Source organism: Chenopodium album, chromosome 14 (genome assembly GCF_948465745.1).
Source record: "Chenopodium album chromosome 14, dcCheAlbu1.1, whole genome shotgun sequence".
NCBI lineage: Eukaryota > Viridiplantae > Streptophyta > Magnoliopsida > Caryophyllales > Amaranthaceae > Chenopodium > Chenopodium album.
The window spans coordinates 40365730-40437818 of NC_137847.1; the positions used below are offsets into that span (position 1 = coordinate 40365730).

Here is a 72089-nt window from a genome sequence, read left to right on the forward strand (position 1 = left end):
TGAACGGACGTATCAACTTTCACTTGGAAGAATATCATTACTCGGTATGAAGTAACTTAGTCTATGGTATTTGACAACGGACCTCAGTTTGAAACTCGCCAAGTTAAGGAATGGCTAGGTAACCAAGGCATCACTCACTGTTTTTCTTCGGTCGACCGTCCCCAAGCTAACGGCCAAGTTGAGGCCTATAACAAGTTGATCTCCAGCGGCATCAAGCGGAAGCTTGAGAAAGTAGGCCACCTGTGGGCGAATGAGTTGGTTAATGTCTTATGGTCCATACGTACCACAGCAAAGAGTTCAACTGGAGAAACCCCATTCTTCTTGGTTTATGGTGTAGAAGCAGTGCTCCCAATTGAGATGTACGAGCCCACTCTTCGAGTGATGTTGTATGATGAAAATACCAATTGGGAGGCGATGAAGACCGCCTTAGATTTTCTCCTAGAGTCAAGGGGCAATGTGGCACTTAGACATGAAATCTACCGTCTAAGAATGACAAGAGCTTACAATCGCCGAGTGTCTAAGCGGCCGTTGAAGATGGGTGATTTGGTCCTAAGGAAAATGGAAGCGGTCGGCTGAGCAAATGAGGATGGAAAGCTAACCCCAAACTAGGAAGGGTCGTACCGAATTAGAGAGGAATTCCTAGACGACACTTACCGTCTCGAAGCCTTAGATGGCCGTCCAGTTCCCCGAACCTGGAACACAGACAATCTGAAGAAATACTATGTTTGAGTTTTCAATTACTTAGCCAAAAGCTGTATATACAGCTAGGTCTTGATGACCGAGCAATGTAATTAAGGCTGTATGGCCTCAACAATGTAATTTTAACAACATTAATGAAAAAGTCAAGCATTGTTACCTTATTCTGATTATTTATACTTTTCCACTTCTTAGTAGAAATGTCAAGTGAAAATAAAATCGATGCTGCTTGCAACATAGCAGCTCGGCCTGGAAAGGCTAAACAAAAATGCCGAATAAAAATAATCTTTAGGGTGTTGGCAATATAAAAGCTCGGCCGCAAAAGGTATAACCTAGTGGCCGCATAATTGTCTATGCAAGGGTATCCCAATGAAAAATAACCGTCCGACTTCAACCAAGACGGACGGTCAAGCACAAAGGTTGCCTAAATTACTCTAAGGCATTTTATGCCCAAAAAGGGAGTAAGGGCAAACCAAGGCGTCCTAGCCCAGCCAAAACTTAGAAATTTTCAGGTTGAGACATTACTTGAACTTTTCTGGGCACGTCCGAGCAATAGCTTTAACAGACGGCTCCTACAAAGCCAATAGAACGGCTGAATACTTGATATTGATTCGGCACTCACCTAGTCCAAGGGCAATCATGGTATATGATTTGATTAACTTGTTAAGTATTTATACCCTTTAAGGCATAAATCTACCAAATTAATCAAACCATTTAAAATTTGGACTAGGAGATCGCCGAATAAAGGGGCATACCCCCCCAGTTCTCGTACGAAAGCAATAAAAAGCATAAAAAGTGCGCAAAAATTGCTAAGTATTGAAAAAGCATAGAAAACCACTCGGAAGGGGGCAAAATCTAAATTAAAATAAAACCGCTCGAAAGGCGGCAAAATATTTTATACAAACCGCTCAAAACAGGCGGCACTGAAACAAACTAAAAGTTGTTCAAAAAAGTAGAAAAATAAACTAAGTGCTGGAAAGCTGATACTCGATAGCGGCCGATGGAGGACCTGAGCTCTACTTAGCCAAGTTGTCATCTTTGGCAGGCTCCTCCGCGACGAGGGTGGACGCATCCTCAGCTATCTTCACCTCTTACTCCTTCTCTTCCTCGCCCTCACCCTCGTTTGCCTCTTCCTCTTCATCATCCTCATCCTCGTCGGATTCGGCAGGAGTCACGACCAGTTAGAGAGAGGATTGTCTGGCCTTGTTGGCCTCATCCCTAAGGCAGACGAAGTTGAGGCGCTTAGCGAAGCACTCCTTGTAGTAGGCGGCCTCCCCCTCCTCCACCATCAGCTCGAACGCCTCGAAGAAATGGCTCTTCAGCCTCTCCTCGGCGTTATGCTCAATCCGGACGATTTCGGTGGGGCTAGGTGGCCGAGGTGCCTTCAGCTGCTCAGTCAAGTCTGAGACAGACTTCTTTAAAGTTTCCACCTCGGCCCCGAAGGCGTCCTCTCCTTGAGGGCCGCCTGGAGGTTTAGCTGGGCCAGGGTCAGGTCTCCCTTCAGCTTTTTGGAGGCTTCAAAGCCCTCTTTCCATTGTTGGGCGTCCAGGATCGCCGCATCCCTCTCCTACCGAAAGGTTTCCCTCATCAAGGTCTCTTTTCCAAGAGCCTTGCCCAGCTTTACCAGGTCCTCAGCTTGCCGCGCCGCTTTGTCGGACAGCGCGTTGATCTGGGTCTCCAGGTGAACCCTCTGAATGGCGACCGTCCCAGTGACCGCATCCTCTGCCCGCCTAACCTCGTCCCAAGCTCACTTCTGCCGCTCATTCTCTTTCTCCTTACACTCCAAGAAGGTAGTAAGCCTGAGAAAAAGCTGCACCCGGACAAAGAGTCATTAGTAAAAACAAATTAAGAAACATTTTCTAAGTATGAAAGTAAAAGTGGCAAACAGTTACGAATGGTTACCTCGGTGCTACAGTTCAGCATGGGGCCGAGTAATCCCTCGTTGATTCCCCTTAGCTTGTCCCACTGCTCTTGGGGGACGGCCCTAGCCATGGCTTCTCTCATGGATTTTCTGTCCGCACCAGTCAGCGACTGGTCGGGCAGCTTCATGTTCATCTCCTCCGTAATATCTGCGCGCAGCCTCAAAAAATGTTAAAACAAGCCAACAAAAAGCTTGTAAGAAAACACAAGTATGAAACTCTGACTAACCATTTGAGAAGCTGGGAGGAGAAGGAGGGTTGAAGGTGAAGGGAGGAGGAGGTAGAGGTTCTTCCCCCTCTTCACCTGTGCGGCCGGTTGGTTCCTCAGTCGTATGACTGGCAGCCGCTTGCCAGTCTGACTTTTTGACCCTCTTAACAGGGCCGCCATCGTCCGCCTCTGCGAACATATCATGGACCGACATTGTTTTCGGATCCACGGACTTGGAGATCCTACTTGGTGACAGCTAGGGTTGCTCTCCTTTGGATTGCTTTGCAGCAATCCGCGGCGTTGTCTTGGCCGTAGGATTGGAAAGGGTCTTAGAAGTGACCGAATTCCTAGTCTTGGACGCCTTGTCCTTGGAAGAAGTGGCCGGCGCCTTCCGCTTCGCCCTTGGGGTAGGAGTGGCCAATTGGAAAAGGCAAGAAAGAAAACAATAAGTTAGCATAGAAAGACACCAAAAAAAATCAGTGCCCATGTAAAAAAGGGAAGGAGCCTCTTCCAAGCATACCAGCGCGGACGAAAGGGAGAGTCCGAGTGAAAAAGGAAAGGAGTCTCCTCCCAACATACCAGCTCGGCAAAAGATATAAAAACAAAAGAAAAAGAAGAAAAGAACAGGAAAAGAGAAAGAAATAGTCCGTACCTCCTTGGTCTACTCGTACGCCCGTTGCCGAGCCTTGTATCGAGCAAGGTCGATCTCGGACATATCAATTTCCCCCTTCTGCTCCTGGTCCAGCATGGCGTACGCTTCCTCTGCAAAAAAGAGATTTGGAAAACAGTTAGAAAAATTTACAAAAAGAAAGTATGCGGACGCCAGAAAGTGTTAAAGCCCCACCTTGGGGAAGGTTCTTGTACAAGCCGCATGCGGATATAAATATTGGGTCCCGGAGCCAGCCGGCCAAGGGGATCCAGTTCTGGGGCACGGCCACCAATTTGCCATCTCTCCTAACCTTCTTGACCTTGAAGTAGTCAAGTTAGTGAGCTTAGCTAGGGTGGATGGGTGGTTTGTATGGTTTGTGATCCCCTCGACCAAGCTGGATTGGCTTGGCGTTAAACCGATTTATCCGCGGATTGAACTCCGCGTCCTTTGTCTTGATGCGGTAGAATCGGTTCTTCCAATCCCGCCATTTCGACACACGGTCCATCACCACCATATAGTCTTTGGTGGTGCTAAGGATGAACCAATCGTCCGTGTGCTTCTCCAGACGGGTCATAGCGTGCATCTCACAGAAAACCAGAAAGTCCGGCTTGAAGCCTTTCTGGATGTACGTCACCAAGTACCCAAAAATGTTTACCCAGCTGTTCGGCATCAGCTGGAAGAAAGCAATATCGTACTCATCCTGGACAGTACGAATAAAGGGATGAAGGGGGAAGCGAAGTCCAACATCCAGGGCGGCCCGATAGACGCTGAATGAATGATCTGCGACGCGGTCGCTCGTCTTCCTAGGCGGCCACCGAAAGAGACCTTTTCGAGGCCACAAGCTCGAACCCTTCTCCTAGCTGGAGGAATGCCTTGTACTCATCCAAGCCCTCATTCAGGTAGCCTAAGGCCGTGCTACCCACCGTACAGGCGTACGGGTCCTTGAATATGTCAATACTGGCAATGGCCTTCTCGGCCGCTGCCTCAGCTTAGGCCACATTACCACCTTCGGCTGCATTCTCTACCTTCTCTTCTCTAGGGTGAGGAGCAGCTCCAAACTCAGAGGACAGGACTCTGTCCAAATTAGCATCCTCGACCGAGCTCCTGCTTTTAGAGCCATGGCCGCCCCCAGAGACAGTCACCCCTTCATGTGCCATAGGACCCTTGCCTTTGTCTCTCGCAGCGGTCGTCTTATTTCCCGAAGAAGGGGCACTGCAAGGTGGCAGGTCGGACGGTTCATTAATCACAACGTCTATCCTAGGCCTGTTCGACCTGCTATGTTGGAGATGGGGTGGTTTAGGAATTGGGACGGACGATCCAGCTCTGTCCGCCCCAGAAAAGGAAGGAGGTTTCTCCTAAGATAGCAACTCGGTCGGGTCCATGACCATGTTGTCATACTGGGGGTACCTTAGTTCCGGGGTTTGCCCGGACGCACCCCTAGAAGAAGAGACGCCCTGAGTCCTTTGGCGCTCCTCAAAGGAGGCGGTCACCTCGACCACCGAGCATCCAGTGCCTCTAGTAGAGGCCGTGTTAATGGTGGATTCAATTTGTGAGTTCACGTTGTTTGGATCATAAGGGACCCTTGGATGTACCACACTGTCGTCTGGATTTCTTGCAGCGTTTGTATCGTACGTTCGCCTCGTACGGGCCATTTTCGACTGTAGGGACAGAGAAAATTAGGTGGATGAGAGTTGGTACTCACTAGAAATGGACCCACTCCATGAAGGAGACAACTCGTCTCCGTCCACTCTAGACTCCTCACTCCCAGGCGAATGGCCAGCTTCATGAGGAGAAACGGACGAAACCGAGTGTAGAGCCAGTTTAAAAAAAAGAAAGAAAAAGTAAAGTAATAAGAGCAGTCGGGCTACCTCTGTCCATGTAGAAAGTTCTGAAAGGTGGTCGAAAACTTCAAACTTTGGCCGGGAAACTCAAACGAACAGCGGAGCTCTTGAAGATTCAGGGGAAAATCACTTTCTCTCTCTAGAAGCTCCGACTTCTCTCTAAAAATACTTAAAGTTCCAAAGTGCCAAAATGAGGTCAAACCCCCTCTATTTATACGCAAAATTTATGGGGGCAAGATGGTAAATCCATCTTTTCCGCTCAGGAATTCGAACGGTTATTTTTTGAAAAATTTAACCTAGAATTCAAAAGGGTTAAAAAGAACCCCCTGTTAACTTAGACGGAAAAAGAGACGGACGTATAACAGCACGTCCAAATAGACGGCCACGTCAGCAGAATAGGAACTGCCACCCTAAAAAGCCGGGCGTCCGAGCTCTCCTCTAAGAAGATGATGTGTCGGGTTCCATCCGCTCAATTCCCAAACTCAGCCGTCCGTTTGAGGGAATTGCAGGCGGACGGGATATGCCGCCTTGCCTAAGACAGTTGTCTATTAAGTAGGCAAACATATTGGTCCGCCTGTTCCACCATATGTCTTAGGCCTTCTTACGCGGATGCAGTAGGAAGTATAAAAGATCAGAGGAGGCGGCTTGTAGCATACGAGTCACCCCCTCTGAGGGGCAAATGTTTAGGGTAAAAAATACCCCTTACACGTGGTCCAATCTCGTAGTGACACGTGGCCCAATCAAAGGGCAACACGTGTCCCTATGGAAAGATGACACGTGTCAAAGCTCAAAAGAGCACCTGAAATGAGATAAAAAGGGCTTTTTCTTAAATTAGAGCCCAAATCCCGAAATTACTGTAGAAAGCAGCAAAAGGGCCCCCCCCCATCTGACACGTGTCGTCGCCTGATTGCGCAGCCAATCAGGACACGGAAATTTAAGGCACAAACCCTAAAGGAGCACAAATTCCCACCCCTATAAATACCCCAATCATTTATGATGGGAGGGGTGGATTGTGACATAACATTTAATAGAGCACTAAATGGCTCCAGCTTCTCTCTACTTTCTCTCTCTAGTCTTTTCGATTTCTAGATACTAACTTGACCATCGGAGGCGAATATTCCGTCACTGGAATATTCGTTGTTTTGCAGGTGTCCAAGTCTTGCTGCCAGCAGTACGTGACCAGTGTCCCGAGGAATTCCAAAAAACCCCGAAACAATAATAATTAATAATAATTATTATCATTAATAATAATTAATAATTCAAACTATTAAGAATTAATATTTAATAATATTATTAATTAATAATTTCTAATAATTATAACAATTCTTTTAAAAAAATAAATAATAATAATAACAATAAATAACAATTTCTTTTTTTTTTTGAAAGAAAAACAATAACAATTTGCAGTATTTGCCGAGAATAATAATAACAAACAGTTAATATTTTTTTTAGGGAATAGTAATACTTAATATTTTTTTTTTTTGAAAAGCAAAACTTAATATTTATACATAGGTTGTTAATAGAAACTCTGACGGAATGTCAAATTCAATTAAGAGTTGATCGAAATATGTTTTTTCAGCTATTGAACTTGATGATTGAAAGAGATCTACTACATGACGGTAAATATGTGAAAGTAGCATAACTAGTAGGTATATGTCTATATATTTTAGCAAAAGGACTTTCATATCGTGATGCTTCCGACAAATTTAAGCATTCTATTTCTACAATATGCAAGTATTATAACGAAGTGTTGAATGCATTGGTTAATTTGTCCTTCGATATTATTAGACCACATTGTGACTTATCCGAGGTAATAATTTGTCTTTTATCTTTCTACTATTAACATATGTTAAATATGGTACACATTTATTTATGTTTTCACTCACCTAAATCAATGGTATATGCACTTAATAATAATAATAATAATAATAATAATAATAATAATAATAATAATAATAATAATGTAATCCCCCATAATTATGTGAAATACAAAAAAAATTATTTTAAAATATTTATGTGAATATTTAACTATGATTATTTATTTATATGATTTATTCTACTATTTCATAAAAAATTATTTATAAAAAAATTATTATATATTTATTTTACTATTTTAAAAGTTAATAAAACTATTTCATAAGAATTATTTCACCACCTATATTTTAATTATTATACAAGTCCAACCCGTTATTCATTAAGCCTACTCTTTTTCTAAAACCCACTCACTTTAAGCCCAAGTAACAATCCTAGTTTTATTAAAACTAGGAAGATAAGCCACTATACTAATAAAACCCTCAAGCTTTCCCCTCCCTCAATTTTCACGACAAAAACAAAAAAATAAATAAATAAATAAATTTGTGAAGCTGCTGCCAGCACCACCGACGTCCAGCCACCGCCTGCAGTCACCACCGGCCACCAGCCGACCCCCCTTGCTGCTGCCCGTTCGCCCCGCTTCTTCCTCTCTTCCTTTATTTTTTTTATTGCTTTATTATCTTAATTAAAATTGTTTAAAGTTTCAACCTTAATTAAAATTTTGTTCTAAATTATATTATTATGGTTTGATAATATGTTTGGATTATAAAAGATTATAAATTTATGAGTTTTGACATGTTTAATTTATTATACAAAATTTCAGATTATATATGTTGTATAATTTAGGGTTTAAACATTGATTTTTCATGTTTTAGGGTTTGAAAAAGTGTTAAGCAAGTTAATTATCAATACTATGATTTCATAATGATAAAACCCACAATTTTATACTTAAAATTAATTTTTAGATTATATATTTTGTGAGAATGGGGTTTTATGATGTTTATTTGAAGGGTTTTAAAGGGTTAATGTGTAATACACTATTCTAATTATTGAATTATGAATGGAGATCTTCAAAGGTTTGAAATTTATAATTTAAATTATTTTTCAGATTTTATATAATCTGATTTTTATTAGTTTGGAGCCAAAATTAAAGTTTTAGAATGCTTTTATATGTTTTAAACAACTAATTATGCAATATGATAAGTATAGATTATTTGAATTGCAAAAACTATTAATAAAACAAAATTTCAGCATATGTTAGTAAGTTAAACTTGCTGTAATTTTATATTATGCGCTATATTTTCATGATTTTAACATATAAACTAATAGTTGGGATGTTATATTATTATTATTGACTAAGGGGGAACAATTTAAAAGCTTTATTTTAATGATTTAAGAGGTTTTAAAGTAGTCTAGTATTGCTGTAAATTTATTTGCTTGGGTATTGATTTATTCCTCATTGTTTGGTTTAGGAGAGGACTTTGTAGAAGGCGACTTCTAGTTTTAAAGTGGCCAATCGAATTGTTTACACAAGGTACGTACAAGTTACGAAACCTTGCTTTTAGGTGCATGTTTAAGGACAGATCGAGAACTTAGTATCATGTATAGGGATGACTGGGCTAAATTGTTTGGTTATACATTGTGATTTCCGTATGTTGTGCACTATTCTATATTTCAAGTGTTGTTTATGCTCTAATTATGCAAGGTGCACTTAGAGGCAAAGGTATGTGTTTGGTGAAATGATTCATTTATTACTCGTTTTGATCATGGAGATAGAATGAGTAAAGGAGGAAATTTAAGTCTTATATGACGAAGTTAAGTTTGTGGGGTGCCTTATGCACTCAAGGTGTTTATACACCGAGGTAGTTAAAGGATTAAATAATAAATGTTGTTGTCACTAATAAATCAAGAATTGAAATTGGAAACTTGCCTTGCTTGATTGAATTGATACTGGAATGTTTGTATTGTTATGCACATGAGTCATCACCAAGTCTAAACTTGTAAATCACGTAAAGTGCAAGATGGATGAGCAATAAAACTCTGGATTTGTGCACATCTGGAGTAATGACAATCTTGGGGTACACGTGGTATTAGCCGTGCACTTTTCTCGAGGCCGTCTGATCTACGAGTCTCTTATTTCAAATAATTTTCAAAAACTAGGAATTAGGTGAGATCTCATACTAACTACGGTCACGGAGTTGCGCCCGTGGTCGTTGGATGTTTATTGATGTTTCCGAAAGGAGGCATGGGGTTTTTCTTTTATTGATGTTCCAAAAGGAGCATGGGTTGGACAACCTTGTCTATTGCTTAATCCAACGAAAAAAAAAAATAATGATTTACCTATTATTAATTAATGGAGTCTTAGTAATATAAACAATTGTGTCATGTGTCGAGTCTATAAACTAATGATGCTTGATGATTGATTATTAGTAGCATGTTAGGGATTCCTTTTATGTTTTGCAACTTGTATGTACTCAGCGTTGCTGATTGCGTGCTTTGTGTGTCTTTCTTTGGTCATGGCCTTCGCCTTTCAATGACCCTGTGACGATCCAATTTTTACACTTGTAATATTGGGGAGCAGACTAACCACAGGTTCTTACACATACAGCATCCGTATGTAGGTGGTGGGATCTTGAGTGGAGTGTTGGTTGCTTTTCTTACTTCTATTGTTATTTATTTTTAAAGTTATTTAAACTCAACTTTACTTTTGTACTATTTCTATTGGTTTGAGTTTTGAATAAGGGCCTTTTTGGTTCCAAGTTGTAAGATTCAGTTTGGTTTTAATTATTGGTTTTGAAACTTATATATAATTGATTTAGCTTTTCCGCTGCTATTTTCTGAAAAAAAGCCTTAACGTTTGAACACGTGGCGGTAGCACGCCAATAATTCTCTTGAATATTGTTCAGGGTCCTCACAGGTTTAAAGAGAGAATTATTGGGGTGTTACAAACAACAACAACAACAACAATAACAACAACAACAACAACAACAACAACAACAACAACAACAACAACAACAACATTAATAATAACATTAATAATAGTATTAATAATAATGTTGAAATCTGCTCTGCTGAAATTTAATCTGCTCTGCTCTACCCAGAAGGTCAAAAGAACAGGGTCTCACCCATGTATAAATAAGAATTATTCTTATAAATCAATATGGCCACACTGTGTTACAAGACTTACTTAATTTATTTTGAAACGGGGAAGCTTTTATCACCTACACTAGAGGTCTGTTCTCTTCATATTATTTTCAGTTCAATTCAGCTCCAATAACTTCAATTCAATTCAGTTTAGTTCAGTTCTTAATTTCATTCTCTCATAAAATATTCAATTTAGTTCACTTCATCTTAGTTCAGTTCAGTCCAGCTCAATTCAGTCAATCAGAACAGGCTCTAAGGCTCTGTTTAGTTCACGTTATTTTTGCTTATCTGAACTTATCTCATCTGACCAAACTTTGACTTTAAGTATACGACAACATGTGAGGAAAAAAAATATGTCAAGTGAGATCTTGTTAGATTCGTAATAATGTATATTTTATTAATATGTATTTTTCATTACGAAATTAAATACCACCTCCGTTAAATGTTTTCTGCAACTTTGGGAGGGTTTGCGGTTCACTAAGCAAAATTTGATAATGGTGATTAATGTATTCTAGGGGTATGTAATTAAGGTGGAGAGAGAATATTTGGATAATTAATCAACCACCCACTGCCACCGCCAAGACCAGCCAACACCACCCGCTGCCAGTCTGCCACCACCAAGACCAGCCAACAGTCCAACACCACCTTCACCAACACCACCACCGCGGCACCGCCGGCTTCACCACCACCACTACCACCCCACGGTACCACCACTACCAATCCCCACGAAACCACCACCACTACCAACCCCACGAAACCCACCTATACAAAACCCACCAGCCCCACGTAACCTACGCCACCAGCCCCACGAAACCCAGATCCCACCCCCACGAAAAACAACACCCTCAAGAATTCAATAAACCCATCACGTATTCAATTTCTTGAAAAACAAAACCCATCAAAAATTCAACCAACCCCACGAAATCATCACCACCAATTCAACAAACCCACGAATTCAATTTCTTGAAAGTTGAAGAAAGAGAAAGAAGATCTCAAAACCATGAAACCCACTACAAATTTTTTTGAAACTTGAAGAGAGAGAAAGAAGATCTTAAAAAGATGAAGAGAGATAATGATATTGAAAGAGGAGAGAGAAAATATGGGGGAAGATGAAGATGAATGAAGATGAAGATGGAGATGAAGATGAATGAAGATGGAGATGAAGATGAATGAAGATGAATAGTTGATGAGTTAGATTGGGTTGGTTGGGGTGAAAATTGGGTGAGAAATTAGTGATTAATTAAATCTGATTATAGTTTGTAAATTGTGTTTTAATTTTTTAAATGAGGGTAAAATTGACCTTTGACTAGTTTATTTTACTAAAAGAGGAAAAAAAAATTTTGGTTACACATAATATTTAGCAGACAAAAGTAGTAAAAGTTGCAGAAAATATTTAATGGAGGTAGTATATTTAATGATAATAAATTGCACATAGAACTAAACTATGATATGATTTAAACTTTGTGATAATAAGTTGAAAATACTTTGTACTCCGTAGTACATTACGCATGCCCGGCCCGGCCCATGTTTGCATAACTTGAAGTTGGCTGTCATATTGAGATCAGACTTCAGTGTAGTTTCATTCTCTGCTCTCATTTGAATTACCCAGAAAATCAAATCTCATCATCTGTTCAATCTTTTCTCGCATTTCAAATTATTTGAAAAGCAATGGATTCCTTCAGAAGACAAGCCAGTAAATTACGAGATCAAGTCGCAAAGCAGCAACAGGTATTACAAAATTCATGCTTTTCAATTTTTTTTATTTTTTTTTTATTTATTTATTTTTTTTTAATTTTTTACTGTTTTTTCAATTCATCCCTTAAAATTCATGGCATTGCAAAAAATTAATTTATTTCTGTGAGAATGAAATGTAGTTGATAATTTTTGAGTTGTCAAATTAGCTCAGCAAATTTAGCCGTTTGGGTGATAAATTGGGTTATATGTGTTTATATTTGTATATGTAATTTGTAATCAATTTTATGCATATAGATATATAATTTATGGGTTCTAACTTCTAAGTTAGTAATTAAAGGTGATAAATAAAGGCTGTGTTAGTTTTGGAATGTAATTTTTATCAAACCCTTGTGCTATTATTCCATATATAAATATCAAAATGGCAATGTAACTCTTTTGTGTTCTTATTGCGAAAAATTGAATATGTTGGAGTTCCCACTGCACATTTTTACAATACTACGAAAATTGATACTTGTTTTGACTTTTGAGTATATCGAATCCCATGATGCCCATTTTGAGGATATCAAATTGGACAAATTCATAATTTGATACAGTGTTCAAACTTTTAGCCCCAAGAAAGAGGTACTGAAATAGCTTTTGGGAGAAATTTTCTAAATGAATTCTGCATTTGATATACTACCTCAGTTTCATATTATTTGCAACAATTAGACATTTTTCCTATCTACTTTATGTCAAATCGTTGCAAATAATATGAAATGGAGGTAGTAGTAAAGTATTTAGCTAGTTAGGTTGGTTAGCGAACCACAGTTTTTGGGGGAGAGTGTAGTGTGGGAATATTTAGTGTGGGTTATAGGTTCCTTGATTATGTATGATTGGTTTTTCAGAGTTGTAAATTTGAGCTAGTTTGTTCAACTTGAGATCGATTTGGCATCATTAGTGACATTAGCGACATAAATTTTGTTTTTGTCTAATCAATTATTCAGGTGAGAATTTGATAAAGTTCATATCAATTCTTTCTGTATACATTAGATCACACATAAACGGTGGAGGCATAGAGCATTCTTCACTATTTGTTGCCTACTGGTGTCTTTTGTTGTCCCTTGACAGCCCGAGGGACGCTTAGAACTTTGGCAATCAAGTTGTAGTCTTGTAGATATACATCAAATAAAATAACATCATCAACTGAGCTTTTTGGGTAATGGATGAACATGATCAATATGTGTTCTAATTAGTAAATTGCTAGTATTCACTGCTATTGAAAATTGATACTCTAAATCTTAAATGATGTTCTAAAGCTTGATTCATGTCTGACGCTCTATAAGTCTATTATTTGTCCATTTTGTGGGTGTTTTCTGTGTATTTTCTGTAGTATTTAAATAATATAGGATATCCCTGTCAATCGGGTTTTTTTCAGGCTGTGATAAAGCACATCAGTGGACCTGGCTATGAGAGCTCAGATATAATGGTCATTGATGAAGTCGAATTGCAGAGACATCAACAACTCGACAAGTTGTACAAATCAACTCGTTCAGGAAGGGTAATGTAGCTTCTTATTTCAATCTCTTTATGTCGGTGTGTTTTTTGTATGCTCTTTAATAAATACAAGTTGAGCTTTATTTTTGGTTGCTGATGAACACTTTGTGATTTATATGATTCCTGATCTACAAAACCATGTATAATTTTTTTTTTGTTCCTTTCATGGCTAAAGACTAATTGCTTAAGCCTCTCCTATGCTGGCATTATAATTACCTTAAATTGCAGTACAAAGGATGGTGTAATTAGCCTTTTGTTTTTCTATTTCCTGATAACTTATGTTTCTGAGGGGTGACGAATTGTAATAATTAAAGACGTGAAAGGGTGGTCGAATGAGAATGATGCAAAGAAGTCAAATTTTCCTGAAGTTCAACAACTTGGGTTGCACATAATGTTTTCTTTTATCTTCAGCTTCCAACTGGGAGATGTAAGGTCAAATACTCGAGGAAGGAGAAAGGTGGGCAGGGGGCTTATATTGTTTGGTTCACTTACCTCGTTATTGCATTATTCCTTTTCTTTTGCAGAAAGTAGGGGAGTAAACCAGAAAAGAAAAAAAAGAAGAAAAAAAAAAAAAAAAAAAAAAAAGATGGGCAAGAAGAGATGTGATGGCAATTAGTTAGCTGATTACAGAGCTTCTCTTGTGTACTTGGTGAATCACTAGTTCATGGGCCTATAAATCCTTTGCTTGAATATAATTATGTTAAATCATGGCTTGAAAAGCATTAAATATGAGGCATTGTTGTTGGATTATTGGTGGTCATTAATTTGGGGTGCATATTTTGGGAGGAAGATTTTGCTAAGGAGATTTGAAGTATTGGAGTTAGGCAGATGTGAGTATGAACAGTGTGTAGTTGATCTATTATCCTCTTTTTCTTTCCATCTTCTATCTTCAAGGAATATTGACTTAATAATTTTTTATTGTGGAAGAGAAGTAAAAGTAATCCCTTGGAATAATGGTTAAAGTCTCACACATAAGGTCTTAAGTACAAGCTTTCTTGCAGGGCAAGTGCATGGTGTGTGTGATGGTGCTTCATGGCAAGTGCATAGCCTAGGCTGAATGAGGCCATGAGGGTGCCATGTGGCAAGTGTAGAGGACTAGAGGTGTCCAACACACGTCATTATATATTACATCTGTCTTTTTTTTTTTTTTTTTAAGTTGACACGTATTCCTTTTTGAGAAGTTTATTTTACTTTGGCCCCACTACAAACTTGATTAATTGAGCTAAGCACATGGTCTACCCACTTGCTTTAACATTCTCTTTCCTCTCCTTAAAGTGTGAGCCTAAATTGAGTGTGTCATTTAAAAAGAAACAGAGGAAGTAAGTGTTATGAATTAGTTTAGAAAAAGAGAAGCTTTTTAGGATCGGTTTCAAGTATTACTTTGTATTTTTCATTTATAGTTGTGAAATTTTGTTAGCTAGTTGATTCATGTTGATCATAAATGTTGTGGACATTTGCTTTACTCTCATGGATTACGGCACCTTTCCCTTCTGCATATCTTGTCGTAGTGTGTGTTCCCTGCATTCTGTTGCTTTTTAATTTTGGATTGTTGAATGATATTTGGTTCTAAAAAAATTATCTACTTTGACTCATGTACTCAAGGAGAATAAGGGGAGTAGGTTTGTTGGCATTAAGAAAAAAAAGTTGAACTGTTTACCATGAATAGGTTAACAATACAATTTAGAAGATATGATATGTGATATTAATGCTATCATCCTGAAAAGGGGAACCCTAGTATCTTTTTTATTTATTTATTTTTTTTTTTAGGGGAGGAGGGGTCGGGGGTAAAAAAGGGAAACCATGGTATAATTATGCCAAATTGCCTAGTTCAAGGCTTTGCTGTCTCATAATGCACTTTTTTTTTTTTTTATAATGATTGTGACCTTGATTTTATTATTTCTTGTTTGCATGATACATTTGATTGACCTTTTATTACAAATGGCATGTTCAGGATTTCTAGAAAGAGCTTGTCAAAGCAGCTGAAGTATTTGCAACTCTTGGCTACAGAAAGATTGAAGCAGGTAGAGGAGATTTGCGTGTTTCTGGATCAGATATATGTTTTTGCATTCTTTACTTTAGGTGATTTGGCCTGTATTTAACATGCCTTAGATCCCAATAAACTGTCTTCCCCTATCGAATAAATGCACATGAGATGTATCACACTTCTATTTGACACCATAATTCTTATAGCTCTACCATTGTTTTGATGTTATACTAGTTGCATCTAAAGGTTGATTGATTTCCTTTTCCCAAGGGAAGGTCTTCCTTTCATTGTGGGATGTAGTTTACCTGAAAATCCAAGTTAATTATAAGCATATGAAGCCCTTATAGGAAGAATGAGTTCAAGTTTAAATCTTGAAGAAATCAGTCATATATAGGAAGGTTTTTAAGTGAAAGTCTAAGATAGTTTTGTAAGTTCCAAGATTAGAACTTGTAGTCTTGTATAAGGAGTTTGTCTATGCATCTCTCTATAATCACCTACAGAGATCTCCAAATGTATCTCATTATTTTAAGGCCACATGCATTTGTAAATCTAAGGTTCCAAAATAAGGATAAAGCCTTTGTTTAGATAGCTTGTTTGTGGAGAAGTTATACTAGTAATACTTCCAAACTCACCAGCCATCAAAGTAATTTGAGATGGAGCGTATCTTTTCTTGCATTAGGAAGTTGACACATGTCTCTTAATTAAGTGTTTGGAATTACGAGCTTATGTTTATTTTTCTTGCTTTTGCATCACAATTGCTAGTTCCTTGGGTGAGTTTTTGGAGAAACTTTTTGGCAATTGGCTTATTGGCTTTTTTGGGTTTTCTTGTTGGAGAGAATTGATAGAATTTCTAGGTAAGCACCCGTGTGATTCATGTTTTTAAAAAATAAATAAATAAATAAATAACTTTTTAAAATAAGAGTTATTTTAAAGCTTGATACACAGGGTAAGTTTTTTTTAAAAAATATTGTTAATTGGATATAATCGTATAAGTAATACTTTTGGACACAATAAGGTTAACCGTACATCATCTTAACTAATGTTTCCTTCATCTTAACTAAACATACATAATCTTAGTATGAGTTTGTTTGAACTTGAATTTGGTTGGAGGGGACGGTGAAAATTTGACATGAATACGACTTGATTTTATTGTTAAAGAAATATTGAAAAGGGTGGGACAATCCATTTCCATCACAATTGCAATGAGAGAGGAAAAAGAGAGGATAGGTTTTTCATAGCATATTGGGAGGAGAAAATTTTGAGGCAGGAGGTATGCCATTGCCTTCATTGAAGGGGATGGAAGATGATTGGTCAAGAGATATGGTTTGTTGCGGGCTTACTAAAATGTAACTTATTTTCCATAAATGACATAGTAATAACAGTAATTGTTATTAAACAATTTTGCTGCACTTCACATCAGAATATTGTGCTAGCTTCCCATAGTCCCATTGCAAGTCATTCCCATCAATCCCTTGCATTCCCATGGGAAGTGAAACTTCCATTTTGTGTCCCTTTACTCTTAACTTGAGATCAGGATTTGTGGTTTTTCTGAGTCCTATTTTTTGTCATTGCCTAGGTTCTTTAGGGGATATAGGATCTTGTGGAAAACCATGGTCCACATATTTTGATTTCTTGTCCAAGAGAACCATACCCTAGCTATTACCACTCACCTATGTTGTCTTCCTTGGGTTGTTGGCTTGCTGCTAATTAATGTTGTTGCACAAAGATCCTTGTTTCCCTAGATTCAACTGTTTGCCTACCTCGTGCAATAATCATAACAGACTTGCCCCTCTGCAAAACCTAACTTGATATACCTACCTTTGGACTTTGGAGTTGGATCTGGTTTGCACTCATCCCTAAAACCTCACATACTTGTTCGAATCACCATTTTTTGAGCTCTAATTCTCCCAAACTCTTTTTATTTCATCAACATAACCATTGTTTAGTTTTTGAAACTTTGAAAGGACATACTGATGAAGGCTTTCCCTTGATCATATATTGCTAAGAGCTGGAGAGGTACATCAGTAAAAGAGAGTCATTGAGATAAGATGAAGAGAGGACTGAGAGGAGATATAGAATTAAAAAGATTGGAGAAAGAGCCATTGAGATGTTAATTTCATAGTTATGAAATACTGAAATGAAGTATATATGAATCCGGCGAAGTAATGAATAAAAACTGAAGTGGGAAGGTATACATTTAAATTGTTTTATGTTAAAGGGCTAGTCAAAAATTTGATAATAGGCTTGGAGCATTATGCAGAATAATCATTTTTATGTGAATGTTCTCAGTTATATATATAGAGATCATGATTATCTTCTCACTGCAGCATTGCATCTATGGTTTCGTAGCTTAGATATATAGGGTTGCTTCCCCTAATAGTAGTCACTTCCACTGTATAAAAAAGTGCGCCTAGGCGTTGGGGCGCTAGGCAACTAGAGTAGAGTACTTTTTTACTCTAGGCAAGCTGCATTCAAAGAGGCACATCTGGCGTAGCACAACCCCTCTTGCTTTAGCACATCTTGTGCTTGTTTTTTAATACATAGGCACTTCCCTATTATAATTATCATAGAACTAGAGAATCTCCTAATGTGTCCTATGTACATATGAATCCAGATTCTACCCAAACTAAGGGGGCTGTTTGGTTCATTAAAGTGTAATGGATTGGTTTGGAATCTCATACTAGGGTGGTATGAATTCTAAATCCCATACTAATTTAGAGTTTTTTGGTTAATTTGTTGGAACGGTTACATTATTAATTAATGAAATGGATTATGAATCTTAGCGCGTGGGATGGGTATGGGATTCTAAGGGGATGGGGTAGAGTTAGAATCTTATGGTATGAGGTTCCATACCCAAAAAGCCTAACTTAACAATGAAATGGATGGAATAAATTCTAACTTCATTCCAACCCATTTCAAAAGGTCCAACCAAATGGCCCCTAATAGCATGCTAGTGTTTGATATGGAGGATAAAGGCATGCTACGTGTTGTGTAGTGGATCACTTGAGATGAGAAGTGTATGTCAGCATATGTTAAGTATAAATAGATTAGCTTCTCTGTAATAAGAAAACAATCAAATGAAATGCTATTCAAGAGCACTCTTCTATTGGAAAGTTTTAGGCATTGCAACAAAAGGATATTGTAGTAAGGGTGAGGATGAGAGTACCTATTTTTTTGAATTATTGTTATACATGTATGCATTTATATATACAATTTTCATTCATATAATTTTCTTAAAACCTTCTCAATGCTAGGTACTAAATTGTCCGAGGAGTGTTGCAAATACGGAGCTGAGAATATTGAAGATAACATTTTGGCTAAGGCTGCATCAATTTATGGTGATGCTCGAAAACATGTAGAGAAGGAGCAGGAGGATTTGAATAAACTGCTATTATCTCAGGTGGCTTAAGTTCTTGTTTATACACTTGGTACTTCTAGAAGCAATGAAAGCAAGCATTTTATCTTCTAAAATTTGTATACTATAGCTCTTCTCAATATTTAAGTCCCTCACAACTGCATGTTAATGGATTGTCTTTTATCCTTTGTTGTTTTTACTTTGAGTCCCTTGTACCAATATGGAAGATTTGGTCTCTTTGTATGCACATTCAGTCCCAATAATATCTACTTTCTCTCTTTGCCAGTGCACAACTTACACAATTAATATCTTTAACTATAAATTTATAAAAATTTGATATTTTGTAAGATTCTATATGACTATATTTTTCTTTGTGTACACCATAAAAGATGATCAAAGGAGAGTATGAATAGTAACAGTGGATGTATTATATAAACTGAGAGTTCCACTGTTTAATTTTCCTTCCCCGCTTAAAGATTTCATTTTTCAGCTTGTTTTTAAATGTCTGGGTATCATTGGCTTATTTTCTGAATAATATATTAATTATATGTGCCAGAAAACTTTTCTCTCTCTTGTGTAACTGATGATTGTCTAACTGTTAAGATTTGTAAGAATTGCTCCCTTGGTCTTCTCTTTTCTGTCACAATTTTCTGTTTTTTAGATAATTATAAATATTATCAATTTTCTGTTTACATGCAAAGAGTGTGTAAAACACCACAAATTTAGATAGTGATTGGGCAACTGTACAAGGAATAGTGGGACCATAGTCTTCTCGTTTTCCTGAACACGATAAATAATGGAGGATGAAGGGACATCTTGTGCTTGTTAGAATTTAGGAACTTAACTTAGCAAGGGTTGGAGCAGTTGCTAATTTGGATGGCGTTGGCAACTATTAGTGTGTGGGAACATTAGTAAAATATAGTAAATCTGAAGTCCTTGGGTTTTTGAAATCTCATGTGTCATGATCTTAAATTTTGTCACCAGCTCAGATGATATTTGTTTTCTGGGATGGAGTTAGAATCTTGCATACTGAAAATACATGAGTCCTCAGCCTAATGCTGCTGATATGTATGAATCATACATGGGAACATGGGCTGCCTGGTCAGAGAGTATCTTGAATGGCCTGGTTCAGGTCCAGCCATTGTCAAGTATTAATCGGTTCAGGAGAGCAGCGCCCTTGAACCAGAACTGGACCAGTACTAGGCTGCTCCAGTTTTGACCCATGCATTATCATTTTTTCTGTTAAATTTCTTTTTTTCTGAATAATTTTCTGTTAAAATTTCTGGATAGTCAGTAATCAACTGGTTTTGGTTTTTTGGGTTGAGCCAGCTAACCCATCTTGCTCCAAACCTTGCATTGCCCATTCTTGGCTGCTCTGTGCCTCTGTGGGGGTTCAGGTTTGGGCCATATATTTTTTGATGTTTATTAGTTCACTTTCATAATCAACTTCTTCAAGTTCTGTACTTTTCGGCTGATTATACTTCTTGCTAATGAGCATCTACCTCCATCCCAAAGCCTTATCTGTGAAACTTTTTATCCATTCTCTTCTTTCTCTTGAATTTTAAAGGCTTATTATCTTGCATGTTTTTCTTTCCAGATATTGGATCCCTTGAGGCAAATGAGTACTGGCACTCCTCTAGAGGATGCTCGCCATCTTGCACAACGTTATAGTCGTATGAGACAGGAAGCAGAAACACAGGTATGTGACTATCCCTGCGTATTATAGTGACTCTTCTCTGTACTTATTGTATACCATCTCCATTTGTTTAAAGATTCGTGTTGCAGCTACCATCCAATTTCTTTACTTACAGTTTTCTTCCTCCTTTATCAAGGTCAATCATTAATAAAATAGCCATTTGGTGACTTAGAAGTAAGATATTTGAAGTGTCAAAGTGATTCTTTTGTAGTCTATGACCGTTACTGTTTCATCCTTGCTCTATAACAAGGGCAATCAATTATAATATAGCCTTTTGGTGATTTAAAAGTAAGATATTTGAAGTGTCAAAGAGATTCTTTTGTAGTCTGTGACCATTACTGTTTTATTATCTCATTATTCAAATTGAATTTTCATTAAAGCAAAACAGGCAGTTGAGGTTAATCGAAGGCGGGCACGTGTTAGAGAGGCTTCAACTCATGAAAATTCAGCAAAGTTACAAGCAGCAGAAGCTAGAATGCAAGAGCTGAAAGCTAACATGGCAGTGTTAGGCAAAGAAGCAGCTGGTGCTTTATCTGCTGTTGAATCACAGCAGCAAAGACTGACATTTCAGAGGCTTGTAGCACTGGTATATACGACTATGTCTAATCCTATTGAATAATGCTTGTACCCCATAGATCAAATTTGGTGCCTCTAGTTCCTCAGACTAACAATCCAATGTGTCTCTTGAAGGTTGAAGCGGAAAAGAATTACCATGTTAGAATAGCAACTATTCTTAATGAGGTTGAAGCTGAGGTATACCTGCAGTTACGACCTCTAGAATTGGAAATTTGATTTTATCCTCCAACAAAATTAATATATATGTTTGTCTTTCCTATGTTTCAGATGGTGTCGGAGAAGCAGCAGAAAGAAGCAGCTCCTCCTGTCCTCTCAATAGAGAACAACTCAGGGAAAAAATTGTACTGCTTAGCTGAAGTATGTGAAATCATTATCTGTTACATGCTATTTATGTTTAAAGTGTTGAATAATCTATATCTGCTTGTGTTCCTGGGGTGGATTTTCTCTGTTAAGAGTTTTTTGAAGTGGAGTGCTGGTACAGGGTTAGTCAACTTTCTATAGAACGAGAATTATATAGGCTTAAAATAGGACTAAAATATCGCCTTTCTTAGGAACCTGAATTAGTAGATTTGCGTAAATTTTTAAATTGGAGTGGGCCATTCAGATTACAATTTAATGTGAAGAGGGCCTTAAAAATTTTATAGTTCATGAAAGCATTATATAGATTATAGACAAAGACTTCCAACATAATCTTTTAGTCGATTGGGTGATGTTCTGATTATACTTGTTGACCTGTTCAAATTCAGTCACTCTTATCCTTGATTGCTGAACTTTTATTTCACATATATGATTTGGAGCTGAAATCTGTCATTTCAGCTTTGAAAAACTCATACTGATACAACTGCTGATAGTCTGATAGTTCTAAAGTTGGTTGTGGCAGTGAGTGGGAGCAGACAAATAGAGATGAAAGATAGGGAAGAGGGGTTGGGGGGAGGCTTAATTCTTTTTATATTGAAGCCTTATATTTGAACTTACTTTATATATACTCAGTTCCTCAAACTAATAAAAAAATACAAGTATATACTTTAGGTTGCACTAATATGGATATGTGCATGGCAGCATGGGTATGAACTTGTACGGACGCAGGAAAGTGCATTCCAAAATGCACACACCTTTGAAAGTTCATATTTATACAAACATTAGATTTAACGTACTTGTTTTCCCTAAGTTTTTTATTCTATTGTACAACTATCATATTATTCTCCAATAGGATATGGACACTGGTACCACTTGTTCCCTATTGTGCTCTAAGTTTCTATACGAACACCTCTTTGATGATGTGCTATTGATTTAATTGGCTTCGTATTTTCTTGTTATCATCTTCAATCTTGCATGCACAAAGTTTTTTTTGTAGGTTTGGATTTGTAAACTTAAATCAGAGAAGATGTTTGAGTGTATATTGGCTTTGTTGTGGTTTTTATTCTTGTTTGTTTTATTCAAATTATATGCACAAGATGAGGGTTATATTTTACAAAGTTTATCATTACTCAAAATACTGTAGATATACCTATATATATATATAAAAATAGAAAAAATGTTATTACTCCTGCGAGCTTTTCAAATTGAGTTTTACTCGACTTGTTGATAAAGTTGAACTTTTACCATTGAATTGCTCAGGAAATGTGTTGCCTCATTATTGCAGTGCCTAATTTTATTTAGGGCTTTATATTGTACATGACTGAAACTTAGAGATTACAAGGATTATTCTTCTCTTTCAGGCAGTCCATCCGTTCTATGCTGAAACTGACAAAGAGCTGAGTCTTGCAGTTGGCGACTACGTTGTTGTTCGCAAGGTTTATTTATTATTTTCTTTTCTTACTATGTTTCTTGCTGTTGTTGGCCTTGCACTTTGCTTTCTTAGTAATGTAGTACTATGTCCAATTACTGTGTAAATGTTGACCGTCAATAAAAAAAAAAAGAGAGAAAAGATAATTTAAAAAATATAAGAGGGAGAGAGAGAGAGATAGAGGGAGAGAGAGAGAGAGAGAGCATCGCTCCCTACCCCGTTGCATATTGCTTTAGGACTTGTGTGTTGATTTAAGCTTTATAGATATTGTGCTTGCCTTGTTTTAAAGCATCCCCCTCCAAACCAAGAGACCCTCGAAAGACACCCTCGTTGTCGTCGGTACCGCTTGTGCCCGCTTCGATGTATTGGCCGTCACAAACCCCAAATCCGCACTCGTTGTTGACGTGTGCTTCCTTGAAATACCTTTGGTCCGTGCTGCTGTGTGGTCATGTATCCTTTTCCGCGCTCGAGGCTTGCATCCTTATCGCCTAATAGACAAGAGCGCGCCACACGATCCTCGGACCGAGACAGTTGATATGAGAGAGAGAGAGAGAGAGAGAGAGAGAGGAGAGGAGAGAGAGAGAGAGAGACTTATCTTGTCGTACACAAGTAACACAACCTCCTCTAACATTCGTTATGTCTCCAATATACGCTTTATATGGTTAGGAATTGTGGAGGGAAAGGCTGAGGGATGAAGATGGAAGAGAAAGAGAGGTGGGGGGAGGAAAAGGTGAGTTTTCATTTTCCTACTCAATCTTTCTACAATGAAGGGTTTTAATTTATTCAAAGGGGGGGCGGAAAATGGATCCCTACAATTATTCCCTTCCCTTTTCCCATGTCTTATCCAAACAAAGTAAGATGTATTGCTTACTTTCCCTTCCCTCCCTTTCCCTCAAATCTTCCTTTGCAAACACTGTAATACTGACTCTTGAGTCTACACTTCTCTTTATTTTGGTAATGATTAGGGGCAAACCTATTTTTTGGCATGCTGCATTACCAATCGTCTCTGGACTTAATTCAAAAGGCTTTTTTTGGTGTTTTTTTAACCTTTAGTTTATGCCCTGGGGTAATCTGATTTTTTTCGCTACATTATAGTATATTGTTATACAGGTGACCCCATCTGGCTGGTCTGAAGGAGAATGCAAGGGTAAAGCAGGTTGGTTTCCAACAGCTTATGTTGAGAATCGTCAGAGGATTCCGGCAAGGAATGCTGCTGCTGATGTTTACTAGACATAAATGATCTTCATTTTCCAGCTATCGAACATTTTTTGACAAGGCTACAACACTACAAGATCTTAGAATGTCAAAGTAGCAGTTTCACATCTACTACAGGTACAAGCTACATTGCGGAAACTGTATTAAGCTAACGTTTGTAATTTACTGTATTAAGTAGTGTGGAATTTGACTTTTCTCCTTCATGCACATATGTTTGTTTTTTTTAAATGTATATCATTTACTTTGCTAGCCTGTGGGTTAAATACTGCAAAGTTATGGCAATGAAATGTATAATGTTGTTGAGAGCTGCTGCTTATCACTAATTGGAAGGGATGACTAGCCTTTAGTCCTTTATTGTTCCGAACTGTCCCCTTTCTTATACTGGTATTTAAGGAAACTTTGCAGACATATGTGTATTTATATTTCAGAGGTCGTTAAAGCTCGTAGTGCTCATCTGCTGGTGCAATGAAAATCAGTGAGATGACTGATGAGCTGTGATGTTGAAAGACCCAAAAAGAAAAAGGGCAGCTAATGTGGTACGTTTGGTGGTGGGTTTCCGACGAGGCTAGTCTTATCAAAAGTTGCTTATTAGGATAAAGTTGGCTTCAATTCAGAGAGGACAGGGTGGGGTTAAAGGGTGGAAAAAACTCCCTTTGCGTGCTTTCTCAACTTTAAGTGAGAAGTCATTTGCTGAGCCAATATAAATTTACTCTTGTTTGGTATGATTAGGAGATCTCCGATTCTTATTACTCGCAACAAAGGAATATTTTATGTCTCACAAATAATAGCCCTTTGTTACGAGTAATAATAACCGGAGGTAGTGTATAGATTGACATCTTTATTTTGCCAGGTTTGATAGATAGCTGTCGATGTATCTGGTGTTTTGCAAATGTCTGATTTTATGACCTCCAGGTGAAGGGTTTGATCCCTAACAACTACTCCCTCAATTTTTATTTTTATTTTTATGTTTTTTTAATGTATCAGTTTGACTTTTACATTTTTTACATGTTATATTTGATTTAACTAGAATGTACCCGTACTAATGCACATGATATATATGTATATTTAGAAACAAAAAAAAAATACTATAAGTAGAATGCACGAGAATTGAGAGTTGGAGGTTTGGAGTGTTGGGGTGAATTTACTCTACAATTATATAAAAGATTTTTCTACTATTATAAGATAAATAAATGTTATTATATAATCAATCAATAACTATATACTCCCTCCATTTTTTTTTTATTTGCATCACTTTTCTTTTTGGGGTATTTTTCTTAAATGCATCACTTCTATATTGGTAACTTTATAATATATTTTATTATTTCTCTCTTATTTTAAACCGCACTTAATTTATTTTATCATTTCTTTCTCTTTCATGGTCCCCATTAAAATAATAAAAATATATATTCTCTCTTATATACTTTCTCTTTAATGGTCTCCATCTTACTTTTAGTACCGCCTCTGATTTTTTTTAGTTACAACTTTGTAATATTTTATATCTCACAAATAATACCCCTAAGTTGCAATTAAAAAAAATCGGAGGTAGTATAATAATTTATTCACCCACTCATAATATTATATTACTCTCCTAAAACTTTGTGCAATCCAAAGTAATGCAAATAAAAAAAATAAAAATAAAAATTAAAAAAAAAAGGAGGGAGTACTAAAAGACATACCGGCAATGACACAGGTTAGTTTTTGGTGTGTCCTTAGTATTTTCCTTAAAAAAAATAATTTAATAGAAAATTTATTTATAGAAAGTATTTGTAACATTTAATTATTATATAAATAGCAATGACATTTACTCTTTTTTTTTTAATATTGACATTCAATTAACTAATATAGAAAATATAATATTTGTATAATAGTTTTAAAAAATACAATCTTATGCTGTAAGTTTAGGTGTGACAAAATTGATCCATTATAAGTATATAATATAGATTTTTTTAGTCAAAACTCACATTCTCTCCTTTTTTATTCTTCTTTCTATGATTTTTTAGGAATTTATTTTTTTATTCCTATAATAAATTTTAATCTTTATCTTCATATATTTAGTTAATATAGATTTTCTCATACGGTTGAATCATTAGAATGTCAATTAAGCATGATATTCCATGTATTATGTCAAATACTTCATTTTTGTCCATGATAATTTTAGGCAATTTATATATTATATTTTATCAATTAAATATAATATTAAATCGATAATAAATAATGATTAAAGATATTGTCACAATTAACCTAGTATATTAATAAAGGTTGTCACAATGTTTTTATTAATTTTTAATAATAGACAATTAAAGATATTAATACTCTAAAATACATCTTCATAGAAAAATGTGCTCTCACATGTGTCAAAATTAATTTTATTTTAGGTATGATTTATACAAAAAGATTTGTTGACTGGATTTTGGACTATTAGATTATGGTCATTCAAATTTTGTAGGATCTTTCTTTTGTCAAAAAAAAAAAAAAAAAAAAAAAAAAAAAAAAAAAAAAAAAACCGTAGGATCTTGTATAGTTGTATGTAAGGTCATGCATTTTTTTTTTTTTGGATTCGTAGGGTCCCAGGTGTAGGTTCGCAAAATACGGAGCATCTTTTTTAAAGAAATTATTCAATATTCAATATTCAATATTCAATGACATCAGTGCAATAGCCTTTTGGTTAAATGAAGGGATAATGGGATATCTTTGCCCGAATTTTTCTCCTAATCTTTTCCCTCTTTAAAAAATAAACTTTTTTACCCAATTTCTCCTATCCCACATATCTTAAGTCAATAGTAAAATACTATCAGTAAAGAGCACAACTCTCCCTAAATTTAGCCAAAAGTTACGATTAGCTCACTGAACTTTCAAAAAAATCTTTCCAAAGTTGCAAGTTAACCTCTTGTGACCTTCATTTACAGGTTTATTTGTAGAGCTACCTAAACTTTATGACATAAAAGTTAGTGCCCACCCTAAACTTTCCTATAATTCCCTAATCTTCCTCACATGATTTTTAATTAACTAGCCATTATTACAAAAAGACATAATATATATTAATATATATATATATATATATATATATATATATATATATATATATATATATATATCCTTTGAATTGGGCTTTTTAGTTAGAAAATTTTATAGCGACGTACTAATATAAGTAAACAATTGCTATTAAGCAACCATAATTTCAACATCACAAAAAATTCTAAACTTTTTTCTAGATCATATCGTATCACAAAAAAAATTGAAATTCTTAGGTGTTTATTTTTTATTTATTTATTTTTTTAAATCAACACACGCAACTGCAAATTCATAAACAATGAGATTTTTTTTAAGGAGACGATAAGGGATTTTTAATACTATGTTCTCTGCTAAAGCCTGTTAATTATAAATTTTTTTGAGTTTAATGTGTATAATAATCCAAACTAATTACTATGTGATATATGATGGCACACAATGAATATGCTCATCTTGTTCGAAGAACAATCTGATTCCTTATTGTTTGATTTGGTAAGTCATTTTTTCTCCTCTAATGTTAATATATATGGATCATCTAATAAAAAATAAAAAATAAGAAAAAAAAAATCGAACCAAACTAGTGCAAAGGAAAAAAAAAAAATAATAATTTCCTTCAAAGTCAAAAATTTAGTTAGTTTTAGAATTTAAATTTAGAGTTCCCATTGGCTTACAAATGTATGATTAGATTGTTAAATTAAAAAACATTTAAAAAAAAAAATTAATCCCTCCGTTTTTATTTTATTTGCATCACTTGGTAATGGGCGGAGTTTTAGAATAGTAATATAATATTGTGAGTGGATAAATAATTTATTATAGTAAAAGTTAGATGGGGACCATGAAAGAGAAATAATGTGAGAGATAGTAAATATTTTTATTATATAAGTGAGGACCATGAAAGAGAGAGAAATGATAAAATAATTTAAGTAGGATTTAAAGTAAGGGAGAGAAATGATAAAATATACTCCCTCTATTTTTTTTTTTTTTATTTGCATCACTTGGTAATGCGCGGTATTTTAGGAGAGTAATATAATATTGTGAGTGGGTTAATAATTTATTATAGTAAAAGTTAGATGGAGACCATAAAAGAGAAAGAATGTGAGGAAGAGTAAATATTTTTATTATATAAGTGGGGACCATGAAAGAGAGAAAAATGATAAAATAATTTAAGTAGGGTTTAAAGTAAGAGAGAGAAATGATAAAATATAGTATAAAGTTAACAAATAAGGAAGTGATGCATTTAAAAAAAAACACCCATAAAAGGAAAGTGATGCATTTAAAAAAAAACACCCATAAAAGGAAAGTGATGCATTTAAAGAAAACAGAGGGAGTAATATAAAGTTACCAAATAAAGAAGTGATGCATTTTGAAGAAAAAAAAAAGGGAGTACCAAAGTTTAGGGAGTTTACCTATTACTACAATAGTTTAGGCAAAGTTTAGAGAGTTAACCTGATATATCAGGTTACTACCTGAAAAATGACCACCTGAGTAGTGAGTAACTTGCAACTTTAAGAGTTTAGTGAATAAAGTGCAACTTTTGGCTAAGGGTCTGTTCACTTCAGCTTAATTTCAGTTCAGTTCAACTCGGTTCAGCTCCAATCATTTCAGTTCAGTTTAGTTCACTTCAGCTTCAATCAGTTCAGTTCAGCTACTAATTTCCTTCTCTCATAAAATATTCATTTCAGCTCTATTCAGTTCAGTTCAGCTCCAATCAGTTCAGTTCAGTTTAATTCAATTCAGCTCAGTTCAGTAAATGTGAACAGGCCCTAAGTTTAGGGAGTAGTTGTATGCTTTACTCTAAATACTACCTCCATTCAGATTATTTACAACGACTAAATATTTTTTACTCACACTTTTTTTCAAATCGTTGCAAATAATATAAAATGGAGGTGGTGGTATAAAGAAATACGATCACAAAAAATGATTACACAAAAATAGAGTTAAAATGCTTGGTCAACCTTCTGACAAGAGACCAGTCTATTATTATGGAAGCTATGGCTCTCCATTATATTCTTCTATTAAGGGTCTGTTCTTTTTAGATTATTTTCACTTCAGTTCAATTCTAATAAGTTTAGTTTAGTTCAGTTTAGTTCTTAATTTCCTTCTCTCATAAAATATTCAGTTCAATTTAGCTCCAATAAATTTAGTTCAGTTCAATTCAATTCAATTCATTTTAGCTTTTCAGTCAATCAGAACAGGCCCTAACTACTCAACATAATATACGTCAACTATTTATTGAAGGTGATAACCTTTTAATTATAACTATTTAGTAGTATAAAACACATTGTCCTTGGAAAATTCAATTGCCAATGAATGGGGTTAAGAAGTTGTTAGCTCATTTTGATTTTGTTTTTCCCTGCCATGTGTATTGGGAGGGCAATTAAGCAAAAGATTATGTTGCAGCTTAAGTTCGTCAAATTGTAGATTATCTAAACATTAACCTCAATGTAGATGCTAATTTTCTTGTTTAATTTCATTAGATTATTTAGGGTACAGTCTTGAGAGAAAACTTATCTAACTTTTGTATCTTTTCTTTCAAAAAAAAAAAAAAAAAAAAAATCTATTTTGTCGTTATCTTATTACTGAAACAAAATCGTGAAACAGAATGCAGTAAACAAAAAGCAGGGGATAAACGTTCTTTTTAAAGACTAAAATCAAATAGTGCATTTGTCATTTCTAGCCTCACTAGAGTCGATAGAATTATAGAAAGCCATAATGTACTTTACTTTGTAGCTTTCTCATAGACTTTTAGTAGATGTCAACTACCGGTAAATTTCACACTAAACTCGTGACCGAAATCCCGTCTACATTACAAACTCTTGTAGGTCTCTCCATACCTAACTAAATATTATGATAATAATTATAACAATTATAAAGATTTTCTTTAAAATAATCTCACAATAACCATTATACCATTATGATGGTTGTTTTGTTGCTTCATGATTGCACTTTCACTAATTCGGATAGGCAGTTGTTATTTCCAAGCTTTACGCCTATGGGAGCCAAATCGAAAATTTCTGTCTATATGTATCAGGAATTAGGATTAAAGAGTGGGAAAAAAAAAAAAAAAAGAAAAAAGAAAAAAAAAAATTACAGGAAAGACAAAATTTGAATCAAGGTTAACCACCACAACATTTTCTATATTTTCTAATGTTTACAAAAACTTTGCAGGATTAGCATCCTAACTAAACTCTATAAGGTTGAAGCAGCACTAGCATGAAGAGCAACTAGTGAAGCATAAGCACCTTCAGGTATTTTCATGAGCTCATCATGTTTACCCTTTTCAGCAATCACCCCATTCTTGACTACAGCTATTATATCAGCATTCTTGACTGTGACTAACCGATGAGCGACAACCACAGTTGTCCGATGCACCATTACACTATCTAAAGCATCTTGCACGATGCGTTCAGACTCAGCGTCTAGAGCACTAGTGGCTTCATCAAGCAACAGAATCTTAGGATTCTTTAGAATCGCCCGTGCAATGGCTATCCTTTGCTTCTGCCCCCCTGATAACTGCACCCCTCGCTCTCCCACCGAGGTGTCATAGCCTTGTGGCAATCCTGAGATGAAGTTGTGTGCATTGGCAGCTTTTGCAGCTTCGATGATCTCATTCTCGTTGGCACCTCCTTCCTTTCCGTATGCTATGTTGGCACGGATGCTCTCATTGAAGAGTACTGGCTCTTGGCTCACTAACCCCATCTGTTGTCTTAGCCAACTTAATTTGAACTTCTGAATCTCTACCCCGTCTAGGAACACTCGACCTTTGTCTGGTTCATAGAACCTCTCAATCATGCTGATCACTGTCGATTTCCCACTTCCACTTTCTCCCACAAGTGCAACAGTCTACATAATGTCAACAATGAATAAGATGTAAATATGATGTTCAATCATCCTTAATTAAATACTACCACTTCTTAACTTTTTTTATTTATTTTTCCCTAGAAGATGAACAAAAGACCATTGTTTCTTTCTAAAAACTCAGCAGCCATCTATAAGGGCATTTATATCTTATCAGGAGATGTTTAAAGCTAAAATTCAAGCTTGCATGATCCGTAGACTGTTACTTTATACAAATAGGGCATTTAACTAGAAGTTATGTTTTTTTTTTTCCAATGCCTGCTGTGATGACTGTTTTGAGTTCATCACGGGTGTTTTTGGTATCTTGGGTACTGGGGAACTTTGATTATTGGGAATTATTATGAAGGTGCTTGTTTATTGAGGTTGTAATGATCAATGAAAATTCATCCTTTACACTTCGGAAATAGGAAAGACTAAGAATTTGACTCTGTGTAAAAAATAGTACCTTTGTAGATGGAATAAACAAACTCAAGTCACTGAATATTTGGATATCTGGCCGAGTTGGATATCTGAAGCTAACATGACTGAACTCGATATCACCCTTGACAGTTTCTTGTGTTATCCCAGCTTCGCTGCTGGAGTCGATGCTAGGCTTACTATCAATAATCTTGAAGATCGAGACAGCAGAGTCCTTGGCTTTGTTCCTGTCCATAGCCATGCTGCTGCTCTGGGATAAGCCTACCGCTGAGATTGTTAATGCAAAGAAAACCTGCAACAAAAAACTGCCTATCAGACCCAAAGCTCACCAAAACAATACAGTAACAGATAACAAGGGTGATGTGATGACAGGAAAACTATTATTGTTATTTTACCTTGAACACTTCTGCAAATGTAGCTTTACCATGATGAATAAGGATTGCCCCGATGTAAAAGCAGAAGGCATTTGTGCAATAAAGGGCAAGGAAAGAGAAACCAAATCCTAAACCACTAATGAGCCCTAAACGAACACCATGTTTTACAGGAGCCTCACATTTCTTCTCATACAAATCCATCACCTTTTTCTCTGCACAGAAGGATGCAACTGTTCTGATGCTCCCAACTGCATCATTTGCAACCTGGCTTGCATCTTCATACATTATCTACAATAATACATGAAATTCAAGCTTTCTTAGATTGAAACTCACCTTTTAAAGGATTAAAAAAAAAAAAGAGTAGTTTTTTTGTGGGGGGGGGGGGGGGGGGGGGGGGGCGGCGGCGGCTAAATTGTAAAGAAACTAACCTTAGCATCTGCACTAAATCCTTTCATGAATTTTGCTTGAAGGTACCCCTGAAAAAACATAAGGGGTGCCACAGCTAGAATAATGAGAGCTAGAATCCAATTAGCTGTGAAAGCAATTACTAGACCAGCGACCACTGTTGCTATGTTCTGCATAACTAAGGCCAACTGATCCCCTACAAGGCTCCTAACATTCGCTGCATCTGTTGCCAACCTTGCGCCCAGTGCTCCACTAATCATAAAAAAGGGTCCAGAAGTGAGATACTTTGAAATAATTAATGTAATCAAACTAGTAGAGATAGAATAAACAAACCTCGAATTTGCAGGATCATCAAACCATTTAATTTCTTGGTGAACAACCTTTTCAAAGGTCATGAAACGGATCCTTCGAATCAATTTACCTCCTGCAATTGCGAAACATAAATTCTGAAAAGGTATTGCTATAAAACTAGCAACACCTAATGACATGTAAATAAGTGCCCATTTTCTTGAATCCTTGCGAAGCAAATGTGCTGATTCGTAGAATATTTTGATGACTGAGGAGATAAGGTATCCAAACATAGGAAAGATAATCCCATGCACTGAAGCAGCAAGGCTTCCAAGCAGCAAAATTGGAATTTCTGGCTTATTTAAGTAAGCCAAACGTCTCATAGAAACACTTCTACTCTTCTCCCTTTTTGCTTCTTCATCAGGTTTTTTTGTTTTCTCGTAGTCATCACCATCACCATAAAGATCCCCTTCGTTAGTCTCTTGAATATTTACAGGACCAGGGACACTAAAGCTGATGGAAATGGAATGCCTTCCACTGGAGGAACCTCTACTTCTTGATCTCCTAATAGAATATCTTTGACTTGCTGATCTACTCATTGTCCTTTCAAGATTTTGATTCATATCTAGACTACTAGGATCCATAAAGGCAGCTTCTTGTTCTCTGGCCCCTTCTTGAAGTCTCACCAGTTGCGAGTACCCCCCTTCGGGGTCTTTGATCAACTCCTCATGGGAACCTGAATTAAAATATAGTTGGAAAATTCAGTGTCTTTTCCATTAAACTATTTAAGGATGATTTTAAATAAATGCATAGCCATCAGGAGGTAAAACTTAAATTAGGAAAACAGAATCCAAATTTTGTTTATTAGTAGCTTAAAGAAACTATATACAAGTAACAAGGGCATTTGGTGTGTTACCTTTCTCAATGATTTTCCCTTGATGAACAACTGCTATCGTGTCAGCATTCTTGATGGTAGTCAATCGATGTGCAACAATGACAGTAGTTCTATTTGACATAATTCTGTCAAGTGCATCTTGTACAATTCGTTCAGATTCAGCATCAAGGGCACTAGTAGCCTCATCTAGGAGGAGAATTCTCGGGTTTTTCAGAATAGCTCGTGCAATGGCTATTCTTTGCTTCTGACCACCAGAAAGTTGGGTTCCTCTCTCCCCAACCATAGTGTCCAAACCCTGCAAATAATAAATAAAATATCCACGTAAGTACCTTCTTTGGCTTGTTATAAAGCATTTTCTCTTACCTATGCATGCCAGCATAAAATGAGAATCCTAATTGTTTCTTTAGCTCATCTAGGAATCCAGATTTGGAAATACTTCTGTTTAAATGTTCTAGAAAATAAAATATCCATTCAGTGAACATTCTCTTAAGGGGGTTACCTTTGGAAGCTTATCAATAAATTTGGCAGCATTAGCAAGCTCTATAGCAGTCCTAATTTCAGCTTCAGTGGCACCTTCCTTCCCATATGCTATGTTTTCTCTTAAAGTAGTAGTAAAGAGTACAGGCTCCTGACTCACTAATCCAATCTTCTGTCTAATCCAAGCTAACTGAAGTTGCTTCAAATTAACACCATCAATGAGAACCTCACCTGAATCAGGATCATAGAATCTCTCGATGAGGCTAACGACTGTAGATTTTCCACTCCCACTTTGTCCTACTAGAGCGACAGTTGTTCCACTGGAAATATGCAAGCTAAATCCAGAAAAAATCAACACATCAGGCCTTGCTGGGTACCGAAAAGTAACATTTTTTAGCTCAATATCACCCCTGATATCTTCCAATACAATGCCTTCAGTGCTTGAGGCATCTATTTTTGGTGACCTATGTATTGCCTCAAACATCTTGTATGCAGCTGCTTGTCCAGCTGCAAATGCATTCAGACACGGAGATGTCTGTCCTAATGACCTGTTTAAGATTAAACATTAAGTACTTAAAAAATTATTTAAAAAAAAAAGACAAACAATTCTATTATTTGGTTTGATTACAGAATTAAAGGAATAAAAGAATGTAAAAAATTCACTGCATTTCTATTTTTTTTTTTTTAATAATCATTTTCCTTGAGAAATAAGAGACTCAAGGGAAAAGGATAAACTTACATTCCACCAGTCATCATGGCCATAATTACATTGAGGACTTGTCCACCATTGTAATTTTTTTCTATGATAAGTTTCCCTCCATACCAGACAGCAAGAGCATATGTAGACAATATTATTACCCCACTTTTGGGATTAAGGCTTTGATTGATTGATTGATTGATTGAAGGCACCAAGCCCTAATCCTGAGGCTAACCCTTGTTTGACAGCAGCTTTATACGCAATTATAAGCTTGTTATCATATTTTTTTATTGCATCTTTTTCTCCTGTAAACGATGCAACCTAATCATATACATCAAAGACAGCATATCAGAAAATAAAATCATTTGTAAACACAAGAAGCAACTGCATTTATCTTAACAAAGAAACTTACTGTTCTGATAGCACCAACAGTCTGCTCAACAACATTTCCAGCCTCAGCGTAGGCCATTTGGGCTCGACTTGACATTTTCATCATCAACATTGCCATGGTAGCACCAGAAATAACCAGGGCCGGGATGCATGCTAGCAAAACTAAGGCTAAAAGCCAACCTTTTATAAAGGCAATGGCAAACCCTCCAACAAATGTTGCCATTAACTGTATAAACTTGCCAACTTTCTCTCCCATTGCATCCTGAATGAGCACAGTATCCCCTGACATCCTACTGATGACTTCTCCTGTAGTTGTTTCAGTATCAAAGAAGGCTATATCCTGCCTTAGAATCGTCTTCAAGTAAAGGCCTCGAATTTTTGCTGCTTGCCTCTCTCCAGTTACAATCCAGCATGTTACCTCTATTGTCAAAGCAACGCATAGATTTACATCAGCATCATAGAAACTAATGAGTCATGCACACTTTGTGAAGAATATACCAGTGAGCAAAATTTAAGGATGATAATTAATTGATCCCTCCATAAATTTTTTGTTGTGTTCCTGAAGTAGTATTATTGAATGAAAACTTATTTCACAATTCCTTTTATTCTGAATTTGTTTTCAAATCTTTTAGAGATAGTTCATGTTCATGCTATCTTGTGCAGATGCTTCATTTGTTTTAGTGTTACTCCAAAGATGAATTTGTACAGTTATACTTACGTAGGAAGCAAGCTATGCCAGTATATATTGCCAGGTATAAAAACCTCAAGGATACCTGCAATCACAAATGAGTAAGCAAGAAATTAGCTAGTAATTAGAGGACAATTATTATAATTAATTAATTTTTATTATGATGATTATTACACAGGAAAAGAGAAGAATGAGACAACCCAAATGGAGTTTTTTTTCTTAAGAAAAAAAGGGGGGAAAAAAAAAAAACACTGATTAGAAACACTGTTTAAATGTACATCAACTTAATATATTGGGAACAAGAACAATTGTAGTACTACTTTTAAGTTGTAACCATCTCTTTAATGCACTTAATTCCATCAAATATGCTCTGTTTGGCTCATCCAAAATGATTAATTATACTCATTCTTTTCTTTATATAGACCAATGATGGGGAGTATATTATTGTATTATAAGAATAATAAGCAGCAAAATTACAATTTTTTTCTTTTATGCTATAATTTTATTCTGTCCTTTTAATATATATATTCACCAAACATATGGAATATAATTGATAGGAAAATTTGTCAAAAATAAGCAAACTTTTGCTCAGTCTTCCCAAAATAAGCAAACCTTTTGATTAACCCACAGTAAATTGACCTTTATGGGGTATTTTCTTTAAATAAGTCAAATGACCTATAACCTACCAAATAGGTCACTTTTTTCTTAATTCTAATTAATTTTTTTTTCTTATTTTATAAATGATGATTAATTAAATTGTATATAAAAAAAACCCCACTACATACCAGCGCTCAACCCTATCCCCGCCAGCCACCAAACAAACCACCTCCCCGACCCCTTTGTTCCCCTCCTTGAAGGCCGTTGACCCATCCTAACCCGCGCAGAAAGCCCGAACCCACCTGAACCACCCCACCTCGAAACTCCATTTTACAAAACCCCTTCCGAAAACCACCAAATACCTCGATTCACCACCCTAACCACCAGAATATTACCATATCGACCTTGAAACCCAACCAAACCCACCTCAAAACCCAACACCCACCTCGTTGTTGTTGTTATGCAGATTTGCGACTTCGATTGTGGGGATGTGATGCGATTTTTGGTGGTGGGGAAGGCAAGGGTTAGTGGATTTGATGGGGATTTTGAGGGTGGAGGTAGGAGGGATGGTGATATCGGTGGTGGGGATGGGAGGTGGAGGTATTTCGATGTTTTGGGTGGTATCGACGGTAGCCGACGGGGCAAGGGCGGGGAGGGGTGCTGGCTGAAGTAGTGGGGGTATCTAAAAAATTAAGGTTTTTTTTTTTATCTTGAAAAAGTGTTTTTTTTTTAAAAAAAAAATATTTTTTTAAAAAATTTCAAAAATTAATTAGAATAATAAATTTTAATTAAAATTTTAAAAACTGACCAACCACACAATGACATGTGGCATAAGCAACCCAAACAACCGGTTACACTTAAAACAAACCGGTCATGAATTATTTTGCGAAAATACCCTGTAAAGGTTAACTAACTCTGAGTTAATCAAAAGGTTAGCTTATTTTGGAAAAACCGAACAAAGGTTTGCTTATTCTTGACAAATTTTCCTAATTGATATAAGAATTAGAAAAGTATACATTCTTGGTTCAAATCCACTATAAAAATGTTATCATCAAGACCTCCTCAAATTGTATGATTTGTGTGTGCCATTCCTTATCAAGATAGGGTCCCCTAAATTAATACAATATAAAGAGAACTATGCACTACCATATAGAATTTGACAAATGAAACCAAGTCACCCAATTATTAGTTTATCACTTCAAGATGTATTATTTACATAAAGATAACTCGAGTTTTAAATAGAAATCTCATTTAAATTTAGCGAATTTGTTTGGAGTGCACAACTCTCATAAGATTCCAACCAATGAGTAAACCTCGTCAAAGGTTGATAAGTGGACACTTTATCCAAAAGGAATCCAAATAATAAAACCCACGCCCCCCATAAGATTGGAGAAAGAAGAGAATCAAACCTCAACTTGACCTCTTATTGTCGAAATATGAGAACTCTATTGCTAACCCCTTAATTAATTCTCGACTCTAGCTATAAATCAATTTTTTTAAGTTACATAAAAAACGCTATCTAAACTAAATTGTCAATAGGAGAAGTAGTACATATGATTATACAAATAATAGTAATAAAGTAAAAAAAAAAAAAAAGGGGTCAAAAGAGGTGAGCTTAATAATGATGAACTAGAGCACGGCAAATAGTAGTAATTTCAAATGCCCCATCCATCTTGTACGATCCACACTATAACAACATATGGGGCTTTAACATATGTCGGCCACTCAATGTGAAAACCTTATTTTCTTATAACAAAGAATTAAAAGTACCAACATAAACTTTCTGATTGGTTGATAAGATAAGAAAATTCCAAAAACATATAAAAAACAAAGTAAAAGGAAAAATCTCAACTTGTCAATCAGTTCATCACTAATTTTGCTACACCCTGGAAGAATCTTGTCACTTTCAGTATATAAGTGGTTCTTTGCCCATTAATGAACTGTCTTTTTTCATTTTTTGCTCAATTTTGTTCATGATTGGGTTTTCATCTCCTTATTCACACAAGAATTAATTGACCTTTTTCATAACAAATATGGATAAGGTACTTCCTCCGTTTCTTTTTAGTTGACACGTTTCTTTAGTCACGTTTGCCAATTTACAAATTAATCAGTAATATCTTTAATTACCGGCAAGCAAAAATATAAAAAGTTGATATTTTGAAAATATACATTGTGACGAATCTAAGAAGATCCCACTTAACTATTTTTTATCTTACATATAAATCACAAAACATGGTCAAAGGGAGGTGTGTGAATAATGCTAAAGTCAAAACGTGTCAACTAATAAAAAACGGAGGTAATATAAGATATTCAATCAATCGAATATGATATAGTGTATAAAGTGTTGCAAAGAGCAATGTTAGAGAAATCAAATATAATACAATATCTACAAAATATTATCAGTAAATCAAGTTTAGTTTATAATAATGGAATTGAATTATGTAAAGACATATACTCAGCCCCTTTAAAAAAACTAAATCGGGTGGTTTGTCTTAGAAGGATTCTTCTAGTATTTGCTTTCACCATGTATTATACAGGGTAGGTCAAAATTGATGATTGATATTGTATTTATCTTTTTGAATTGGAAAAAAATATAATAAAAAGAAATTTTGGTCATTAGACATGATGTTAAATGAGCTAGTTTAGGCTTTCTCTTTGTTTGTTTCATGCCTTCTCTTTGCTTGTTTCATGCCCCATCTTTGTTCATTAATACTATATCAATTCTCAAAAATAAATAGTTGACCGTTAAATTTATCAAAAATTCATTAATGAATATGATCTCCTTCGTTGACCCAAAATACGTTTTTATATAAGATTTTTTGGGCAAAAAAATCATCCACGTAACTAATAATAATAATAACAACAATAATAATAATGTTTCAAAAATTCATGTTACATGTTTCGTTTGGATATTTATAATACTACCTCCGTTAATTATTATGTGCAACTTTGGGGTATTATTTGTGAGATATAAAATATTCGAAAGTTGCACATAATAATTAACGGAGGTAGTATATAACTTTTTTTAAAAGAAAGTATTTCTTGGACCCTAAGTTTGACCCTACAATTGACTATTAATCCCCACGTTCAGACTCTACATGACATACAAACCCAAGTTAGATTTGGATTTTTATTCGTCAAAAATACTAAAAAAGGTAAGGTGGGGAACAAAGGGTCGTGTGGCTTTTCTGTTGTTAATCTTAATAGACGTTATAATAGATCCATTCCCTTTATCCCAACGCATAGACTATGCACACGAAGTAGACCTCATGCTCTCACATATGAAGTCGACCTCATGTTCTCGCGTATAAGCTCTGATGTACACATTTATCTCATTTAATTTAACTTATTTTCTTTATATAAAAATTAATTTTCATTCAATTCATGAATATTATTTGTATATTGTATAGTAGTATTGTACTAGTATTAATGATTATATTAACATAATCTTTCCTTGGAAGCAAAGTCGTGTATATGTGTTAATCCAATTGTCATTTTATGAGCAAAATTTCTACCACCAAACAAGACATCATTTCCAAGCTAAGTTTGGAATTTAATATTTAAAGTCCTTCTAATATAACTAATAGAATTGGCAAAACAAATAATCAAAATTTCTAATACTTGGCTATTCTTTATTGCCAATTAAATTAAAATAGTTATCAAACATCTCATTGACGTACAGATCTCATTATCAAACTAGTTCATATCTATGCTATGCATGGATTACTTTGTTTTTTTTTAAATCTATACATTTTGTTGATTTTTTTTTTTTCCAATTTTTATCTTGACAGTAAATATTGACAATTCAAATAATTTTATATGTTGAGAGATTAAGGGTCTGTTCTGATTGACTAAAGTGAGCTGAACTTATTGAAACTGAATTGAATTGAATATGAGAGAAGGAAATTAAGAACTGAACTGAATTTATTAGAGCTGAACTGAACTGAACTGAAAAATAATGCGAAGAGAACAGACCCTAAATCTTTAAATGCCTCCAATTTATTGATAATTCAAACGGTTGAATTTCGAAAAATCTCCTTAATTCCATCCTAATTACCTAATTGTAATCAATTTAATTTAATTAAAAATGAGACTCAATAGTCAATAGCCTCCTAAGAGTCCTAAGCTTGCTACTAACCCATATAAAGACGTACCTAGTCATGATGTGAATAACATGTGCATATTAAACAAATATAACTCCATAATGGATTAATGGTAATATGATTAATTCATCTTCGAATACGTAATTGAATCAAAACTCCCAAAAACATTCTCAAATCGAAACCCAATGTTCTACATTAGAATTAAATAAAAGTAGAACAAATATAAAAGGAAATCATGTCAAAAATATAGTTTAAGTATTGAAGTAAGGAATGTATTATGTTTAATAATCTCCTAAACTTGTTGAAAGATGGGGTCGGGATAAATTGTTATATATACTCGGGTACATGGTGTACCGGTTGTTGCTTATTTAATCATCAAATGCAAAAATTACCCTTAGGTGTACCATGCAACCGAGTGTATATAGCCTCCCATTAATCCAACATTTCTTTCATATTCAAAAAGATACAATTAAACCATTCAATTCCTAAAGTTCTCCTTAAGTTTGTATTGTTAAAAATATGCATAATTGATATCCTAATAGATTTGATTTGGAATATAATTCAAATTTTTGACTCAATAACCTCCCAACTTTTGATAAGACTTTTTCATAGGTAACGCAATTTTGAGGTGATATGTATGATCATTGTGTACGTATATCTAACAATATGAACAAATTCTTCGTAAATCTCCCAAGTCCGACTAACCAATTTCATATAAACCATTCGAATTGAAACCCGTATTTATCTAATACCGGGAAATTATGCCGGAAAAAATGAATTAAAGAATTAAAACAAGGAATGAATGACCTTAAATTAAGAATATGTTTAATTAATTAATCTATCTAATCAGGGTTAGATTTTCTGTTAATTTTGTGATTGCACCAAAATAAATTATATTATATTGATCATGAACAAAATTTGTTCACGTCATTATATTCATGAACATGTACCCCGAAAAGTTACTCAAAATTACCCCTGAAAGAAAAAACAATTACAACCGTTATGAACGCAACAATTCTAATTGTGATGGACTAACAATACTAGTGACACGAAGTTAACATTGATTACGAACAAATATTGTTCATCACTCAAATAAAATTTTGCCCAAAACCCACTTTATTTTTCATCCGGTCATCCAAAAATAAAATTCATAATAACCGATATGAACTCGACAACTAACAGAATCAATAAGAAAAGAGTAATAGAATTACCTTAGAAACTTCGTGAACAACATGTTCGGCATCGGTGCTACCAAAAGAATTTATAATCTGACCCAAAATAAGAGTCATCAATGGCTGCGCAATTCCATTAGCAATGGCAGAAATACTTCCAACAATCATCAATATTATATCCCATTTATCAGCAAAACTAAACAATTTATAGAATGCAACTTTTTGCTCAACTTCTCTGTTATTACCATTACTACTATTTCTAGTTCGTTCTTCATCTCCCATATTTCTCTGTATTTTCTCTCTGAAATTTCTAATTTTATTTTTCCTGGGGGAGAATTAATATGATGCAAAATCAGTGAAGTGGGGTTTTAATAATAGAAAAAAAAGGTTGAGGTGATGGAGAAGGATTAAAGGGGATGATATTATGATAATGTGTATTTTTGGGATCGGAAAATGAGACCGTCTGATACAAGAATTTATTTCGGATTTTGGGTTTTTGTGATGTTGGGGTAGCGTTTATTTGTTGGGAATGTGGTATATAATTTCTCTGAGTTGAATACAACACAAAGACCTGTGAGAAGTAATCGGAGAGAGAGGCAACAAAATGTGTGCTGGGTAAAAATAGCTGAAATTGCCTATAAGTATGGTATTAAAAGAGAATAAGGCAAAAGATAAAGAAAATCACGCATATCTGGCTTTCTTTTTTATCCAACTCATTTTTATTAAAGAATTATATAATTATTTTGCCCTTCTAGAAGATTTTTTATATAAATAATAGGGAGTATGAAATTAGATACAAGTTTTCTCAAAAAAAAAAAAAAAAACTAAAATAAATAAATAAAATAAAATAATAATAAAATTAGATACAAGTAAATGGTATACGATATTTTTGGATTTTGGGGAGAGGTATATTTGGTATTATGGTGTATAAAAGATACTCTTATGTTGGATTTTATTGATATATTATTATTTTCGTTTTAAATTATTTACAATGATTTGATAAAAGTGTAATGTCATGGTTTACGTAAGTAGAAGGGTTTGACAACAACAAAATTGGTCACAGTTCAATCTAGTCTAAGGAGGGAAAATTAATAAAGAAATCCCCACATCAAATTCGTCACAGTTCACTCACGAGATGCAAACCATCCCACAACATTAACTTTTGCTTGGTAACATTACTAACATAGTTGTGTAATTGTGTTTATTGTTAGAATGAAACATCTCAATATATTGGTAGCGTTTGATTAACTTTTCTTAAACATTAAAAATAGTAGCTAGGCCTTTTATATATACCCGGGTATTCATTTGATTATTTTTTTTTTACTTATCTTAAAATTATAAAATGAGTAAAAAAATATTAAATGAGTAGAAAACACCATTTGATGTGCTTTGCACTCGAGTATAAATAAAAAATTTCAAAATAGTAGCATCCTAAAGGTAACAAGTAGCGTTGTTGGTTTTTTTATTTTTTTATACTCCCTCCGTTTCAATTTGTTATTCCCATATATTATTTTGGGCGTTTCAAAAAGATCTACCCATATTGAATGTATTCTACTTTTAACTTAATTTTATTTCCTATTTTATACATATTAAATTCTAATTGGTTAGATTAATTAATTGTGAATTAATAACATAACTCTAAGTAAAGAAATTACTCCCTTGATTTATGCAATTAAGGCTAATGTTTTCCTAAAAAAAATCAAAAAAATTAAATAAGGCAAAACTATTTATGAATTGTTTTTTACTTTAATGCTAGATTCCAAATATTCACCTTTTCTTATTTTATGTGATTGATTCCATATGGGACTATCATATTAAAACGGAGGGAGTATTATTTTTAAAAATATTTTTTAAAACAATACATATGGATTTTAATGTACTCTAGTATTTCAGCGGCTAATTTTGTCAAACACTCATACTATCAACTGTTTAATTTGACAATTAACATCTATCTATTAATAAATTAATAATTGTCAATTATCATCACTACTTTAACAATTACCTACTCCTTAACCTCTAAAAACTACCTTCTACCGTACCGCTAATTTGTTGAATAGGGCTTTAAAAGGAGTTAAGGTAAAAATTAGGGATTAAACATTTTTCATTTTTTTACCTTTTAGACCTTAACTTTTTTCTTTCACCTTTTGGGACCTAGAAAAGAATTTTAATTGAATAAATTAACTATGGTTAAGCGGTGAGGCCATTTTATTTATATTCCTTCAAAAGTAATTAAATTGCAAATTTTCTTTTCAAGAGTACAATTGCACTTCAATCAAGTCATGCATATGTACCAAGTCAGTCAAGTTATGGATCAAACACAAATCATTTAGCACAACAAATTTCATCGTATAGTGGACTAACAAGATTGTTCTAATTTCATTAAAATGCAAGGTATGTAAGTAAACCGTCTTCTTAATTCATTTATACAACATCAAATTAATGTCCTAAAAACAAAAACAAAAATAAAAATAAATAAAAATAAATAAAAAAATAAAAAAAAATTGAAAATTGAATATTCTTTAACTTCATCTTCGGCTTCTCCCATTCATACTCCATTGTGGAAGACACAATTTTTTCTGAAGTGTAGGCTGAAAATATGATTATTAGAGAGCAAGAAAAAAGGAATTTGGGTAAAAAAAAAAAAATCAAAGGAAATTGGAGATGATATGAAGAAGGTTTGTAGCTGTTTTGATGCTGATATATTTGGATGTCGGATGCTACTGTTTTTATTTTGGATTTTTGGATTATGGTTTGCAATTTTAATTTTAGGAAGAAAATTGGAACATAGAAGGTTATCTATTTTTTGAAGTTAGTGTTATTGTGTTATTTTTTTTATTTTAAGAGTTTTCCAGTTGATGTTAACGATTTTATTTTGGTTTGGAATCATTGATCTTTTTTTAAGTTAGTAAGCTCCGTCAAAAAATAAAAAAAATTAAAAAAAAAAAAAGTTAGGAAGCTTTTCAGATGGGTTGAATTGCCTGATAATTAAGCGTAAGTCCTAACAGGTAAAAGAAAAAAGTTTAGGTCCTAAAAGGTGAAAAGTAAAAAAGTTTAGTCCCTAATTGTTAATTTAACTCAGATAACTTACAAAAATTCTCTTTTGCAAATAAACTAGATGAAACCTATACGATGCACGATTTCTTTGATTTTTTTTAAAAAAAATTTTAACAGATTTTTTAGTATTTATGTGCTAAAATTTGTTACATATTTAGGTAAAAATTTTAACATCAAAATATAATATTTTATATTTAATTAATTTAAACTTAAAAATCTCATTCACCAATTTTGCTTACGTGACATTTAAATTATTTAATTCTATAGAGATATTAATAATCTCTTATTTAATTGGGTACACAACTAAAATTTATAATCATACATGGCGCGCGGCCGCGCGTGCTAAGAAAATTAAATCATATGTGGAAATTTTGTGAAAAACTATGTATTATGGTCACGTGACCAAGTCAACGCCGAAGAATTTTGGTCAAACTCCTTCATAATCAGGCGTAAGGTAGTAAATTTTACAACATTTTTCAAAAGTTAGGTAGTCAATTACAATATTTTTTTAATAGGTTGTTTCTCGTAAAATGTGGACTATAATAGATAGTTTTTCACAAAATTTCCTTCTAAAAACTCTGGAAAAAAACTCCTCTTTATATATATACTAGATGAAGAGTTTGTTTGAATTATTTAAGATTTTTTTTTATGTGCTAAAATTTGCTATATGTTTAGATAAAAAAAAACCTAATATAAAAAGATAATATTATATATTTAATTAATTTAAACTTAAAAATCTTATTCACCAATTTTGCTTACGTGACATTTAAATTATTTTTTTGACACAGCATTTAAATTATTTAATTCTAAAATAAATTAATAATCTCTTATTTAATTGGCTACAACTAAAATTTATAATCTTACATAGAGTATCAAGAAAATTAAATTCTAAGTGGCTCTCTATAAACTCTGGAAAAAACTCCCCTTTTGATAATTTTTTTGGCTTAAATGTTAAATACGGTCATATAATCCCTTTTGATAATGCTATTATTTAGACATACAATGTCATATCGCTTATTTATATAATATAGTACTTATAATTTTATTTGTAAATAGATATTTATGTAATTATAGACTGAAATTATTTTTATTAAACTTAGATTATTTTTATGCACTTTCTTATTAAAGTACATTTTAAAACGAATTTTATGATGGAATTAGAACCGAATTATAAGATACGAGTATTTATTAAAAGTTATGCTTAATTTTGTATATGTGAAATATTAGAAGTATATCTATAATAAAACTCTATGTAACATTTTTATCTTAAAAATTTATCCAAAATTCCCTTTCTTACCATCATATTTGTTACAATAATATCTATTTGTCACCTACATAGCTCTTGACTATGATGAAATTCGCTATGATGATATGATATATATTAGATTAGAACCTTGTTTCAAAAAAGAAAGAGAGAAAAAAAAAAAAAAAACAACAACAACCAATTGGTGGGCTCCACTGCTTAACCATAGTTAATTTATCCCATTGAAATTGTTTTTAGGTCCCAATAAGTGAAAGAAAAAAATCAAGGTTCCAAAAGGCGAAAAACAAAAAAGTTTAGTCCTTTTTTTTTTTTTTTGTGAAGAAAAAAGTTTAGTCCGTATTTATTACTTTAACTAGCTTTAAAACGAGAAAGCCCCAATTAATCAATTTTTGATAAACAAAATTTGTTTATCAAATGGCAAAATGGTAAATAAAACAACATAAATACCCAGTCATCATGACATTTTCGTAAATATATTAACAACAGTGGAATCCATATTTAATAAAAAATTATTGATTTATTTACAATTTTGCCATTTGATAAACATCATATTGATAAACTTGTATTTTCTCCTTTAAAAGTATGTGTTGTGCAGAATATGGAGTCAAAAAGAATATCTGCTCAAACAAAAAACTTTGATCGTCGTTCTTCAATTAAAAAGAAAGAAAGAATATGTGAACATCTCAAATATTGTGTTACGTGAGATTGCCAAAATAATATTGAGTTACGTGAGATAATCAATAGTCAGATACTCAGATTTAAGTTGAATAATCAGTCGTCATAAATTTATTGGAAATCTACAGAAATTATACGAGATAATCAATACAGCACTTAGATATGACTACGGATTACGGTGTATAATTTTATGATTAGATAATCAATACTTAAATCAGTCGTCAACTCGTCATAGATGCATTACTTAAATACGTACTTGAATTTATTTTGGAACTTGAATATATTATAAATGAACTACAGAGTACTACTCTCTCCGTCCTCAAAATTTCGACCCTTTTGGCCTAATTTTAATCCCAAAATAATCGATCCATTTGTATTAAAATACCCACCAATATACAACAATATTTGTGCAAAATTAGCTTCCCTATATAAAATTATTTTCTCATATATTTTTAATACTTTATCTCTCTAATTTTTTACGAACCCCATGTAAATTTCTCTTTTCAATATGTTTTTATTTCTTTTTATTTAAATTTCTTTATAATCGCAAAATCAACTCAAAAGGGTCGAAATTTTAGGGATAGAGGGAGTACCATTTATTTATTTATTTATTTTTATTTTTTTATTTTTTTATTTTTTGACGAAACGTGAATATATATACTTGTATAAAAGGTCAAAAGATCAATTTCAACATTATATTTTTTAGTTACACAAATCACAGTTTATGCATGATTTATTTTTGCCATTATACCTTACCTCAATTTTTTTTTGGCCACTATTCATTTGGTGGGCCATGTCTTCTTTGGGCTATGTTGACTGATATATCAATTTGGTTGTATTGGACATGGTTCAAGTTATTTTGGATTATGGTCAAGTCAGTTAATTACATTGTTTGGGTACAATTCAATGTTTAGATTGAGTCAATGTTCAAGGTTGAGACTAAATTAGCTGGTTAGATTTAAGTCATGTAATTCGAATTGAATTGCTCTTGAGTTAGCTCGAAATCGAATCAAGTTGATTTCAGATTGAGTCATTGATTCATAATAAGGCCATTTTGTTCTTCAGTTTTGAGTTTGGTTATCCAGAGATTTTCAAAGGCAATTCAGATTTGTTCGAATTGAAAATATTATCCTACACTCGAATGAATATATAGTACTCCCTGTGTCCCTTTGTCCCAAAGTTTAATGTTTATTTTCTTTTTGTTGATCAAATTTTATAAGTTTTGACCATAAATAATCATTAATATTGTTATGTGAGATATCGTTAGACCCGTATCAATGTGTAGCTTGATAATATAAGCTTAAGAACTAAATATATTGATGGTCAAAAGTAATTTTTGAAGATCATGTCAAATGAAACATGAAACATATTTTGAGACAAAGGATGCAGGTTGATAATATGAACTTTTTGTGTAATACATTTCTTTTTTTGTTTGTTATACATTGATCACGAGTATGTACAATTAATCAATTATATATTTCCTAAACTTTTTTAGTTGCAATATTTCTTTTTGTGTAATAATTATGAATGCATAACTTGAATTGTTTATATCTATCTTTAATTAGGAAAAATGAAAATTAAAATTCCAACCTTTGCGCGGTCTTCTCTAAAAAATCTCCCACCTTCATTCCCTAACCACCCCATCCCCACCGACCACCGGCCATCGCGCACCGGAACCCAGCAAACCATCTCCCCCCCCCCTCGCAAAACCCACACGCATCACTTCCACCAACTTCCGGCCAACACTGCTACCTCTGCAACTTCCCTGCGCCACTCCATCACACGCACAACAACCACAAAAAACGCAACCTCAATTCGCCTAGCCCGTCTAGCCTACCACCCACCACCAACAACAATAATTGGCACAATTGCAGCGACAACCAGTCCCTGCTCAAGCCCCAAAATTGCACCACCTCCAACCAAAATTGCACCACCTGAGTTCGCACCAGCTGAAATTGCAGTCCAAGCGATCTCAAATCGTCATCTTCGTCCGTCCATCGCAAGTCGCACTTCATCATCTTCATTTTGAGGGTTTTTCAATTCAATCTTCGATTTGGTTGCCTGATTCAACCATATTAATCTTTGTTTTGTGAATTTCGAGCCTATGTGGGGTTGGTGGTTTCGGTACTGGGTATGGGTTGGGTGGGGTAAGTGGTGGCGGTGGCGGTGGCGGTGGCGGTGGCGATGGTGGCGCGTGCTGAAATAAGAGTGGGGTTGGTGGTTTCAGCTTTTTGAGGAGAGATGAGAGAGAAAGAGGAGGAGTGAGAGAATAAAACAAAAATTAACTTGTTTATCAGGTCACCAGTAAAATGGATCTGTTAGAGAATGTGGGGTACAAAGGTTGGATTTTTGTGAGTTTAAACGAACGTTGGATTTTTAAGAGAAGAACGGGTAAATGTTGGATTTTTAATTTCCATTTTCCCCTTTAATTATGCAATTGTAAAAATTAGGAATTAAATTTTACTAATGTACACATTGAGACGAATCTAGCTAATAACATCTCATATGACTATGATTTTCATTAAGTATAATTTAATTATGACATGTAATTAAGGTTATTATTTAATCTACACTATCAAAATGTTGCAAGTAAAAACGGGAGGAAATAAGAGTAAATATGATAAAAGTTTATATATTGAAAATATATTTCAAATTAAATCTATTAAATTTTACATGATCTGGTTAAAGTAGTTAGTTTTTGTTGTCAAAGTTTGTAAAGGGTTGATCATAAATGTCAAAACATAACAAACAAAGGGTAACACGGGGAGTAACATTTATATGTATATCATGAACACTGAGTTTATTTAATTCAAAAAATTATAAGAAATTCTAGGAGATATTAGGTAACAAGGGATTGGTTAAAACTTTTGATGCAAATCATATACACTTTCATAATAATAAAAATAGTTTATCAAATCCTAACTCTATTTTTTATTAGTTGACACGTTTTGACTTTAGCACTATTCACACACATTCCGTTGATCGTGTTTTGTGATTTATACGTAATGAAAAATATAGTCATGCGGAGTCTTGTTAGATTCGTCACGATATATATTTTCAAAATATTAACTTTTTATAATTTTTTATATTCGGTAATTAAAGATATTAACAGTTGAATTTGTGCATTGACAAAAATGACTAAAAAAACGTGTCAACTAAAAAAACGGAGGAAGTCTCTTACAAAAAAGTCGAGTGTGCGATAAAACTAGTGGGATGCAATGATAAACGTACAATTGGATGTGATTGTTTGACAAAGCCAATTCAATAAAATTTATGTGTTTGGTATTTATTTATTTATTTATTTATTTATTTTTAACTCTGAGAAGAATTCTATAGAAACCTCTCAAAGAAACCAAATTTGATGTAGATTCAAAGCCTATAGTCCTATACCTTCAAGCCAATGCTCTAAAATTGTAAAGTCTAAGATTGATTACAGGTAGTATATTCTATCATATAGAGATATTACAATGTATTTAAAAACGCCCCTAAGATATAGGTACCATTTGTCACCCCTCTTTGAAAATAGAAAGATGTTCCTAAATAATTCTATTTGTCATCATCTAATTAAGAAGACGTAATTAAGAATCAAGATGATAACATGATTTAATTTAAATTTTGAAGTGAAGTCAAGTAGCAAACCGACCAATTCAACCCAAAAGTAAAGACAACCATCGTCAATTAAAGTTTTAATCTACACTAATTAAAAAATCATCATCTAGATAAAACCTAATCCCTACCGGATGTAAACAAATTAAAATTGAAACAAAAATAAAATTCATATCAATCAAATGTCTTAAACAAACCAAATCCCATCATGATAAAGACCGATTTCCCAATGTTTCGGGGGTTTTAGGGAATCCCTCGGGACACTAGTCACGTACTTGCTGACAACGAGACTTGACACTTGCAAAACAACGAATATTCCGTCACCGGAATATTTGCCTCCGACGGTTAAGTTAGTAACCGGAAAGCGGAAAGGCTAGAGAGAGAAAGTAGAGAGAAGCTGGAGCTATTTAGTGCTCTATTGAATATTATGTCACAATCCACCCCTCCCATCAAAAATGATTGGGGTATTTATAGGGGTGGGAATTTGTGCCGCTTTAGGGTCTGTGCCCTAAATTTCCATGTCCTGATTGGCTGTGCAATCAGGTATTGACACGTGTCACATGGGGGCGCTGTTTTGCGGCTTTTTACAGGAATTTTGGGATTTGGGCTCTAATGTAAAAAAGTCCCTTTTTCTTTCATTTAAGGTGCTCTTTGTGAGCTTATTACACGTGTCATCTTCCCATTGGGGCACGTGTCACCCTTTGATTGGGCCACGTGTCACTATAGGATTGGACCACGTGTAAGGGGTATTTTTACCCTAAACATTTGCCCCTCAGAGGGGGTGGCTCGTACACTACTGGCCGCCTCCTCTGATCCTTACCCTTCCTACCGCGTCCGCATAAGAAGGCCTAAGGCATATGGTGGAATAGGCGGACAAATCCGTTTGCCTATGTTTAATGGACGTCTGTCTTTGGGCATAAAGCCTACACCGCCTGCCTATTATTCCTCAATCGGACGGCTAAGTCTAAGAATTGGGCGGACGGAATCTGACATGTCATCTTCTTAGAGGGGAGATCGGACGCCCAACTTTTTAGGATGGTAGCTTATACTTTGCTGACGTGGCCGTCTATTTAGACGTGTCGTTAGATGTCCGTCTCTTTTTCCGTCTAAGTTAACGGGGGTTCTTTTTTAACCCTTTTGAATTCTAGGTTAAAATTTTCAAATAATAATCGTTTGAATCTTAAGGCGGGAAAGTTGAATTTACCATCCTGCCCCCATAAATTCTTCTCATAAATAGAGAGGGTTTGACCTCATTTTGGCACTTTGGAACTTTGCAAATTTTAGAGAGAGGTCAGAGCTTTTTAGAGAGAGAAAGTGGTTTCCTTTGAATCTTCGAGAGCTCCGCCGTTCGTTTGAGTTTTCCGGCCAGAGTTTGAGGTTTCCGACCACCATCCAGAACTTTCTACACGGACAGAGGTAGGCCGACTGCTTTCATTACTTCGTTTTTCTTTTTCCTTTTTCCTTCTTCTCTTTTTTTTTCTTTAAAACTGGTCTACACTCGGCTTCGTTCGTTTCTCCTCATGAGGCCGGCCGTTCGCCTGGGACTGAGGAGTCTAGAGTGGACGGAGACGAGTTGTCTCCTTCATGGAGTGGGTCCATTTCTAGTGAGTACCAACTCTTATCCACCTATTCTTCTTTATCCCTGCAGGCGAAAATGGCCTGTACAAGGCAAACGTACGACAAGTATGCTGAGAGAAATCCGGACGACAGTCTGGTTCATCCAAGGGTCCCCTATGACCCGGACAATGTGAACTCTAAGACCGAAACCACCACTAACACAGCCTCTACTAGAGGCACTGGGTGTTCGGTGGTCGAGGTGACCGCCTCCTTTGAGGAGTGCCAAAGGACTCATGGCGCCTCTTCTCCTAGGGGTGCGTTCGGGCAAACCCCGGAGCTAAGGTACCCCCAATATGCCAACACGGTCATGGACTCGGCCGAGTTGCTATCTCGGGAGAGACCTCCTTCTTCTTCTAGGGCGGAAAGAGCTGGATCGTCCGTCTCATTTCTTGAACCACCCCATTTCCAACATAGCAGGTCGGACAGGCCTAGGACAGGTGGTATTATCAATGAACCGTTTGACCTGCCACCTCGCAACGCCCCATCTTTAGGAAATCAGGCTTGCGCTGCAAAAGACAAGGGCAAGAGTCCCTTAGTTCCTGAAGATGCGGCCATCTCTGGGGGCGGCTCGACCAAGGCTGCCGATTTGGACAGAATCTTGTCCTCTGAGTTTGGAGCTGCTCCTCACCCTGGAGAAGAGGAGGCAGAGAATATGGCCGAGGGCGAGGCAGCGGCCGAGGGCGAGGCAGCGGCCGAGGAGGTCGTTGCCAATATTGACACATTCAAGGACCCGTACGCCTGTACGGTGGGTAGCACGGCCTTGTGCTACCTGAATGATGGCCTGGATGAGTACAAGGCATTTCTCCAGCTGGGAGAAGGATTTAAACTTGTGGCCCCGAAAAGGTCTCTTTCGGTGGCCGCCTAGGAGGATGAGCGGCAGCGCCACAGATCATTCAGCGTTTATCGAGCCGCCCTATACGTTGGACTCCGCTTCCCCCTTCATCCCTTCATTCGTACGGTCTTGGACGAGTATGATATTGCTCTTTTCCAGCTTATGCCGAACAACTGGTTAAACATATTTGGGTACTTGGTGACGTGCATCTGGAAAGGCTTCAAGCCGGACTTTCCGGTTTTCTACGAGATGCACGCGATGACCCACGCCTGGAGAAGCACATGGACAGATGGTTCATACTTAGCACCACCAGAGATTATATGGTGATGATGGACCGTGTGTCAAAGTGGCGGGACTGGAATATTTCAAGGTCAGGAGGGTTAGGAGGGACGGCAAATTGGAGGCCGTGCCCCAAAACTGGATCCCCTTGGCCAGCTGGCTCCGGGACCCCATATTTATGTCCGCATGCGGCCTGTACAAGAACCTTCCCCAAGGTGGGGTTTTAATGCTTTCTGGCGTCCGAATACTTTTTCTTTTTGGAAATTTTTCTAACTGTTAGTCAACTTTTTACGTTTTTACAGAGGAAGTGTACGCCATGTTGGACAAAGAGCAGAAGGGGGAGATCGGCATGTTCGAGATCGATCTGGCTCGGTACAAGGCTCGTCAACGAGCGTACGAGAAGACCAAGGAGGTACGGACCATTTTATTTTTTCTTTTCTTTGCCGAGCTGGTATGTAGGGAGGAGACTCCTATCCCTTTTTGCGCGGACACTTCTTTGCGTTCGCGTTGGTATGTTTGGAAGAGACTCCTTCCCTTTTTTGCACGAACGCTGACGTAATTTAATAACTTATCACACTAACTTTCTTTCTTTCTTTTCCAGTTGGCTACTCCCACCCCAAGGGCGAAGCGAAAGGCGCCGACCACCTCTTTCAAGGACAAGGCGTCCAAAAAGAGGAAGTCGGTCGCGTCTAAGACCCCTTCAGACCCTGCGGCCAAGACAACGTCGCGGATTGCTGCAAAGCAATCCAAAGGAGAGCAACCCCAGCTGACAACAAGTGGGGACTCCAAGTCCGTGGACCCAAAAACAAGGTCGGTCCACGATTTGTCCTTAGGGGAGGATGGCGGCCCTGTTCAAAGGGCCGAGAAGTCAGACTGGCAAGCGGCTGCCGGTCATACGACTGAAAATGTAACTGGCCGCACAGGTGAAGAGGAGGAAGAATCTCAGCCTCCTCCTGCCTTCATCTTCAACCCTCCATCTCCTCCCATCTTCTCAACTGGTTAGTAAAAAACTCTACACTTGTGTTTTCTTGCAAACTTTTTATTGATTTGGCTTAACAATATTTACGGCCGTGCGCAGACATTGTGGAGGAGATGAACATGAAACTGCCCGGCCAGTCGCTGACTGGTGCGGACAGAAAAGCCATGAGGGAAGCCATGGCTAGGGCCGTCCCTCAGGATCAGAGGGACAAGCTCAGGGGAATAAACGAGGGCTTCCTTGGCCCTATGATTAACTGTAGCACTGAGGTAACCATTTGCATCTGTTTGCCACTTTAGGTTTTATACTTAGAACATATTTCTCAATTTTGCTTTTTCTAACAACTCTTTGTCCGGGTGCAGCTCTTTCTCAGGCTTAACGCCTTCTTGGAGTGGAAGGAAAAAGAGAACGAGCGGCTAAAGGTGGCCTGGGTCGAAGTTAGAAAAGCTCAGGATGAGGTAACGGGGACGACCGCCATCCAAAGGGTCCATCTAGAGACTCAGATAACCGCGCTGACCGATAAGCGGCGCGGTAAGCTGAGGATCTAGTAAAGTTGGGTAAGGCTCTTCAACAGGAGTCTTTGGCGAGGGATACCTTTCGGCAGGAAAGGGATGTGGCGCTCCTGGACGCCCAACGATGGAAGGAGGGCTTCGAAGCCTCCAAAAAGCTGAAGGGGGACCTAACCCTTGCATAGTGGAATTTGGAGACGGCCCTCAAGGAGGCGGAGTCCCTCAAGGCCGAGGTGGAGATGCTGAAAAAGACTGTCTCAGACTTGACTGAGCAGCTAGAAGCACCTCGGCCGCCCAGCCCCACCGAGATCGTCCGTATCGAGCATAACGCCGAGGAGAGGCTGAAGAGCCATTTCTTCGAAGCGTTTGAGCTGATGGTGGAGGAAGGGTCGGCCGCCTACTACCAGGAGCGCTTCACCAAGTGCCTCAACTTCGTCTGCCTTAGAGATGAGGCCAAAAAGGCCGGGCAGCCTTCTCTCGAGCTGGTCGTCACTCCGACCGGGTCGGACGAGGAGGAGGACGATGAAGAGGAGGCAGACGAGGTGGAGGGGGAGGAGGAGAAGGAAAAAGAAATCCAGCCGAGGATATGTCCACCCCCGCCGCGGAGGAGCCTGTCAAAGATGAAAACTTGGCTAAGTAGAGCTCAGGTCCTCCATCGGCCGCTGCCCAGTTTAAGCCCTCTAGTACTTAGCCTTTTCTGCTTATTTTGAACATTTTTTTTTTGTTTTAGTGCCGCCTGTTTTGAGCGGTTTGTATAAATATTTTGCCGCCTACTAAGCGGTTTTATTTTAATTTAAATTTCGCTGCCTGTTGAGCGGTTTTCTATGCTTCTTTTTATACTTAGCAATTTTGCGCAATTTTTATGCTTTTTATTGCTTTCGTACGAGCATTGGGGGTTATGCCCCTTTATTCGGCGATCTCCTAATCCAAATTTTAAATGGTTTGATTAACTTGGTAGATTGACGCCTTAAAGGGTATGAATTTAATAAGCTAATCAAATCATATACCATGATTGCCCTTGGACTAGGTGAGCGCCGAATCAATATCGAATATTCGGCCATTCTATTGGCTTTGTAGGGCCGTCCGTTGAAGCTATCGCTCGGACGTTCCTGGAAAAGTTCAAGTAATATCTCAACCTGAAAATTTCTAAGTTTTGGCTGGGCTAGGGTGCCTTGGCTTGCCCTTACTCTTCTTTGGGGCATAAAATGCCTTAGAGAAATTTAGGCAACCTTTGCGCCCCACCGTCCGTCCTGGTTGGGGTCGGTCGGTATTTTTGTCGGGATGCCCTTGCCTAGGCAATCAAGCAGCCGCTAGGTTATACCTTTTGCGGTCGAACTTTTATATTGCCAACACTCTATAAATTATTTTATTTGGCATTTTTACTTAGCCTTTTAAGGCCGAGCTGCTATGTTGCAAGCAGTATCGTTTCTTTTTCACTCGGCATTTCTGCTAAAAATGGGAAAATATAAACCAAGTAAGTTAACAATGCTTGACTTTTTCATTAATTTTGTCAAAATTACATTGTTGGGGCCATACGACCTTAACTACATTGCTCGGTCATCAAGACCTAGTTGTATATACAGCTTTTAGATAAGTAAAAAAACTTAAACATAGTATTTCTTTAGATTGTCCGTGTTCCAGGTTCGAGGAATTGGACGGCCATCTGTAGACACTAAATTTTGATCCCACTTTTGCAATTATCACTATTATTATCTTTTATTATTATATTTATTGTTTTTGCAAATAATTACTATTATTTTGCCAAATATTTTTATAACTTAATGACGTTTTTTTTTTAAAAAAAAAAACGAAGAAAACAAGTAATAATAATGATTTTTATTCATAATTTCCAAAATACATGTTACAATTTGTACTTCTAAACTACTAAATTAAAAAATATTGAAGTACAGCTAATACCACATACATTTTTACCCTGCTCCACTAAAGTAATTCTCGGGCCTTACTAGTGAATTAGCAAGTAAATTAATGCAGCCATTAGGAGGACCACTAGCCCCACAATGTACATGAAGTACACCCGTATCATCCTCATATCTTTCTCAAAAGTAAAGACAGGCTGATCTTCTTGGTTATCTTAAGACATGGTGGCCAAAATTAATGGTGATTTTTGTTTGGTTTTTTCGGGTAAGGAGGGAGATGGAAGAAGATAAGAATTAACTGGTGAGTGGAGATTTTGAATAAGGGTAATTTTCTTTTTATAGTAAAAGTGTGTATTTTATATCGTATTTTTATACATATATGTATAATAATTGTATAGTATAAAAGTACAATATTTTCTATCTCGTTAGGAGAATATGTCATTTTCATTATAAACAAGTATTGTTTAACCCTTTTAAAGTATAATAATTATATTGGTATGTTCACTTAGAGTATTAGAGTATTCTATTTTGTCTAGAGATTTTTACGATTTGTACAATACCCCATTATTTGGTCCATTTACCTATAAAAAGCCCACTAGTCCAAAGACTTGTACCCGACCGAGGTAGGAAAATGACAAACATTCCTCTTCCTGCAATAAGTTTGTCACACATAGAAAAGTATTGATGTTTTAGTATCAAAGAGAGCTCTTTTTACATACACTTATTTTACCCACAAACTAAAATAACTTTGTCTTTTCATCCCGCAGTTAATACTTGATCCAATAAGTACAAGTTCGGATCAAGCACATCAAAGTTTATTTAAGAATAATTGAGTATCATATAGACGGGGGTAAAAGAAAAATACTTGTGGGATGTATGAATACAACGCGTAGAAGAATACGTAAATAAGAATAGTAAAGTCAGCGTAAAAAACGGATCTTGCTTACACCTGATTTTTTCTACATTTCAGTAAAAGATAATCAATGCTCTGACATTTTTTTTCATGATTTGTTAAGATTTGTTACCTTTTTTTGTCTTCATCATACCTTTTTTTTATACTTTTTTTATTTTTATATATATATATATCTTATTTACTTTACGTTCTTTTACTTTTTTTTTTTTTTCATTTTTTGTCATCATCTTACCTTTTTTTTTATTATTATTCTTATTTTCTTTTTATTTATCTTATTTACTTTTTTACTTGCTTGTTTCGATCTAGTTTTTTTTTTTATCCTTTTCAATTTTGATGAACGATTGTCAATAGTGAAATAATGTTACCTTTTTTTTTTATCTCTCACGGTTAATATTGTATCCAATAAATTTCAGATTGGACCAATTGTATCAAAAATTATCTGACGGTAATCGGGACAGTTGGATTTCATACTGCATATTACTATTCAAACACTATTTGACACTATTCAAACACTATTTGACACTATGCAAACACTATTTGACACTATTCAAATAAGTATTTTTACGCTTGTTTATGCTGCCGACGTGAATTTGGCCTTCTATTTTGTTCGTTTTCCTGTTATTTTGATCTAGTTTTGTATCTTTTATCTTTTTTTTCTTACGACTATGATAAATCTAAATTTGTGTTTTAGTGAAGTGAGGCAAGATAAGAGTTCACCTTTTTTTAAAGGTCATTTGGTTAAGGGAATATATTTTACTCTTGACTACCTTAAATTTATGTCGTATGACTAAATATTGTATGATTTTACATGTGTATTTTCACTTTAACCATGTCAATCTTATGATTTTATATGATTTACCTTACTTTATACTTTTAGTAAGGGTTATTGTTTGTAATGCTCGTATTTATAATATCTTGTCGTATGGTTAGATGTTTATTTGGTAATTTATATGTACTGTCTAATAAGGGCAAGGGTTATTTTATTTTTTTATTTTTTTTTAAACTCTGAAAATATTTTGTCCAACCCTACTAGTATTGTTACCTAATGTCTTTGTGTAACTTTCAGAGTTGACATCTTAGGGAGATGTTTATTTTATAAGTATTGGTTTAGTACCTTGGTGAGTATAAAAGTCACTAAATAAATTTAAGCACTCTGCGATACGTATACCATGTGAGTATTTTTGAGTTGTGACATGACTTGGTTATATATTTTCTTTTTTATAATACCATGACATTTTAGAACCTTTTTATTATATGAATATTAGAGTCTGATTTAATTACGATTTTCTTTATTTTATCAGTTTAAGTGTTGCAAAACAGATTAAGTAGTTTGTTACATATAAAACGAAATAATTTAATATCAAGATTCTCATTGTTACCAAAATTTTGATATTTACCTTTATAATCCTTGAATTATATTTTATTTACTTTTTTTATTTACAAATTAACCCCTTTATTTTCCTATAAATACCCCCCTAATTTTCTCATTTTATGACACCAAAAATTTCCTACAAATTCTCTCTCTAAAAATTCTCTCTAAAAAATTCTCCTCTAATATTTTGCTTTAGTTAAAATCTCTCTAATTTAGCTTTATTTTTAAGTTATTAGCTTATAAAAAGCATCATATAATTAAGTTGTTATTTTTATTTTTATTTAAGTATTGTTATTATCTTCAATTCCTATAAAAAAAATATATTTCAAGTTCAAGTATTATTGTTATTTTCATCTTTGTTAAAAGTTAGTTAATTATTTAAGTATTCATATTCTATATTAAAACCAAAAAAAAAAATTTATTCCTTAAGATTTAGTTTTATTTTTCAAGTTTATTTTCTATAATCAAAAATCAAAAAAAAAAAAAAAAAGTTCATTAGATTTATTTTGCACTAATTTCTTTTAATATCTCAAAATTCCAAAAAAATATCACTTAGTCTCTTTTATTGCATTTTAATTAAGGAGTTATCATCTTTTCATCCTTGATAAACAAAAGAGGTTATCCAAAAAATTACATCTAGCTCAAGGTATTATCTTTATTCCTTTCTTAATTTCCTTAATTATTATTATTATTATGCTAATTAATGTGTTTGTTTCCATGTGATGATACCAATAAGGGTTATGACGATATTAGGTGCTAAATTAGCCCTAAATCTTTCTTTACTCCAAATTAGAAAGCCAAGCCTATTGGTGAGGTGATAGGTTACAAAGAGGGGGGGTTAATTGCATTTTGCATTACATCACTTTCTAATGCATTTTAAATATGAAAGGTTAATACATTTATGTGTTTGTCTAAGATATATTTTTTAAAAATAATTTCCTTCTTAAAGTGAGCTTAAAGACCTAATGAATTAAGAGTTTAAGTAAAGGATGTTCAAGAGTGAAGAGTTACTTACCACGTCCCAAAGATGGCCTATGAAACAACCCTTACGTCCAGAAGCAGTTCTATTTCTTTAGCTCAAGTGATAGAACTTTTCAAGAGCTTTCCAACCTTATCTCACAATAATTTTTTCGATTTTTCTATGATTTTTAATGATTTTTTTTTAGTTTAAGCTATCAAAGAGATGACATAGGCACGTTTTTCTCTTAATTTTTTTTTTTTTAAAAAAATTGTATTAATTTATTTTCAAGAAACTAATGGTGTCATGGAACCTATATTACACTATATCATGTATTTACATTTATAGAACTTTACTTATTAAGAGTTTTAAGTAACTTTAATTTTATCTAGAGATGACTTTAGAAATAAGAGTTTAATTCTAAAAAAACGTTTTAAAATCTTTAATCTTATTTTAAAGATGACTTTAGAAATAAGAGTTTAATTATAAAAAAACGTTTTAAAATCTTTAATCTTATTTTAAAGATGACTTTAGAAATAAGAGTTATTAATAAACTTTAATTCAAAACGTTTTTGTTTTAAAAAAAATCTTTAATATTATTTAAAAAATGACTTTTGAAATAAGTGATGTCTTAAGGACTTTAATTTTATTTTAAGACGACTTCGGAAATAAGAGTTTTAACAAACTTTAAAATTTTTCATAATTTTGTGAACCTTCTTATTTCAAACCCTTTCGCGACATAAGAATGAATCGTAACTTTGCTTGTTTGTTTTAATAATTAATGATAGTTAATATAAGGTTATGGCCTCATTTCCAAACATGAGGTTAAGATTAATTATTTAGTTGTATAAGGTTGTAACAATTATCCATCTCCATAAAAATAGGCTTATATCCTATTACAATTACCCAATGGATTAATTGACAATCGGATATGATTAAATAGTTTATTGTTCCCTTTTATTTGGAAGTAAGGCCTTGACAGGTGTCGTGTTTTACTTGGTCAATTCCATTAAGCCTAAACACAAAAATTACCCTTGAGTGTTTTTAAACCCAAAGTGAGATTATACGGTGAACCCTTACAGTTTCACTCCAAAAAATATCTTGACCCACTAAAAAAAGTCATCAATTGGGACGCATTTGTTGAATTGTCTTCTTCAAAAGACATTTTTGGTGATCATTAATCGGGGTGATTTTCCTCAACCAAGGTGGTTCATTTTACTTTTATGAGTGAATCCGTCAAAGATCACTAAGATCCCACTTACAAAAAAATGACATTTATGTCAACTACCCAAATTAAAAACCCAATAGAATTGGTTATTTAAAACATGGCATCTGTCCGAACTACGAAGGTTTTGATTCGTGAGTGAACTCAAAATCTCACTATGATCGGTACGTAGTGCAACTTTGGTGCTCAAACCTACCTTATATTAATTATTATATCATTTTTTTTGTGATTAACATGTCTTAAAACTTGATTTTTAACAACGCAATAGTAAGAGTCCATACCTTAGAACGGAAGGGAAGACGAGTTCTAGATTTTTGATTCTCTTAACCTAAACCCCGAACCCTGTGCCTTATTTATCTTTATGGAGTTAACAGTTGATTTTTTTTTTTATTTTTTTATTTTTATTTTATTTTTATTTTATTTATAGTTTTATTTCTTAAAATAGACTGTTTTAAAATCCGTCCTTATTCGGATAAATATAAGGTGGCGATTCTAAGTTTTGTTTATAAGTCTTATCAGACACTTAAGTGGAACCTTTATAAACTAATCATTGTCCACTAAAAACCAGGTACCACACCATCCAAAGCTTCGAGACGATAAGTGCCATCTCGGACCTCTTCTCTAATTCGGTACGGCCCTTCCTAGTTCGGGGTTAACTTCCCGTCCTCATTTTCTCGGCTAACCGCTTCCATTTCCCTTAAGACTAAATCACCCATCTTCAGCGGCCGCTTAGACACTCGGTGATTGTAAGCTCTCACCATTCTTAGACGGTAGATTTCATGTCTAAGTGTCGCGTTTCCCATTGCCTTTGGAAGAAAATCCAAGGCGGTTTTCATGGCCTCCCAATTGGCATTCTCATCATACAACATCACTCAAAGAGTGGGCTCATACATCTCAATTGGGAGCACTGCTTCAGCACCATAAACCAAGAAGAATGGGGTTTCACCAGTTGAACTCTTTGCTGTGGTACGTGTGGACCACAAGACGTTAACCAACTCATCTGCCCACAGGCCACCTGCTTTTTCAAGCTTCCACTTGATGCCGTTGGAAATCAGCTTGTTATAGGCCTCCACCTGGCCATTGGCTTGTGGACGGCCGACCGAGGCAAAATAGTGAGTGATGCCCTGGTCACTTAGCCATTCTTTGAGTTGGCGAGTTTCAAACTGAGGTCCGTTGTCAAATACCATAGACTGAGGCACTCCATAGCGAGTAATAATATTCTTCCAAATGAAGGCTGATACGTCCGTCCACTTGATACCTCGAACGGCCTCTGCCTCAACCCATTTTGTGAAGTAATCAACGGCTACAAGCACATATCGCCTTTGATCGGATGCTGGAGTATACGGCCCTTAGATGTCCATGCCCCATTTTGCAAAAGGGAGGAGACTGCTTATGGCCGATAAGCTGTTGGCTGGTCGATGGATCAGGGTTGCAAACCTCTGGCACTTGTCACATTTTTTCACCATTTTCATGGCATCCGTATTCATGCTCGGCCAGTAATACCCAGGTGGGTAGCTTTTTCAGCTAAGGCACGTCCGCCTATGTGGGATCCACAATGCCCTTGCTGGAGGTCGTCCAGCACATCATGCCCTCTTTCTGGAGTGATGCACTTCAAGTATGGTTTTACAAAAGCTTTTTTGATTAATTCCCCTCTCTTCATTTCGAACAAGGCCGCCCTCTTCTTCATCATCCATCTCTCTTTTGGATCGTTTGGGAGTATCCCATCCCTCAAGTATGAAATAACTCCGTCCATCCATGAGGAGCTTCTGTCTATGATTTGTACAGGCTCGGCATCGATACTCCTCTTTTCCTTTACTTCCCAAAACACCGATTTGAAAGCGCGTCCGCTTGATGATTTTCTAAACGGGGGACTTGTTGCAGGGTAAAATGTTCTAGGCTCTCGGCCTCCACTTTCACCATCTGCAAATATTTCATCATGGGCGGCTCCTTGGCTTCATAGTTACCATTCACTTAGTTGACTATCAGCTGAAAGTCCGAGCTTGCATCAACTTTTGTTGCCCCTGCCACCTTACATATTCTAAGGCCAGCCAACAAGGCTTCATACTCGGCCTCATTGTTAGAGGCTTGAAACTGAAATCACATTGCATATTCAAACTTATCTCCCTCAGGAGATTGACAAATAATCCCAACGCCGCATCCGATCGCTGTTACACTACCATCCACATAAACTTTCCAAATTTGATCTCCAGCCGACTGCAAATCCGGCCGAGTCATCTCAGCTACAAAATCAGCAAAGGCTTGCCCCTTGATTGCCCTTCTGGGTTCGAACGTGATATCGAAACCTCTCAGCTCTAAGGCCCATTTAAGCATGCGGCCACTAGCCTCCAAAGTTGCAAACGGCTTCTTGAGTTGTTGGTCCGTATAGACCACGATTGAATGCGCCAGAAAGTACGGCCGAAGCTTCTTTGACGCCATATACAATGCAAGGCCAAATTTTTCAATAGGGGGATACCTAAGCTCGGCATTATGCAACACGTGGCTGATGAAATACACTGGAATCTGGTGGCAGTCCCTTTCAGCAAGCAGGACGCCACTTAAAGAATGTTCTGAAATAGCAAGGTACATGTATAGCTTCTCATTCTTGAATGGACTGACGAGCCGAGGCAATGTATGCAAATGGGTTTTCAGCTGAACGAAGGCTTCTTCGGCCTCCTTTGTCCATTCGAACATAACTTTCTTCTTAACTGTCTGAAAAAAGTATCGGCACTTATCCCCTGATCTTGACAAGAATCGGCCGAAGGCGGCTAAACAGCCGGTCAGCCTTTGCACCTCCTTAATTGTCCTCGGCGACTTCATGTCCAAGACGGCTTCAATTTTCTCAGGGTTGGCCTCAATTCCTCGCTGGTCAATCAAAAATCCGAGAAATTTGTCGGACGCAACACCAAAGACACACTTCTTTATATTTAACATCATCTTATGCCGCTTGAGTTCGGTAAATGTTTCTCGGAGATCCTTTAGATGGTCGGCCGACTCCTTTGACTTGACAATCATGTCACCAATGTATGCCTCCATATTCCGGCCGATCTGATATCTGAAAACAGTATTGATAAGTCTCTAAAAGGTAGCAGGGGCGTTCTTAAGGCCGAATGGCATACCTTTGTAACAGTACAGGCCTTACTCGGTCACAAATGCTGTTTTCTCTTGATCTTCCTCCCATAATGGAATCTGGTGGAATCCGGAGTATGCGTCCCTAAAACTCATGAGAGCATGTCCGGCCGTTGAGTCGACCAGTCGGTCAATCTTAGGCAAGGAAAAGCTATCCTTCGGACATGCCTTGTTGAGATCTGTGTAGTCCACGCACATCCTTCAGGTTCCATTTAGCTTTCTAACCAACACAACATTGGCCACCCAGTCTGGATAGAAGCACTGCCGAATGAAACCAGTGTCCAATTGCTTCTTTACTTCAGCTGCGGCCGCTTGATTCCTTTCCTTCCCGTGATTCCGCTTTTTCTGTCGGACGGGTTTAACAAGTGGATTGACAGCAAGCTTGTGTACGGCTAGGTCTGAGCTGATACCCGACATTTCACTTACTTCGAACGCGAACACATCTTTGAATTCTCTCAATAAACTGATTAAGTCCTCTCCAAGCAAACACGTAGCTATAGTGCCGACCTTGACTGTCCGTGCTGGTTGATCAGGGTCCAATACTACATCCTGATGATCGCCGGCCGGCTGGGGCCTCAATTCTTCTGGCCGGCCGACGGTCATTAATTGCTATGCCTGGTCAACCATGGCCTGCTTTCGCTTTTGGAAGTCCTGGTATGCTTAGAGTGGGGGTTCTTCCCCTTTTGACTCGGACGACTATCTCTATCCACGAGTTGTTGGCTTCACAGCCAGCTGATTACATTCTTTTGCCATTTTCTGACTTCCTTGAATCGAATCAATCTTTCCGTCCGACCTTTCAAACTTTAACAGCATCAGATGGGGGACAATCACGGCCTTTGCAGCGTTTAGGGTGGGACGTCCGAGTATGACATTGTAACCAGTCAACTCTTTTACCATCAAGAATCGAACGACCATGTCCCTACCTTCCCCTTTCTGCCCAAATCGGACGGGCAAGACTATCTGTCCGACTGGGTGAATGATGTTTCCCCCATATCCCACTAAGGGGTGAGTGATGTCTTTTAGAGCGTCTTATGGGAACTTCAGATTTTTCAGTGCGGCCAACCTGATAATATCGGACGAGATGCCCGTATCTATTAGGATCCGGCCGACTTTTAGATTGGCTATCTTCATAATGAACACCATGGGGTCGTTATGTAAGACCTTGACCTCCCCTCGGTCGGCCTCACTGACCGTTATCTCTAGGAAGGGTTCAACTTTGAGCCCCTCGGCATGCATTACCTTGCCGAGCTTCCAAGCATCCTGCTTGATTCCCTTCATGGTAGGGCCGCTTGATATCATGGCGACCATACCAGAATCAGTACTGTTGCCATCATCTTTTTTAGTTTGCTTTTGCCTTTTCTTCTTGGAGTTGTTATCTGTTCGAGTGTAGGCGAATTTTGACTTCAAAACATATGAGTTTAGCATGCCCTTCTCGGCCAGCTTATCTAGTAATCGCTTTAAATTAATGCAATCGTTCATGTCATGTCCCACGTCCTTGTGGTAATGACAATATTTGTTCTTGTTGCGATACTGAGCCGAGCCTCTGATCGGCTGGGGCTTCTTGAACTCAAACTTGTCCTTAATCTCCATCATGAGTAACAGTCTTTGGTAAACTCATACCGAGGCTTGTACGCCTTAACCTTCTTTGACCTTGGCTGCTGATCATCCGCCACCCAGACTTCTTTTTGCTTCTTTCCTTCCTTTTTCTTCTCGACCAAGTCTTGCTGAGAAGATGGCTTCTTCTCAGCTCCCTTGGCCGGCTGCTCTACTTTGGTGAGCGAACAAAAATCAGCTGCCTCTATGTAGGCCTCGGCTTCCTGCAGAACTCCTGCGTATGTCCGGACCTTTTTCCTGACCAAATCAAACTTGAAACCATTATGCCTTAATCCCCGGAGAAATTCTGAGTACGCCATTTCATTCGGAAGATTATGAATCTGGGCCTTTTCTTGGTTGAATCTCTAGACGTACGAACGCAACCCCTCATTCTTTCCTTGGATAATTGTGGCCAAGTTAAGACTGGTCTTTCTTGGGGGAATGTTGTATGAAAAGTTTCCAAGAAATAGCATACTTAGAGTAGTGAAGCAATTTATGCACCTGCCTGGAAGGCTGTTGAACCATTCCTGCGCCACGCCCTTAAGGGTGGCCGGGAAGCACCTACACCAGGTGGCATCATCAACACATTGCAGGTACATCAGGTTTCTATACGAAGTAACATGATCCTCTTAGTTGCCCGAACCATCATAGGCACCCAAGAGTACACTCTTCACCTTCGCAAGCTGAGGAGAGCTAAGGATCTCTTGAGAGAACGGAGGCGGCTTGTCCCCAAGATTAAGCAAATGCATTTTCCAATCAATGGGTTGAGGCTGTCCGGCCGGTCCGCCCAGGTAAGGAGCCTGGTCGAACGGTTGAGCGAATTGTCCATATTGTCCGAGGACATTAGGACCGTGCGGTAGAAATGCATTAAAATTCTGAGGAATCTGATATTGAACTGGTTGAATCAGTTGAACAGGGATGGGAGTTAGAGTACGAGCAGTCTGGCTCCTGCTGGTCCTAGTCGAGCTGGTATGTTGGGAAAGAGAGTGGTTAGAGAATTCATCCGACATTGTGGGAGTGGAGGCCGTGTCCGACTGGGCAGCCCGCTCCCGCCGCTTGTGTCGGATGTACTCCCTGGCATCCCTCCAGCGTCGAGACGGCTCAGGACCCTCCCTTTGAGGCTGTCTGGTCTGCCCCCCAGCCGACTGCGTTCTCTCAAGGAGCCTTGACAGATTCGTTCGTTGCACCCTGGGAGACCTGCCATGCGGCCGGCGAAAGGGACTATTCCCAGCATCTTCAGCGTTAGTTGTCTTGCTTGATATCTTCTCTGAGGGCCATCCTTCACCCTTCTGGACGGCTGTCCGGAGGTGGACGAACTCTTCTCTTCCAACTCCTTTCGAAGCTTGTTCAGAGCGGCCTTTAGGGAGGCAGCAGTAACTGGTAGATCCTCGACCTCATAAAATGTGGCGATCAGAGGATCATTAGAATTGACTGTTGTGGTTATGTCCTCTACATGGCCGTCCTGACCAGGGCTAGGGCCGGCATTAGGTGTTTGACCGTCTATTGCCATTACGGACGAGTATCCCCACAGACGGCGCCAAATGTTTCGGGGTTATTTGGAATCCCTCGGGACACTGGTTACGTACTTGCTGACAACGAGACTTGACACCTGCAAAACAACGAATATTCCGTCACCGGAATATTCGTCTCCGACAGTTAAGTTAGTAACCGGAAAGCGGAAATGCTAGAGAGAGAAAGTAGAAAGAAGCTGGAGCTATTTAGTGCTCTATTGAATATTATGTCACAATACACCCCTCCCATCATAAATGATTGGGGTATTTATAGGGGTGGAATTTGTGCCCCTTTAGGGTTTGTGTCCTAAATTTCCGTGTCCTGATTAGCTGCGCAATCAGGTATTGACATGTGTCACATGGGGCGCCGTTTTGCGGCTTTCTACAGGAATTTCGGGATTTGGGCTCTGATGTAAAAAAAGACCCTTTTTTTCTCTCATTTCAGGTGCTCTTCGTGAGCTCATTACACATGTCATCTTCCCATTGGGATACGTGTCACCCTTTGATTGGGCCACGTGTCACTATGGGATTGGACCACGTGTAAGGGGTATTTTTACCCTAAACACCAATTGCATTAAAATTAAAAAATCACAAGAAGCAAGAGGTGATGTACTTCTTAGAAGAATGTACAATACACTACTCTCTCTCTCTCTTTTTTCTTTTTTTTTTTTTTTTTTTTTTTTTTTTTTTTTTTTTTTTTGAAAAGAAGAAGACATTCAATTAGAGAGAAATGTCACACCAAGGAAGAATTAACTCTCTAATGATCTAAGGGCCTATTATCTTTAACTTATTTTCATTTCATTTCCTAGTTTTCTTCTCTCATAAAATATTTAGTTTATTTCAGTTTAGTAAATCAGAACAGGCCCTAATAGTCTAAGATTCGAATATTATCAAGTGATGATAGTTGTAAGTCTTGTACTCTCTAAGTCCCTTATTTTTTGCCTCATTGCAAATATATGGATCAAATTAATAAAACTTTGACTATGAATTTTTGTTAACCTATAAGTTAATAATATATTCAAGTGCGATCTTGTTAGAATCGTCTCATTGTATATTTTATTAATATTAAAGTTTCGTAATTTTTACACGTATAAAACTGGAGATATATACGATTGAAGACATGTTTTGGAGACCGTGAAAAGTAAAAAATGGAGTAAAATATAAGGGACAGAGGGAGTAACTTGTACTCGTAGTTGGATCTTCTTATTTTACCCCCTACTTCCAAATATTAAACTCGTAAAATCTAGATTAAAAAAACCGTGAGTGAAACTTAGGGCATGTTCACTTCAGCTTAATTTCAGTTCAATTCAGTTCAGCTTCTAATTTTCTTCTCTCATAAAATATTTATTTTAGACCTATTTAATTCAGATCAATTCAGCTCCAATCAGTTCAATTCAATAAATATGAACAATCCCTTAAGATATTCACACTTGGGTAGAAAGAGTAGAAAGAGAAAGAAAAGGGGCTACTCAGCTGGCTATACTCTTCCTAGTCTCCCACACAAACAAAAAATTTCGCCTCATTGTCTTGCTGTCTCTCTCACAAATTTGTTCTGTGTTGCCTCTGAAATCGTGCAAAGCCTAAAGACCAGCTGCACAGCATCAATCTCTCTGCAAAACCACCCTTTCATTAAACAACACAAACTGCTAAACAACAATTTTTCTCATTCATTACTCTCCGATTCTCTGTTATCTCATTTTAAATCCAACCTTCATTCTTTTGAGTTTTTTCTTCTCTCTCTTAGGGTTTGAATATGGTGATTTTCTCTGATTTTGAAGATGCCCACTTCCCCAAACTTGCTCAATTTCTCTTTTGCTTGAAAACCTATCATTTCTTGGAGTTTTTAGCAAATGGGTTTGCGCCTAATTGGTAATTACTTGATCTTTTGCTCAATTGAAAATTTGAATTTTGAAGGGAATTATGTCATTTTGTTTTTCCTGTTGATAATTGCTTCTGGATTTAATTTATGATATATTTGTGGGAATTTTTAAAACTATGTCTGCTTGTTATAATCATTTTCTTTCTTCTTATTATATACATTGCCCTGTTTTTATGCTGCTCCATGTAGAATATTAAACTTTGAGATTTTCCAAATTAATACTGATGTATTTAGGGTACATGTATAATTTGCTTATTAAATTTGTACTTACAAAATTCAAGGCCAAAACTTGGATATATTTCATGTAAATTGATTATATTTACAAATGCAAATATTGAGTGAACCCTGTAGTGTGGATTTATTTTTTTGTAATGTAGTACTACTTCATAGTATTTTGGCCTTATGTACTTGATGATATTCAGTCATAGTTGGATATTGGATATTTGACATTTTCAGATTGGATATAGTTATTGGAAATTCTGAATTATGGGTGTCAAATTTATTGATTTTGGATTGTGCTTAAGCCTTTCAAAGTTTTTACAATGATTTATCTTAGTTTCAAGGAGTTCTATATGCAGTTTCATAGAATGTGTTTTGAACGCTTAAACTGTCTTTTAAAAAATAAAACAATTTTGGAAGTGATGTGGTTATGCTACTAATAAATGTGTCTAGCACATTTTAAATTTTAAATGCATTGTCTACCGATTACCAAGGTGTCCTAGTGATATCCTTTCTCTATGTGAGGATAGCTTGTTTCTTTCACAATTATGATCTCAATCTTTTTCATTGATTCTATGTACAATTAGTGTCGTGTGGCTATATCCTCGTGCTCGCTTCCTTGTTATTGTTGCCAGCTTGCCACAATGTGATTAGCTACTTCAGTATTTTTATTACAGCCTTTTCCCCAATATTTGCCCTGAAGTTAATGAATCATTCATAAATCTGTTAATAGTGATTCAAGTCAACCATTCCGGTAAATATTGAGTATTGTGTTTTGAGAATTTTATGCTGCATGCTTGATGTGCTCCTTGTCTCTTTACTTTCAGTACTGGAAGAAAGAAAGTCCTAGCGCCTGACTGCCTGCTACCTAGGCCACAATTGAAACCATCTAGAGTCTTGAAGAAAATAGAGGAAGAACTTGTGTGTATCATGAGCTGGTCTTGTCTGAAAAACAATTTGTGCCTGTTAAATACTCACATTGCTCAGAGTCAGTAAGTCTGTATTGGTCGTATAGCAATTTGATCATATTTAGTTGCACCGAGGTTAGGCCATGCCTACCGAATGCATCACTTGTTTAGATATTAATTTAATAGCGATTGTACATATTTACATGTTTGGCTTGGTTATGTTTTGACTTTGGGCCTGGTTTATGATAGATTGTCAGTTATCCGACTAGTGTGCCCATTGTGGTAGTCTTGAACTAGTTAGGATTCATGGGTAAGGCAAGTACATCTGAACTGTTATTTACCTTTTATTGGTTGCATACTTGGTAATCATTGTTGTCAGTTTGTCACTTAGTAGGTTCAAGGTTTAAACATGGACTGTGCATGTTTTTAAGTATAGTGAGCTTAGGCAGTTATAAAATTAGATTTAGTAGGGCGATTATATTCATATAGACCAAAATTGGGCATTGTAATCTATAAGCAAGGGAGATAATTGTACTTGATGGTGTTAATTCTAGGAGCGTGTGTTAATCAGCGGATCCAATGTAGTTATTTAGCTGCATATTTTCCAATGTTTGTATATCAACATTCAGCAAGATGATTGTCTAGGGTCAATTAACTTCAGGGCAAATATTGGGGAAAATGTTGTTTATTTTTTTTTTAAATGTAATAAAATTAAAGTCGAGCTGCTTGCTACTTACATATTGACTGGAACATGTTTTTGCTGTATATTCTGCATAGGATGGAATAATTTGCAATTTCTGTTGGAGTTCATTTACATGGTCTGTGTGCTGCTTGCCTCTCTGTTCAAGTGTGTGCCTCTTTCATTTTGTTTACTTAAATAAATATTATAAAAAATCCATGCTTTATAGTTATGTCTTATGTGGATGAATGTAAGTTAATAGAATTTTTAATTACACTTTGTTTAGGTTGTTAGATGAGTGCATAGGAAAGTACTCCACCATTTTCTTCCCTCGTCACTTTGATTACCCATTAATCTCCTCCTTTCATTGCAATAAATACAGAGGAATAGAATTCCATCTCTTGATCTCAATGTTACTTGTTGATATGATTAATTGAGTGCGCAGTTAAACTATCTTTCTACATGATTGTTTCACTATGAATGATGCCTAATTGTTTGTTTTCTTTATGCAACCTTGCATATTATGCAGCATTACATTATTTACATTGTGTTTTAACAAGGAAAATCTGTATCAATATTAGGTCCAGCAAGAGCCACAGAGATATTGTAACACAAGAGCAAGTATCTTGTGGTATGTTGTTAACGTTGAACTTAATGGTTTGACTTTGCATATATTTGAATTGGAGGAAGTGGTGCAAGGGTGGGTAGGGGGAATGAAGCAATTGGTCCGTGGAACTCTGGTATGTATATCGAAATTTTCTGTAAAGTATTGGTACACTTTTATTTATCTAGATTACTGCTAACATGCTGCGATTCATGTAAGCGATTAATTTATTTATGGAGCTGTGTCACCATAGCCATTTTAGAACTTATGTATTGGTTATTCTGGGGTGATATTCTTATGGATATGTTCTAGGTTGTTATCAGGAAAAGAAATTAAGTTTCTCGTATTTTCTGCATGTTATTTCATCTCTAAAGCTCCTAGCTCTCTGTTGAGGTATAGAAGAACCATATTACAAAGGGCATTGTTGTCGTTCAACACAGCACGGAGGGATTTGATCGACCCTCCAACTGGCTGAATGAAGCAATAACTTATAAAGAGCAGCTTCTTTGTGCACAATTGTTGCCATTTTAATATCCATTTTTGTTCCATTTGCGGACATTAGATTTGCTGTAACAAACTCGGCTTCTTTGCAGTTTGAATGGAGGAGAATAGTCCAGGAGAAAGGGACGCTTGGTAGTATAATGATAAAGAACATTAAGGACTCGTAGAGATCTTATATTAAGATGTACGGATCCATAAGCAAGCAAGGCTTTAACTGTTGGAACATAGCTAAGCAAGCAAGCCATTTTGTTAGTATAACTTTGGCCGTGGTAGCCCTTATATAACATTCATGCTTTGGCTGTGGTAGGGGTTTAATCAATGGATAATCATCAATATCATTCGTGTGAAGTTTACAAACCTTAACGTCATAAAAACCATCAAGTAGTTCATCATCTCTTCCTTCCATTAAGAAACAATCCTTATTACGTTTAAA

The 72089-nt window shown here is 36.0% G+C and overlaps 2 protein-coding genes and 2 pseudogenes across 3 annotated transcripts; 1 reads left to right on the forward strand and 3 right to left on the reverse strand.

The window, feature by feature from the left end:
- Window positions 1–11779: 11779 nt before the first annotated feature.
- Window positions 11780–24381, forward strand: LOC145579239 (SH3 domain-containing protein 3-like; annotated as a pseudogene). Its single transcript, XR_014099097.1, has 10 exons — window positions 11780–11997; window positions 13379–13501; window positions 15449–15518; window positions 18736–18881; window positions 20434–20535; window positions 20921–21118; window positions 21223–21285; window positions 21376–21465; window positions 22827–22901; window positions 24005–24381. The product of XR_014099097.1 is annotated as an SH3 domain-containing protein 3-like (transcript).
- A 5824-nt stretch (window positions 24382–30205) lies between these two features.
- LOC145580241 (ABC transporter B family member 9-like) lies at window positions 30206–34701 on the reverse strand. Its single transcript, XM_081637665.1, has 8 exons — window positions 34572–34701; window positions 33855–34380; window positions 33377–33650; window positions 32506–33196; window positions 32196–32424; window positions 31789–32055; window positions 31422–31685; window positions 30206–30961 (listed from the first exon to the last, which is right to left on the reverse strand). Exons 1-8 carry the CDS (start codon window positions 34592–34594, stop codon window positions 30308–30310), a joined length of 2928 nt encoding a protein of 975 aa, XP_081493791.1. The 5' UTR covers window positions 34595–34701; the 3' UTR covers window positions 30206–30307.
- LOC145578049 (ABC transporter B family member 9-like) lies at window positions 34608–41761 on the reverse strand. Its single transcript, XM_081635452.1, has 4 exons — window positions 41519–41761; window positions 35638–35692; window positions 34942–35339; window positions 34608–34850 (listed from the first exon to the last, which is right to left on the reverse strand). Exons 1-4 carry the CDS (start codon window positions 41759–41761, stop codon window positions 34704–34706), a joined length of 843 nt encoding a protein of 280 aa, XP_081491578.1. The 3' UTR covers window positions 34608–34703.
- Window positions 41762–71753: 29992 nt separating this feature from the next.
- LOC145578050 (protein SRG1 pseudogene) overlaps window positions 71754–72089 on the reverse strand; it is a 3641-nt pseudogene continuing 3305 nt past the window's right edge.

Bases quoted from the DNA above. Each gene is read 5' to 3' on its own strand.
- LOC145580241 (XM_081637665.1), bottom strand. From the start codon at position 34,594: ATGGCCATGATGACTGGTGGAAT. The intron at 32,425-32,505 runs GTTTGTTTATTC...TTTTATGATTAG, and splicing joins GATGATCCTGCAAATTCGAG to TGGAGCACTGGGCGCAAGGT. The intron at 30,962-31,421 runs GTACTATTTTTT...GACATTATGTAG, and splicing joins TGTTTATTCCATCTACAAAG to ACTGTTGCACTTGTGGGAGA.
- LOC145578049 (XM_081635452.1), bottom strand. From the start codon at position 41,761: ATGGGAGATGAAGAACGAACTAGAAATAGTAGTAATGGTAATAACAGA. The intron at 35,693-41,518 runs GTAATTCTATTA...TTGTGATTGCAG, and splicing joins TTGTTCACGAAGTTTCTAAG to GTATCCTTGAGGTTTTTATA. The intron at 34,851-34,941 runs GTAAGTTTCTTT...GTATATGATTAG, and splicing joins CTGTTGGTGCTATCAGAACA to GTTGCATCGTTTACAGGAGA.